The sequence below is a fragment of the Lygodium microphyllum genome, chromosome 7 (assembly GCF_053477565.2).
Source record: "Lygodium microphyllum isolate KBCC chromosome 7, Lygodium_microphyllum_v1.1.10, whole genome shotgun sequence".
NCBI classification, from domain to species: domain Eukaryota; kingdom Viridiplantae; phylum Streptophyta; class Polypodiopsida; order Schizaeales; family Lygodiaceae; genus Lygodium; species Lygodium microphyllum.
In genome coordinates, this window is record NC_141141.1 from 77,796,715 (window position 1) to 77,868,803 (window position 72,089).

A 72,089-nucleotide genomic window follows, 5' to 3' on the forward strand; every position below is an offset into this window, starting at 1 on the left:
GCATTCACCTCCATAGGTGTAGCTATCTCCTTGCACTCGGTCATGCCAAATGCCTTCAAGATCTCCCATGCATACTTCTTCTGAGAGATGAAGATCTTTCCTGGCTCTTGCCAGACTTCAATCCCCAAACAATAGTGCAGCAAGCCCAAGTCTATCATTTCAAACTCAGAACTCAAAGCCTTTCGAGTTTGGTTGATCATATCTTCATAGTCACCTGTAATAAGAAGGTCGTCCACATATAGGACAATCACTACAGACTTTTTACCATCCCTGTAAACATACAAGTTAGCATCTGAGGCACATTTTTTGAAGTTTAGGTTTAAAAAGAACCTATCTATCCGCTGGTACCATGCTCTGGGGGCTTGTTTCAGCCCATACAATGCCTTCTTCAGTTTACACACTTTGTTCTCAGAATGGGGGGCCTCAAACCCTGGTGGCTGAGCCACGTACACCTCCTCCTTGAGGTCACCATTTAAGAATGCTGACTTAACATCCATTTGGTACACTAGCCACTTCTTGTGGGCAGCCACTGCAAGTACTGTGCGAATAGTGGTCATTCTGGCAGTTGGGGCAAATGACTCTTGAAAATCAAACCCTTCAACTTGCACTACAAGGGATTGGGCTCATACCCGCGCTCCTAGCCGCACAAAATGACTTGGGAAAAAAAGTGTCGGGCCCGTGTAATAGCGCGTGTATCATCGCGGCCAGAGACATGCGTGTAAAAGCGCGTGTACAGTGATAGCCCGTCGCGCAAATACACGACCCCATACACGCGTTCTGGACAGTTTTGCTGCGAATTTACACGCGAATCTAACAGACTATCCGCGTAAATATACGCGATTTTGACAGATGACACGCGCTTATACACGCGATCACAGAGGGGAAAAAAAAATCCAGAGAGTGCTTTTGGGTGGCTGGATGCTGTTCTAGCATCCAGGCACCCAAAGGCACTCTCTGGATTTTTTTTTTGGTGCATTGCACCACAAAAAAAGAGCGATTTAGATTTCAAGACACGAGACTCACTCTCTATGAATACACGATTCAATATTACTATCTAAAACTTAATACACGACTCAAGACTCACGATTCAATACATTGTCAATACATGATACATTTGTGTACAAGGGAGTCCATATGTCAAAATAGCCCATGGCTTTAATTAGGAACAAATATATACAAAGTCAAATAGGGAGCTAGGTGCAAAAAATCCCATGGCTTCAGTTACAAATTTTTTTTGTACAACCACATCCTACAGTATTCTGAAAGCTAATCAGAGGATGATGAGGACCCTGTGCTCTCTCCATGATCAGAGGAGCTCGCATCGGTATATTCCGATGAGTGGTGCTCGCCTCCACCAGGAGCAGTGGCACGAACATCAGCAGTGGCGGCTGGATCATCAGGGGCAGGAGCATCAGCAGCTTGTGCCTGTTCAAGAAATATACCGTATGTAAGTATACATATATATGCAATTAAATAAACCGAAATCATTCATTTAGAGTTTTCAAGTACCTGTCGACCGTATGGTCTCATGGCCGCGTCAAACTGCGCATCCGTAATACGTCCCTCGTTTCTGAAGATGGCCCACGTGTCACGTCTGCTATTGCGGCGAGCATACCTAGTCTCGTGGGCTGTGGGCCTCCTCCCCATAACCCGTCGCTGTAACATAATCAAGATAGTTTGTAAGATCAAAACAATCATAGAATCAATGAATTTGGCAAACAATCAAATAAAGAGGCAAGTTACTTACGAACTCTGCCTCCCACGACTCGACGCCGCCAGATCCGAAATGCGACGATCCAATGTTCTCCATCTGGATCCGTCGTGCCTCCACATGCTGCCTGCTCTTCACGCCTCCCTCTGCGCGCTTCTTTGCCTCCTTCCACTCGCGTTTGTGGGCAGTGGCAGGTTTCTCACAAGGATAGCCACCCGCAGCTACATTCACCCCATCATCGTACGCGAGTTTCTTAAGGTGAGATCTTTTATTACTTAAGATCTCCCTTATTCGCGTCCTTCCCCATACATCCGAGAATGTCGCTCGTGGGGGATTGGGGTACCGACTATGTACACTATCTAGGACCTCCCTAACTAACCGGCTCTCCTGATCTTTAAATTTTACAAAACAGTTTCTATACATGTTTGAAACTACCCCCCGCATATACTCCATCACCTCTTTCCCTCTCGCATCCATGACTACCTCGCCCCTATCCGTAACATCGTAGAAAATCTCTCCCTCCACCTCTCTCGCCTCCTCCGACTCCTCACTGTCTCCTCGTACATGCCTCCCTCCATGCCCTCTCTCACCGCGTGCCGTGACTACCCCCCCCACCAAAGCACCCGCCGCATAATCCTCCACTCCCGCTCTCCCTACTGCGGCGTCGGCTCTCATCTGTACTGCGGGAGTAGCCATGACTAGGGGTGGCTGCACGTGACTGTGACTGTGAGGGAGCACGTGATGGTGGCCGTGAGCCCTCACGTGACGGTACAGAGGAGGGTGTGCGTGAGTGTGTCCGTGCAGGGGTGTGTCTCCTCGATGAGCGTGTATGCGCAGGGGTACGTCTCGCCGGACTCGCAGGCGTAGACGGCAGTGGAGAGGCTTGTGTACTTGGGGGCGCGGTGTGACCTGGGAGTCTAGGAGGAGGATGGGCATACATATACTCTGTCAGCTCCATTGGATTAGGATGGCGCCCAAAATGGTTTATCATCTCCATCATCCAAGTGGCGTATGCCAACGGATCGGAGGAAGAGCCTGGATCCATGAAGAATCTGCGAAGCGTCGAAATTCCGCCTCAATGAACCAAGCAAAACATGCATATAAAAAATAAACATATCTCCTACAATATATCTCCTCAATATATCTCCTATAATATATAACCTACAACATATATCTACCATTCTAGAAAATAAACATATCTCTTACAATTCTATCCTCTGTCGCTTTCAAGTACACATAGCACGGGTGGAAAGAAAGAAAGCGACAGATTTGCCAAAACAAACAAACGACAACCAACCTCTTTGAAAAGTCTTTGAAAAGTGAGTTCGTTGATTCTTGCTTCTCTCTCCCTTTCTATGTTGTCTGCACCCTTTGCTTCTTTTGGGTAGTCCAAGAGGGAGAAGGCTGGTTGGAAGAGGCAGGTTCGGTTTTAAAAGAAGGGCTTTTGAAAGAAAGAAAGCGGGCGCAGAAAGAAGAAGTGTTTTGAAAGAGGGCGCGCTTTTAAAAGAAAGAAAGCGACGCGCGCGGCAGGTAAACGCGAAAAGCACGCGTGTAAAAGCGCGTGTAAAAGCGCATGTAAAAGCGCAGCAGAACACATTGTAGACGCGCCTGTACACGCGACACAGAGACTGTTTATACTTTTTTAAAAACCGATTATTCTTGTGTATCCATTGTTTTGTGCATAGGATGTGTATGATTTCACTAAAAACTGATCCTACTTCTGTATTGGTTATTTTGGACATAGCATGTCATCATCCTCTTCAAGCAGTTCTGGTGAGGATGAGACAATGCGTCATCGTGATCGCGACGTGTGGCTGGCACAAAGGATCAAGTGTACGTGTAATCGATGTCAAGGGTGCATTGTACGAGCGCGTCGAATTACATTGAATCACATCTCGATGTATGGAGAATGGATTCAAACAGGTTTAGATGTGAGAAGATGTGAATTGAAAGTATTAAAATAACTCATGGTGTGCAAATTAATGGAGCGCGTTGTAATATATATACTGTGATTGAAGCAGGATGCAATACCACACCCTAACATGGTGCCATACGCACGGCGAGAGCATGCAAAGCGTCGACGAGATGATGCTGGAGCTTCAGGATCTCTTGTCGGAGATGAGTGGGAAAGGGATGACAATAGCCCTGCACCCCACGAAGTTGTGGAAGAGGAAGTGTTTGATGACATGGTACTTTATCTTTTTAGGGATGATCGCAAAGGTGTGGACGACAATGATATGGAACAAGAGCATCTCTACAACGCTTCATCGACACCGGTTTTTGAAGGGTGCACATTCTCTATTTTACGTGCTTCACTTGAACTGCTCAATATACAAACAGTTTATGGATGGAGCAATGCAAGTCTTGACGCATTATTGAAGTAAGCATTGTAACTTGCAAATTTGAGTTAGTGGTTTTTGGTTTACAGTATAGGGTTTAGGGTTATGGGCTAATTGATGATATTGGATGCAGGCTATTATCAAACATGCTTCCAAAGGGGAATAGACTACCCACCTCAAGAGACAAAGCAAGGCGCTATGTGACATCTCTTGGAGGATTGGATTATGATCGCATACATGCATGCATCAATGATTGCATTCTCTTTCGTGGGACGCATAAGGAGGCTCGACAGTGTCCCACTTGTGGTGAAGCAAGGTAGAGAACAGATGTGAAGAGTTTTGATGTACCTCGTAAAGTCTTGCGACACTTTCCTATAATTCCTCGCATCAAACACATGTTCAAGTGCAAATCCATAGCAGAGCTCATGTCATGGCATTCCTCGCATCGATCGGATGATGGCATGTGGAGAATTCCTGCAGACACTCCTGCTTGGAAGCATATTGAAGATGAGTGGCCCAGCTTTAAAACAGAGCCCAGAAACTTGAGACTTGGCCTAGGTATGGATGGAGTGAATCCGTTTGGTTTCAAGAGCACCGCATACAGCGTGTGGCCGGTTGTGTTGGTGAATTACAACCTTCCACCATCAATGGCGATCAAGAAGGGACATCTTATGTTATCCCTTGTGATTCCAGGGAAACATAAAGTCAAGCATATGGATGTTTATCTTGAACCGTTGATTGATGAGTTGGAGGAACTATGGAGAGGTGTTGCGGTAGTGGACATTAGTAGGCCTCCCTCCTCTCGACACTTCGACTTAAAAGCAGTGTTGATGTGGACAATGCATGACTTTCCAGGATACAGCGATTGTTCTGGTAAGAATTCTAACTACCTCCCGACTCTAATACTACTAGCTATATCAATTATAACTATTGACTTTATTATTCTAACTTTTTTTTTATTTTAACAGGTTTGAGGACATCGGGTAAACATGCATGTCCTATATGTGGCCCTTCATTGGTACATGAGTATGCTGATGGTTTGTGTAAGACCATATTCGATAATCATCATCGATTTCTCCCATCAGATCACCCTAAATATGCTCCTAGTAAGAGGAACATTCATCCATAGACACTTTGTGCAAAAGATTGGAAGCGTATTTGGGAGTCTTCAAATGTTCTTCCTCCAGATGGCATGAACAGGTACATCTCCATTGTTTCCAATCTTGTTTTGTGTAGTCTCTAAAGTTGGAATAAAGATGACAGTCTGCAATCCCTTGTGTAGGTACTCCATTTTTTTCCGGCTACCATATTCGACCCATCTCAAGATCAACCATCTTCTTGATCCCATGCACATCTTCAAGAATGTGGGATCTAGTATCTGGGAACATGTTATTGGTAAAAGAGACAATGTTAGCGTACGGGAGGACTTGCAGGTCGCAGGATGTATGCGTCAAGCTTGGCCACGAGAGGAGGGTGGGCACGTTCGTCTTCCGCCTGCTCCCTGGATTATATCAAAGAAGGAGGAGAAGCAGGTAAAGCAAGCCATCACCACTTTGCGTACTCCCACTGGATGCATGAGATCGTTGAAGGGAGCGTTTACAACCACTAAGAAAAGAGGGGTTGAGCAACTACATGGGTTGAAGTCCCACGATTGGCACAAGATGCTCCAAGTAAGTGTTTTCCAATTATTGTAGGTTGAAATTAAATTTTGTAATGCCCTAATTCAAATATACATGTGCTCTTATGTGCGCAGTTCATACTACCTACTAGCATCGACCATTGTGCAGACAGGAGTTTGAAAAGATGTATTTATAAGATGGGCGAGCTTGTGAGGTATGTAAATCCCATGTAAGATCACCCTTCATTATACCTTGCAAAATGAATGTGCATGAGGTATAACGTACTGTGCATTTATTTTTCAGATATGTTAGTTCCAAAGCAATTGATCCAGCCACATTGGATGATGCACATGTTATGGCAGTGGAGGTGGTTTGTATGGTAGAGGAGACTTTTCCGCGAACCATTCTCACAAGTCAACTACATCTCATTGTGCATTTAGTGGATGAAATTGCTTTATGTGGCACTGTGCATGCTCGTTGGATGTTCTTCCTAGAGCGCTTCATGAAGACCTTAAAAGACTTTGTGAGGCAAAGTGCAAGGCCCGAAGGAAGCATGGCTGAGGGTTGGTTGATACAAGAGTCTCTTGTATATATATCAGAATTTCTTGATCAGGTGGATAGCTCTTTGCCGCGACTATGGAGCAATGAAGAGGACTTGAGGATGACGTCTATTGTGCCTCAAGGAAAAGGACAGAGCAAAGTAATTGAGAGAACATTGATTGATGATCTTAATTTCACTTGCATCCTTAATAGTGATGTGATGAGCAGATGGGTTACAAGATACGAGGATGCAAAGACAAAAAGGCAAGCAGACAGAGCTCTCTTTCGGAGGCAACATGGCTCTCGTAAGGCGTACCCTAAGCATCTAGCAACACTTCCGAATGATATTCATGTTGATTGGTTGCATGAGGAAATGGAGAGAGCAGAGAGAGATGAGGGGCTGCATATCACGGCGGAAGAATGGGAGTATGCACGAGGATGCATGTTAAAGGTACATAGAACAAATGTAAATTTGCATTCTTTGTAAGTGATTGGCTTTTCATATTTATTCACATTAATTGCTTACATAGATATTGCTTATATTTTGGTCCAGTGCACTATGTTCAATGCTATATGGTGTGAAGGCAAGCATTTTCGAACACAAAGAATAGATGAAAAGAGGAATACACAAGATTGCGGTGTCATTAGTAGCTTTGAGGGAGCCAATGGAAAAATTGATGATTATTGTGGCACAATCCAAGACATATACAGACTTGACTTTCGCCGCTTCTTTGTGTATGTTTTGGATGTCAAATGGCAAATGAACGTGGTGGAAAAAGGGCCTAACGCAACGATAAAACGCCATGCAAGTGGCTATGTAACTATTGACTCTACAAAGTTTTGGCAAACAAAGAAAGATTGGCTCGTATTGCCACAACAATGTGAGCAGGTATGCATTTTTTTACAAATGTGTTTCATGTACATATATATCTAAGCTCGCGCACCCCTTGACTTTTGATATGCTAATTAATTAATGAATTATGTGTATTTGAGCAGGTTATCTATCTGCCAATGGTGCATGACAGTAAATGGTGGTATGTCATCCCTATTGCACCACGTTCCAAAGTAATGTATAATACATTCACTGATATGGAGCATATGGAGGATGTGGCAAGCCGCAAAGAAGATGATGTCGAACATGCCAATGTAGATGATCATGATAATGAGGATGAGCGTGCCATTTCTCACGATCATGAGGATGACCCTTCCATTGAGGATGATGGTGATGATGATGAGAATGATCAAGGCATCGGTACCATTATCAATGGGCAAAATAGCGATAGTAGAATAAATTTAATCGTAGCCTTACAAATTGATCAAATGGATATTGATGTTGATCGTTTGGCAAGGATGGATCTTATTGAAGATGAGATCGAACCCTAACCAATCCATCACTGTATTGTTCCAAATTCATGACATTTCTATTGTATACTTTGTCTTTCAATAACCATATGAAGATATATTTTTCAATATATTACGTTGTTGTAAGTGCATGTAGTGGGATTTTGTAATGGTTTGTAAACACTGCAATGCACAATGACATTTTTAAAACTTAATGGTTTTCTGTTTTGAAAAGAAATGGATTTCTGTAGTTAGGCTCTGTGTCGCGTGTAACAGAGCGTGTATTATGACAGTTTTTACGCGCAAATACACGCGCCCTCACATGCAATTATACACGCGCTGTTACATGCATGTATACACGCGCCCGATATTGCTGTAAGTATAAACGACCATACACGCGCCCGTAACTTTTCGCGTGTAATGGACGCGTGTATGGCGGCATTGTGTTGTAGTGTTGTGAAAATCCTTGGGCAACCAGTCTAGCTTTGTACTTTTCTAAGGTACCATTAGCCTTGTACTTTACCTTCCAGATCCACTTGATGCCAATAACCTTCCGCCTTGCTGGTCGATCCACTAGCTCCCAAGTGTCATTCTTCATTATGCTTTCATACTCTGCCTGCATAGCATCCTTCCATGATGGATCTGCAAGTGCTTCTTCTAAGTCAATTGGCTCCTTTACTTCTCTCATAATCTCAACCATCAAGGCCATATTGACTATGTGAGCAGAAGCCCTCCTTTGCTCCTCTATTCTCTGAGACCTCCTTGGTCCGTCTGCCTTCTCCTCAACAGATGCAGGCATAGGATTATTGTGGTCATAGAGCTTCTTCACCCAGCGCGGCAATGGCTTTTCCGGTGGGGTGATGTCAGGTTGGTGAACTTTTTCCTCATCATCTGAAGATGATGCTTCCTCCTCCTTAAGGATAGGGATAGCTCTCGGGACAGGTTCATAGTGGACTACTTCTTCGCTTGATGATAAAGTGGAAGAACTTGCCTTCTCCTCCTCCACTGTATGCGGCTCCTCCTTGAACACCACATCACGACTCGCGATGATCTTCTTTGCCTCTTGGTCATATAACTTGTAAGCCTTCTGCTCATCACTATAACCCAAGAAGATACATTTTCTGCTTTTTGGTTGTAACTTGTTTCTCTTCTCATCTGGAACATGTGCATAACATTCACATCCAAAAATTTTGAAATGTGAAACAGATGGTTTCTTACCAGTGTAAGCCTCATGAGGCGTTTTTTCCTTGAGAGCCTTTGTGTAGCTCCGATTTAGAATGTAGACTGCAGTATTAACAGCTTCAGCCCAAAAATGGTTAGGCAATCCCTTGCCCTTTAGCATGCATCTTGCCATCTCCACAATGGTACGATTCCTGCGTTCCACAACACCATTCTGCTGAGGTGTGTGAGGCGTCGTCAATTGACGCTTGATCCCTTTGCTCTTGCAAAAGCCTTCAAACTCCTTTGAGTTGAACTCACCACCACCATCTATTCTAAATTTCTTCACACTTTTCCCTGATTCATTCTCAACAAGTATTAGCTATTCTTTAAACTTACCAAAAGCTTGAGCCTTATCACAAAGGAAGTACACCCACATCTTCCTACTGTAGTCGTCGACAATCAACATAAAATAAGAAGATCCCCCCAAGGCCTGTGTAGGCATCTTACCACACAAGTCAGCATGCACCAACTCTAGAGGAGCCTGTGCTCTATTCTTGCTTTCTTGTGGAAATACCTTTCTCTGTTGCTTGCCCATCATACAAGCTTCACATGGTTCCTTCAATTCAGTTATTGTAGGTAGGTGAGCAACCATACCTTGCTTTTGCATCTCCTTCAATACTGCAAATCCAATGTGTCCAAACCTTTCATGCCAAAGCTTACTTGTGCCCACTCCAGCAGTGGCTGTAAGAGCACTTAGCTCATACAGGTTGTTCTTTCTTTCTCCTTTGCCAACAATTGTGCCAGCACTATCAATAATTTTTGCACCTGTCTTCTTGAACCTCACTTCATGACCAAGATCAGTTATGGCAGCAACTAAGAAGAGATTTCTCCTGATTTCGAGAACATACAACACATTTGAAAGCTTTTTGACTTCACCATTTGCAGCAACAAAAGAAATAGTACCTGTACCCGCAGCAGGGCATTTAGCATCATTTCCAACCGTCACAGTGATGGATTCTTGTAGAGGCTGCATAGAACTGTATAGACCTTTCTTGTTGGTCATGTGACGGGAGGCCCCACTATCCAACACCCCTGAGTCAGTGGTAGATTCTTCTTGTGCCGAGGAGCACACTTCCTCAATGGTCGCCATGAATAATTCCAACTCTGCTTCAGCCGTATTGGCAGTCTCTTTCCCTTTACTTTTAAGGGTACCATTCTTTTCATCTGCCTTCTTGACACAACAATCTGCAATTGCATGTCCTTTCTTCTTACAGTAGAAGTACTCTCCTTGAAACTTCTTCTTGCCGCCCTTCTTCTTTTTGTCACCATCATTTTTGGTGGAGGAAACACCTTTGCCTTTTGCATTGGCAGAGAATGTAGCATCTCCATTGTTGCTTCCTTCTCGGGCTTTCAGCCTCAACTTCTCCTCCATTAATAATGCACAAACTCCTCAAAAGTCAAAGCTTGAGGTCTCACCTGAGTATTAAGGGCAGTTACTAGTCCATCAAACTTTTGTGGACAAATCCGAAGACACCTCCGAGCTAGCTCTTCGCTAGTCTTTTGTATCCCAGCGCCAGCCATCTGGTCGCGCAGATTCTTAATCCGAGTGATGAATGCTTCAACCGTCTCTCCTTCAGCAAACTTCTCCGCTGCTAGTTGATTCTCCAAGTTTTGAATCCTTGTTTGGTTTCGTGTTTCATACTGACTCCTTAGTACATTCCAAGCCTCTGATGCTTTGGTTGTATGCTGAATCAGAGTCAAAACACTGTCAGAACAGCTTGTAACTAAGGCACACAATGCATCTGCATTCCTTCGTTTCCAAGCTCGTAGAAGATCTGCATTCGGAGGAATCATCACACTAGGATTTGATGGGTCGGGGGTAGGCTCTGGTTCTGCGTCAGTCCCCAGCACAGTCTCCAAAAGCTCATAAGAATCAAGGATAATTGTAATTTTGAACTTCCACAAGGTGTAGTTTGTACCATCTAACTTGCCTTCGCTGAAGGTTGGTGGATGAATCCTCAGTGTTTGAATAGCCGGTACAGCAGCACCACCTCCTGCACCGGTTCCTGATGCGCCACAACTGCTTCCCGGAGTCGACATCGTTTCTCTTTGCTGTTGAAGCCTTTGCCTCTTGTACGCTCTCCGATCTCTAAAGCCCCCTAGGCTCTGATACCATGTAAAATATTACACGGCGCAACGAACAGAATCTGAGAAAGAGATAGAGAGTACACAATAGATAAGAGGAGAATCAATAAATTCTTTAACTCCAAACAACTGATACAAAGATGGCTCTGTCCACCCGTGCGCTTCCACTGTGTGAAGCTTAGATGGCGATCTAGACAGAAGATAGGTGAAGAGTTTAAGGCTAGCTGGAACAACAACTCTGAGTGGGTGAAAGATGAGTGAGAGATGGCTGCGAAGAGGTTTAGCTTTTATAGCCCGCGAAGGTCGTTAGGTCCGCATGCTGACCGACCTAGCATATGAGCCTCCACTAGTCGGCCAGGGAATATTCCCTTTACCATCGGGCCGGGGGCGCTGCCCTCGGACCCCTGCCAGGGGGGCCACTGGCCCCCTGGGACCCCCCAGACCCCACAATAGGGCCCCCTTTTAACTCCCTTACCACGCAACTCAATGCAATGTGCCTCGAGTTGCTACCAGCTTAACCACTCCGTCTAACCCAAAGATTAGACTCACAACAGTCACCTTTTTGCCATCCGGTCACATAGACCTCATCTGATATACAAGTCAGGACTCAACCAATGTCCGGGCTCACATTTGGCTTCTCCTCATAATGGGGGCCTTACAACTTTGAGCACCATGGATCATTGGTACTACCTAATGAGGGTGGGGCATTGATCATATCTAACAATGCATGCATGCATGGGGCTCCTCTACATCTCCTCAGAAGAGGCATCATCATCGCTACCACCACCACTGCCATTGCCGCCACCGCTACTGCTAGTCCCCCCTTCTCTATCCTCAACTGCATCAAGGCTTGCCTACACAAAGGATTAAGGTATATAAATACCATTACAAACAATAAATTAGAGTTACCTATACTTTTCATGTAAAAAATAAAGCATACCCCTTCTAGTGGTGGAATCCTTATGGCACGATTATATTGCTCCTCCGTGATGAGTCCCTCCTCGTAGAAATACTGCCAAGTGGACGCCCAGTTATGACCTTGATGGTAGCCTACCTACCTCTCTAGGAGTAGGCATCCTACCAATGATATGATACTACAAAACAATTTGAACATACAACATATTAGAACACACTACATAATAAAGTGAAACAAATTATAAAATTTAATTTTAAAAAAGAAATCAAATAATACTTACAAACTCAGCCTTCCATGACTCCCTGCCACCCGATGCATAATGCGAAGATCCCATGGTTGCCATCTGGATACGTCGCGCCTATGCATGCGGGCGACTTGTCATTTTCTCCGCTACTCTCTTCTTGGCCTCTTTGCACTCCTTGCGGTGGCAATTGGATAGTTGGCCATATCCAGGGTGCCCTGCTCTTGTCTCGGCAGTGACTCCTTGGCGCGCGTCATAAGGTGAGACCTATTGTTATGAAGCGCATCTCTCACCTTTGACTATTCCCAATCATCTGAGAATCGTAAATTCTTGGGATCAGGGTACCTTCTATGTACTGCCCGCAACACCTCTTTCCACAATCCATTTTTTTTGTGCTTGAAGGGAATCATGCAATATTTGTATGTGGCATGCACGACACTCCTCAAGTAGGCTATCACTTCCCTCCCCTCATAGTCATGCAAGATACCACCAGAGTAGTACATTTGTGGAGGCTCACCTCTCTCATTTCCTGGTGAAGGTGATCGAGAGCCACCTCCTAGGCAACCCCCACAAAGCCCTCGATCTCCTCGTCCTCCCACACGACTCTCCCTCCTCCCTCGATGGGCATTATCCTCTACCTCACTCGATGCACGTGCTTCTGTAGATGCACGTGCTTCAGTCGATCCATGTACCTCAGCTGATCCCTGTGCATCAACTGATCTATGTGTATGCATAGTGCGTGGAGTACCTGTTAGTAGAGGTGTACCAAGGTTTGGTGTTTGTGCGGCAGTGCTAGGCAAAGATGTGATAGGTGTCCCAGACATCACACTGAAAACCTCCTCTACAGTGGGAGGGCGACTAAGATAATTGGTCATCTCCCTCATGAATTGCTCCTTGTTTCGAAAACTTTCAAAAAAGCTACTAACATCTCTAGAAAACTCTGCTAAGGTGTTGTTCATGCATTCCAACTCAAGATCAGTACTGGAGGATCCAGGATTCCACATCTACACAAGAAAAATCATATTACCCTGTGCAGATAAAACATATTACATGCTACGTCTATATCTGCATCTCTGTGCACGTTTGTCAGCACATCTATTTCTGCATCTATACCTGCGTCTACACTGTCATCTGGACGTGCTGACATACGCGTATGGTCGGACCTTTTCTTTTCAAACTTGGTTAAAAAACGTACAAGAAAACCTCCATAGATGACAAACTATAGGATGTAAAGAGAGAGAGAGAGAGAGACAAACAGACAAAGAAAACAAACAAGATTGAGAGAGAGAAGAAGAACTCACCTTCTTTGCTTGTTCCGACGAGTGGCGGCTAGGTTGCAAGCTCCTTGTCCTTCTTCTCCCTTCCCTTGGTAAGTTGCTTGAATCTTCTTCTCTTCCTTGCTGTTTGGCTCTTGTTCGTTCTTCTCCCTTCCCTTGGTACGTTGCTTGAATCTTCTTCTCTTCCTTGCTGTTTGGCTCTTGTTCTTTACTCTTTGGCTCTTCTTTCCTCCTGTCCTCTTTTTACTCTTATTTCCTTCCCTCATGGTCTTCATGAAGTGATAGATAGACATGAGTAGTGATGTCGAGCTCGAACTGCAGAAAACATGCAAAAAAACGCAGGAAAGCACAGGTTTGAAAAGAAAGCCATAACTTTTTTAAAATTTTTTAAATATTTGCATAGTGCATCTGATTAGATGCTAGCTTTTGGTTGTTTTTGGATCAACATGACATGACTTTCCTGGTCTTTCAATATCAAAATGTTTGCCTCCATGTTGTAAGTATCAATGCATGCATTTAGGGAATATGACATATATAGATTGTATGTGCATAGTGGTCCAACAAATCAAGCCTCTTTCTTATTTGCAGGCATTATATATTGTAGTTAAACTCTAATAGTTTATATTGTGCAAAAAGGTGTTATTGATTTAAGCTAAGATCTTGATCTACATTGCTATTCATACAATTTCATTTATGTTGGGTTGGCCAATATGCTTGATTAATGCAAGATATGCTTGATATGATGTTTTTGATTGAGAATACTGGTGAAATATATAGAAAATCTTGAGATAAGAGATGGTACACTAGCAAATCAATTGACCTATGTGGTGACATATATAACAAAGCTTGAGGATAAGAGATAACACATTGGCAAGTCAATTGGCACATATGTGGTGACTTACTAGACCATCCCACTTGCAATTGCATGCATGTATTAATAGGTGGATAAAGCACGAATGGTTTTTAGCCAGAGAGAGATAATGCATTGAAGGTGTATATGAAAGAGATAGAGAAATGCATATTATCCATCAATCAATCAAAGATATGTACATGAAGTGACTTCATATAGTAATTACAGTATCGTCATTTTTAGGATGCTCCATTGACTTCTGCAAGTTCCCATAACGTTGAAGTAGATAGCCAACCATACTGTCCATGGAAGAAAAACTTGATCTTATCAAATTAACCAAGTTAATTTACTTATACATTTCATAGATAAGAGATTTGTAGTTGGATTGTTGGTATTGCAAAGTATCCTTACAGTGATCTATTTTAGTCACCAACAAGTGGACACACTGGCTAAAGATGATGAAAAGAGGACATGTGCACATTGGCTACATGTGGTCCACCTTATCTAAAATTATATGTAAGCAATAAGTGCACCTTGACATGATTGGAACAGCTTGCACATGCACAAGCCAACTGATTTACATCAATCTACTCATGCTATGAATTGGCATGCATGTCTTGCTTTTGCTTTGATTGTATTGATTGTGATGTATATTCCTTGAGAATAATGAGAATCAAGGGACTACCCTAAAAAGTGAGGGTACTCCCTTGAATCACAGATTAAGCTTTGATCTCTAAGTTTATGCATGGCTAGGTTAAGTGTACAACAAATGAGACATGTGAGTGTATTGATCAGTTCTCTCTCTCTCTCTCTCTCTCTATATATATATATATATATATATATATATATATATATATATATATATATATATATATATATATATATATATATATTGCAAATGTACAAGTCAACCTTTGATCTATAAGTTTTAGCCATGGCTAGGTTAAGTGCACAATAGATGCAACATGTGCATATATCGATCACTTCTCTCATAATTATGTCGTAATCATGCCCTATCCAATCACATTTGTATAGGACATGATTGGATGTATATAGGGCATGAAATCACACATATATAATTAGCTTTGAATGATTGGATGTATATTTGTAATACTCAGAAAGAAGTAAAGTTGGTAATGTATTCAAACAAATACTAGTTGTTAAGAGGTTTGGTCATATTCAAGGACTTAATGAGAAATGAAAAATATGTGCATTTATTTTCGCATCTATAGGTGCGTTTATAAATGCGGATATATAGACGCATTCTGTATACTAGTGTAAATAGACGCGCTGATACATGCACTTATAAATGCGGCCGCTTTTTCATGTGTACAGTGCGCGTCTATAGGCCCTTTCTCTTGTAGTGTTATCTGAACAAATTTAGTACTAAAAGGCTTACTAGCATGGGAGGATTATGGATTCCATGGTGAGTAGAATACTATTGAGAGAATGAAGGATATAAATATTCTAACATAGAAAGATTAAACTCTACAGAATGTACCTTCATTAAAGAGTTTATCAATAAAAATGAAAAAACACATTTTCGAGTACTTCTATCTATTTGATTCATGAAGTACCATGTCCTTATCCACACAAGAGGAATTCGTATATGTTATGGGTGATCATGATACTATCATATGTGAACGTTGCAACACAATCCATATATAAGTGCTCTAATAATTTGAGTGCTTGAATAAAACCTTATTGATTAGCTTAAAGTTCTGAGGGTGATTGAACTAAGCAACCCAAACTTCTATACAAATTTATGATAGATTTTGGTGAGCAAGGGTTTCACTAATTCATGTGTAGCGAACACCAAGCAAAAATGTATGTGATGATAAATCTCGAGAAAAAGCACTTATATCTAGTAAAGTTTAGTTAAACATAATTAGTAAATGCACAAGTAATACAATGTGAAAAAACATAATCCTTGGTTACATAAGGAAGTGTTAATATGAACTTTTGCATTGCCTAAAGACGCTTATTGTAACTCATGTGTGTCATAAAATGAAAATTTGCAACTATTCCAGCACATGATAAGATGTGTGGGAGAGAATTGTTATTCATGAAAAAGTCAAGCAACATTCACTCATGATTTTAAAAGAGTATTTGTCTCATGTATGATAACTTTCCACCACCACTAACAATCTAGTACAAGAACTTTTTTCTACATATGATTTTTACTTACACACTTATATGCATAGTTAATCAACTGTGAAGTGAACTAGTTAACTATTTAAACCATTGGAAAATGAATAGATGTTATTGTCAATGCACCATCTCATGCAAGCTTCTAAGGTCTAATAACAATTTGTTCTATTCTCGTGTAGAATTATTGTACCACTAATTTTCCAATATAAGAGTTGTTTCTTCCGTGGTTAGTTTGCAAACACCTAAATGTAGAGTTACAAAAGAATGAATGACAATCTAGGGGTTCAAGATATACAATCCCTCCCTATCACATGTTTTCAAGGCCTGTATCTAAAACCCCTATCTCCCTTATCGTTCTTGTTCAGAAGAAGATCGGGCTAATTTGCAGCTAGCTAGTTGATCTAGAGGGCTCACATGTCTTGCTTGTGCAATAGTAAACTTACGCTACAGGAAACTTATTATCATAGAAGCATAAGTAGTCTTGCTTTTGTAGGAACATCCACATCTTGCTTGTGCAAGCATTGTGCATCCCAGAAGGGAGTTTTTTGTTGTTATTTGCTTTTGTTTCACTAGAAGACTCGATTACCTTTTGTTGCTTGATCATTGATGGTTGTTTTTGCTTCAGAAGTAGATATGGCCGTCTTCTTGGTCTGGTCTATATTATCTTTCGGAATGTTCGCCAGTATTTGCTCGTTCGCCTTTGGAGGAGTTCCCCCCGCACTCCCCTGTTAATTGAATTTTTGTGAGGGGGGTGGTGATTATGGCGCTGTTTGTAAGTGAAGATGTAGTGGCCTTCACTCTCACTCGACAGCTCCACCCGCTTCCTAACAGGGTAGCCCTTCCTTGCGCACCGAAAATAAGCCCTGCTTATGCACGGATTAGTGACATACCTCTTCATTAATCAAGGACATTGGAGAGGGTGGCACACTCCTAAAGCTATAATTCCTCTTTTAGAATCACATATTATTCTTCCAGAAACATTCTGATTTAACGAAAGGCATAAACTCTAATCTCTACTGGAGAAGCGAGCGCCTTTACCTTGGGTGATCGTCTCTCTTGGACTTGATCTTCTTCTCTCCATACTTGTGCCATGCATAGCCATCAACCAGGTCAAGCTTCTCGGTTTTGACTGATATTACAACGGTGTATGCCCTATCATCTTCATAATGATCCTGATCGCAAGACGTAGCTCCTTCTAAATCACCACTGATGCGTCCATCTGTTGCTTCATTTCCCACACTAGAAGTAATAGGCGAGCTGCATCCTGGGCATGAGATGGAATCTTGCAGGTTGAAGCAACATCTAAGAGGATCATGGCCAGAACTGGGTGCCTTTGGAATTGTGAAGTTGTGATCAGTATCGGGCACGGTAATGCTGCCGATGTTGCATGAGCTGGTGACCTAATGTCATCGAATCCGCTGGAGAACTCACGCTGATGTCTGACAAGGGATTCGCTGTCATATAAGCATCGAGACCCATCAAATGGGAGAAATGCGAGAATATTTTCCTCCAGATCTTGATCATCAGGCATCCATAGTTGATGCAGATCATTATCATGGGTGAGTTCTAAGCTGCTTGAGAATGCCGGAGAAACAATCTCGTGGGGTTTTATGTTGTCTGCAGCTATTTGTTTGGTTATATGTTGGCACGAAACGTCATGAAGAAAGGCGGGTTCTAGGAGCAAGGGAGCGGAATAATCCAGCTCAAGGACATCAGGCTGGATAGTAAGCGGTGAGACAATATTGTTTATCGAGGATAGGAGGAAGGGATCATTCATCAATATAGCTGGGACGAATAATGATAATGATGACGGCGATGGGAAGCTGGATGTGAAGGGAACTTGGAAGGGAGGGAGAACGTGTGTCAGCACACTGGCCGGTGCTGTCTCTGTTTCCATGATCACGTTCATCAAAGCAAGGAGTATCAGCTGATAACGGATAGCTTTGTTGATGTTGAGCCATAATTATAAAACACGTACTAAGCGCAGCCGGCTGTCTACTATTCTATAATCATGACACAGCAGGTACTGTGGCTCTCAAAGCTGATTGATCTAACTATCAATCAAGCGACATAAAAATAGGCTAAAACAGTAGAGAGCTAAGATGGCATTGACAGCCAGTCCCGGTGTGTAGCAAACACACTGACTGTCACCTCCTGCGGCCACCCGAATTAACAGTCACCCGAAGCTGTATATGTCTATATCCGCAGCCTGATTTAAAGCTCCTGAATGGCATAAACTACAGTATTAGCAGTCACAGACAAGTGGCCTCAGGATATTGCTCACTTACCACCCTAGTGACCACAGCTCCTCAAGCTCGGAGATCGATATTTCGATCGCTACAGTGCATTATTCACGAAGGATCCCCATTTTAAAGGCGAGGAGAGAGTTATGGGCAGAGCAGAGACTTGTGTCATGCTGGTATACGAAGATTATATTAATATAGGAAGATGGAGGAGGTCGCGAGGGGGAGGGTGGGGAGGCGGTGAGGGATCACCGTCAGCGCCTTGACTGGGGAGCGGTGTTTAAATTTGAAGCCCATTTTGGGCGTCTTGAGGATTTTGGGCATCAATTGACACCTAAAATTTGAGGACAAGGGGTCAAAGTGAAACTTAAAAATTGAAGTAAAGGTTTTAAATGAAGTCTACTTGTATGGGGTAAGGTGTCACCATAGGGCCTAGACATATATATATATATATATATATATATATATATATATATATATATATATATATATATATATATATATATATGATATATGTAACACGTTACACACTTCTTTCCTTTTCATTATTATATCACTCTACTTTAGGACTCATGAAAGAGCGCACCATCCCAATCAATGAAAATTGCTAGGCATTGTTACATGAGTTCGAACTTTGACTTATGCCACTAAAACCTTTGAATTTCGAAGGGGTGGAAGGTGGAACACCAAGCGCCAAAACGAAAAAACAGGCCTCTTCAGCCCTGAACAGTCATCAACGATTGGTATCCTCTTGCAACAGCGGGAGCATCGGTTGGTTGCTCCAGACTCCTCCTTATTAGGAGTGCCGACCCCGTTTGCAGCTACCAGAATCAGGAGAGGGTAGACTGTGGACTCCAGCGTGGAGAAGAAACACATTACACACATCGCCTGCACAACCCAAGGTTTTAGCCTACAGGTATGTTGATTGTATAATTTATGTTGATCATTTGCTTGTCTGGCTGCCATTGGTACACTTCCACCTCGTGTCTGTCCAAGTCGTCGTTGGTGATCAGGCTCTAATATCGACATTTCTACCCCATCACCATCAAAACGTGCCCATTGCCCGTCGATCAATCGGGACTCGGGAGAGTCAGGACTGAAGTCTGGACTCTGAGGCATATGCTTACAAATGAGGCACCTCCCAGGGACTCGAGAGAGTCGGTACTGACTCCTGAGTGCTTTTTTTAACCAACATTCGATCATCGGATCCCACTTCTTTTGGATCGAAAATAAGGAATCCAAGCAGGAGCCTTGGGGTCTGAGCAGGCATGCCGGAGGGCTGCCGCTGGTCCGATGAGAGGCGCGGGGCCTGACTTGATCGGCATGTTGGGCGGCCTGTTAATTGCAAGCACTGGTTGAGCAGCAGTAGTTATACTCCCGTGTCTCATCAACGGCCTCATGGGAGACACCGGCGCAGCTGGAGCAGCTGGCGAGTCACCCAATTCAATGAGGACATGTGCGAGCTCAGAGGCAGAGATGAAGCCATCTCGGTTTATGTCGTACATGTCGAAGGCTAGTGCCAGGAGCTCATCTAGCTGATCGTAATCGTCTTAGGAGAGAGAGTAAAAACCGAGGAGAATAGGAATTGAGGGGGGGCGCGGTCTCAGAGAGAAGGCACAGGCGGGAGTTCTGAATTAGAGGAAGAGGAGCTTCTGCAGCTCGGGCAGATAGAAGCTGCAGACTCAAGGCTGTCTGAATACGAGAAGGGGGGCCTGCATGATTATGGAGCCTAAGTTATCAAAGAGGAGGGTGATTAAGTTGCCATGACTGATCAATCATAGGAGCCCTTATGGCTTGCCTTGACTCTCACAAACATCCACACAATCATTTAATCCTCTCCCATAGAGACTTGGCCGTTGGGAGCATCCGAATTCTAGTCTCCTTCAAGTTAGCTCATATACTCCATGCACATTATGTAGCCTCCTTTGTTGAGTGAGAGCCTGCAATGCACAACTTGTCGGATCTGTAATCCACAGGCCCTGGTTAAACCATTCTATTGATAGGGGTTAAGGTTAGTCATCAGGACAGTTCTCCAGTGCTACTTCAAGAGACTCTTCATCTCATTGTACTACTAAACACACTGCCCACAATCATGGGAGGCACTCTCATTTTTTGGCAACTGTACTTTCCAGGTTGCATGCTTTTTTCCTCTTGTGAGATGGTGGGTAGGGATACTGGCTATGGTCCAACACCTTGGCAGTCAACAAACAGAATGCATTGCTCCTTGTACCTTGTAATGATGTAAAGGATCTAGCTGTCCTCATTTGGGTGGACAAGAGGCAATACATTCTGTTTCTGCTATGTTTTTTTATAAAATTATGTGGTCCCTCTTTTGTATTGTATTTTGGAAAAAAAGTTTTATTTGGTACTTGATACCCCATTAATAGTGCTGTAGCTTGTTAATAGTGGTTGAATTTTAGAACTATTTTTACTATCGGGTGGGAACTTACTAATAAGATCATAGGAATCTGAGTGACAAATGAGAATCCAAGGGAGCTACTATCGATGAAGCAAATTGCAGTGTGTTCTTAAGCATGGTAGCAATGCCTAAGCAAGCTGAAATCTTCAGTTTGTTGACAGTATGTGGGCTTTGGCTTGTTGACTTTATGTTTGACCAATTGATGGAATGATATTATGTGAAGGTCCTAGTATTGGGAATTTGGATGCTGCCTCAGTAAGAAATAGACCATCAACATTCAGGATCGTCATATGGGGTGTAGATCATTACTAAGTAGACTGTAGGGGCAAATATTTATTACATGTGCCCTCTTTTATCATGGTGTGAGCCTTGCTAATTCAAGACGATGAGCTTACAAATGAGGAAGAAGAGAAAGGGCTTTCAGGTTTAAGGGAGAGGGTGCCAATAGCAAGCCTCTTACTAACTCAAGATAACCAATTGACATGAGTGAAAAGGAAAAAATGGCTTTCTCATTTAAGGGAGAGGATGTAAGTGTAAGGTTTTGATATTTTTTGTTCAAGCTAACATCTATTGCTTTCTTGTAGGTTACCAAAGGAGTTTCATTTAGAAGAAGTTGTCTTGACAAAATAGACCTAGTGCTTGAGGAAAATCTTCATAGAAAGGTAATAAGTATTGTGTTTTTCATTTGCATAATGTTTTAGAGTTTGTCAAAAGATATTCAATCAATTTTATAGCACGTTAATATATTAATATTTACAAGTAGAAACTTATATGTCACTTTAGGTTCCCAAGCTTTTGATCAAGTGAGTATATCTACCCTTTGTTAGGATTCTACGCAACTTACAAGAGGCACCCAAAAGGCATCAAGGTACGAGTTTTTCTAAGTATGCATTTAGGTGAACTATTAGAGAAAAATTAAAGTTTGTGAAAACCATGATTGAGATACATCTTTTTTTTTGTTAATAGATGAGTCAACGAACTTTATTTGATGTTCTTGGAAAGGGAAAACAAAAGGAAAAAGTTAATCCAAATGTCAACCTAGAAGTGAATCCAAACATAGATTGTAATGACTATCTAGAAGACAATCCAGATGTCAATCTAGATCTTCATCGTCAACTCTTTGGCAATACTCCAGAGCATGATGAAGATGAAGACAATGAGATTGAAAATGAAGATGAGGATAATGAAATGGAGGATGATATAGAAATGTTTGATATGCTAGGTAGCACTTTAGAAAATGCAGCTAACACAGGAGACTCCACAACAACATCAAAAGAGTATTCTAGAAAATTTCTAATAGAATGGACTAGAAAATATCCTTTTTTAAAACGTGTGGTGGAGGGAAAGAATGAGTATATGAAATGTGAGTGGTGTGAAAAGTTTAGGGTCAAAGGACCATGGGGAAAAGGAAAGGGATGTAAAACCATGCAACTTAGTGCAATTCGAAAACATGTTATCTCTAAGAAGCATCAATGGGCACAAGCTAGACATGACACTAATGTGAAGGGAATCAAAGTATCCACACAGGTCAAAGAAATTAATGATAGAAATAAGGAGAGAGTAACTACAGTAATGAAACTCATGTACTTTGTGGCAAAAGAAGACTTGGCAATCCAAAAGTTTGTTAAGATTTGTGAGTTGGCTTATGCAGTGGCACTGGAATCAATGCTTCTTATCATGATTATTCATCTTATACTAACATTATGGCTGGTAAGGAGTTTGCTTTCTCTATATCAGAACATCTATATACATTGCAACTTCAAGAGATATTGTCAAGTCCTTACTATGCCTTAATGGTAGACGAAACAACTGACAGGGGTTTAGAAAAGCGCTTAATCATTTATATTTCATTCTTATCCTCCGAGGGAAGAGGTATATGCAAAGTAGAATTTGTACGACTAATCTTGGTTGCTGATGGCACTGCTCAAACAAAGTTTGATGCTATCATGATAGTTTTGAAGGACATTGGTTTGAGTATACAATGTCTTGTTGGCATTGCCACTGATGGAGATAGCTCAATGTTAGGTTGTCATGAAGGCTTGGTTGCAAAACTACAAAGGGAAGTGCCTCATCTTATCAGCACACGTTGTATTGCTCATAGAGAAGCCCTTGCCATTGTTGATGCATCTAAGTGTTTTCCTTGCCTTTCTTATGTCGATAAAATTGCAAATAAGGTCTACTCTTGGATAAATGCCTCAAGTTTACGTCATACAGCTTTCCAAAGTCTTTTACAAGAAATGAATATACAAGTTTTGGAAGTACTTCAAATCCATGATGTTAGATGGTTGGCAAGAGGTAACGTAATGGAAAGGTTATGCAAGCTAATGCCTGCAATTTTGACACTTTGGAAAGATAGTCCACGAGCATGGTATCAAAAGTTAAGGATCTACAAAGTGTTGTTTTGTATTTGTATGCTTGCTAATGTCCTAAAGGACTTAAACCTCCTAAATAAAAAGTTTCAAGAAGATTCTTTGGATATCACAACAATCACTCCTACCATCGAAGTGACAATAAGATCTCTTACAAGGAAGTTCTTAGAACAGCCATTCGGAGCAGGTACATCATATCTTCTCAAGTTTATGAAAGACACAAGAGATGGTTTATTACGCCATGTAAATGAAAATGGGGAAGACTATATACATCAACTTCTCTTCACAAAAATGCCTGGACAAGATAAAGCAGGTGTTGCTCTTGATAATGGAAGGGGTGATGTTGATAGTTGTGTTCAACTTGCAAAAGAATTTGTTGGAAAGATCATAGATTGTGTGAATGAGCGGTTTCCAGATATGTATGTTTTTGGCGCAACAAGACTATTCTCTCCACAATATCTTCCACATGATCCAAAAGAAAGAGAAAATAAGGTCAATCTATGGTTGGACAGGTTATTGCGAAAGTTTAATACTTCTATTTTAGATACTCAAGGATGCAAAAATGAAATCTATGCATTCACCGACACGCTATATTTTGGATGTGAGGGAATGAGTATGAAGGATGCATGGCGTGTTTTCTCCAGCAATATTGATTGCATAACCTTTCCATTATGGCGTGTTTTCTCCAGCAATATTGTGAGGGAATTTTCCATAATCCAGCAACATATCCAAACTTGATGAAATTAAGGAAAATTCTTTTAGTTCTTCCTACTTCATTAGTAGCATGTGAACAAGGCTTCTCAAAGCAGAATATAATCAAAAGTGATCGTCGCCAACTATTGAAGGTGTCGACTCTTGAGGCATTAATGCGAATTTCTCTTATTGGCCCTGACATCAAAAGCATTGATTGGGCCTTGGTCTATGAGAAATGGGAGCTTGTAAAGGCACGGAGACTACTTGATTTGTAGTTCTTGCTTATTACTCACCTTGTTTTCTATCATGATGAACTATATCAATTAACTATGATGTACAAGGGTCTAGACCTTGGAAAAAATTTTGGTCTTAAGAATATGAAACCAAAGTTTTTATTGTGATTTTCTACACTAGTTTATACTTATTTTTTGTTTCATGTATTATGGGACCTTACCATCTTATATTAAGAATTGCTATCTCTTAAGTTCCATCTAAGAATGCTCTCTTGTAAGCTTCAGAAGTTGATGCCTAAATTTAGAGCAAAGGCGTCAAAATGCTCACAAAAAAGGATAAAGGTGTCATTGATTTTGTCTTGAAGCCCAACCTTGGGCATCAAATTTAAAGCCTGTATGGCCCTCCATGAGGCACATGAGAAGTCCCACATTCCTTCTCTTAAGTTTCAATAGAGAGAAAGGAAATCTATTTATGTAAGTTGTCTAGGAGTTGAAAATACCAAACTGCACGTTTGCGTCAAAAGACCAAACTGAGTTTTGTCTTGTGGAGACAACTGCAAGACCCATCTATGTTGTTATTAAAATAAAATCTATATCTATACAATAGTTGTAGGTTTGGAAGGCTTTGAACTTCCCAAAAGCCTCATGAACCTACAGCACATAACAATCACATTTCTCTCTAGACAGAATGCCGCTTTTTAACTCAACAACTCTCTCTCTGTGTCTCTCTCTCTCTTTGAAACTAGGTGTGTGCGTTATTTCCCTCTTTGTTTTAGGGCATTCTTTCCTATTGTCTCAGTCATATCTCTCTTTGTGTCAATGTGCAAGCTGGTAATAGGCATGGGTGCAAGGAGGATACACTGAGCAAAGGTTACTTTCATGTCCCTCACAAAGAGAATAGAAGAGCAGAGAGAGTTGGTTGGTAGGTAGATCTGGTGGCAAGATGGAAACAAGTGGGGGCAGCAAGATGTGTTACAACTATATATATCATCTCTCACTTGACTTGGGTCTCACCTATATATACTAACTCTACATCAATATGAATCATTCTTTGGGAGTGTGTCTTGTGTATGTCTCTCGTACTCTCTCTCTCTCTTAACATGGTATCAGAGCTACGGATGCGTAGCAACAACAAGGAAGATAAGTTGTTTCATTGTTTATACTTGATTGAATTCTTTGCACAAGTGATGATTTGATACATGAACTTGTTCAAATTAGAAGTATTAGTTAATTTTGTCTTTAAAAACAAAACCAAGTCCAGCTGCGTAGCTCTCGTCGTGCTCTCGAATCCTGTCAAAACCCCTTGTCAATCGGAGTTCTGGATCAAAAGTTATGATAGTTCACGATTCAAGACAGCAATTCTGCTCGAATATGCAATTCTTTATTTAAAACTGTATTTCTAATTACAGTTTGTTAATCCCCAATTACAGTTTATTAATCGCTCGTCTTCGTTAATGATGTTGATTACGACAAGCAAACATCTTGCTTTTTTTAGTGATGTTTTATTATCATTCACATTCTTTGCTCGACCGAAATAGCACTTTTCTTATATGCGTCATCTCGTCTTGCACGTTACGCCTCTCTATTTTGGGCTTTCTTTTTAGTCACTCAATAATTTTCGTCGTTCTTACGTGCATATCCCTATTTTGATTGTCATGCGTCTCAACTATGCTCGTCTTGATCATGGTTTGCAGATTCTGCGATCTCATCTTATTTGTTTTTTCTTGACATACAGGCATGGCCAATTGCGTAATTGTTAACGGATATCCGTCTGGCCAACGTTCGGTTCATTTCTTCCAAGGACAAGGCTTTCCTGGGTGGAAAGCAAAGATGATGCTAATTCTTGAAGTTGACGAATTATTTGATATTGTTTTGGGCGACCTGTCTTGCCTAGTTCAACCTATTGATGTGATAAATAACAATTCTGTGATTACTGATGGTCTATTATTTGAACAATGGAAAATTGATCATACTGATTGGATTCGTCGTGACAAAGCGGCTCGTCGTTATATATTGTCTGCACTTCCTAACTCACTTATGTTGGATGTCTTTCATCTGGAAACCTCTCATGCTATTTGGGAGTATCTTATCTCAACGTTTGAGAAGAAATCGGTCACCGAAATTTTATATCTCCAAACTTGTTTGAAGAATCTTTAATATAAGGTTGGTACTTCTATTCACTCTCATATCGAGGCTTTTAAAGACATTATCAATCAGCTTGGTGTTGCCGGCGCTCCTGTTGCTAAAAATCAGATTGTTACGCAACTTCTTCATACCATCAAAGATCCTTTATATGACAATATCATCACTATTTTGTCTAACAAGGATGATATCCACTTTGACAAAGCATGTATATCTCTTATTGAATATTCTCAACGTCATGAGCATCATTTGGAAAAATCTGATGTTGTTTTGGTCACTCGCGAACAAAGGGATTTTGATGCTGCTTTTGTTGCTTGCAAGCGTCCTACTTCACGTTTTCAGCAGGGTGGACGCTCTAATCCAGGTAGTAAATCTTCTCATCTTGCTTATCCTAACAAACATTGTTCTTACTGTGATAAGAAAGGTCATGTGGCTTCTGATTGCTGGGCATGTCAATATGATGAGGAGCATGGAGTTACTACAAAGCAACCTTGCTCGTCCAAAAGTTTTCCTCCTTGTGATTATTGTGCACATACAGATCATCCATCTCGTCATTGTTATAAACGAAGATATGATGAAGAACATTCTCGAGCTTATATTGTTCAACAAACTTCAACTGATGATGATCATACTCATCAGGAGCTCAATTTCGTCCATTATGATATCTCTCCAGAAAAGGTACTTCATGTTCATGATGGTTCTCTATTCATCGTTGATTCATGTGCCACTGGAAACATGACATACCAATCATAGTGGCTTCACAATTATCATTCTCTTCCTGTCAAGAAGTTTGTTTACCTTGCGGATGATACGATTTATCAAGTCAAAGGAGTGGGTGATTTATATCTGGGGACTGTTTCATCCACTAGAATATTAAGAGGAGTTCTTCATGTTCCAGATTTGCAAAGAAATCTTCTTTTTGTTGCTCGTCTAGTTGATCTTGGTTTGTTTGTTGGCTTTGATCATAATCAATGTTGTATAGAGAAAGACGGGCATACTATAGCAGTGGCTCCTCGACATGGTAATCTATTTGAGCTATCATTGAACGATACAGTTGCAAATGTTATTACTGCCCCTGGAGATGCAGATTGCAAATTATGGCATCAACGATTTGCACACTCCGATTTTGCCAAAATTCTTGATCTTCATCGTCATGGTCTTGTGCAAGGTATGGATCTTAAATCTCATCCACGTATGGGAATATGTGAGTACTGTGTACTTGGAAAACACCATCGTTCGCCTTTCCACACTTCTACTTCATCACATTCCTGTGCTCTCTTGGATTTGGTTCATACCGATATTTGCGGTCCTTTTCCTGCCTCAAAGTCTCAATATGGATATTTTATAACTTTCATTGATGATTTCTCATGGTACACACATGTCTATCTTCTTCGACATAAGTCTGATACTTTACCTATATTTAAACAATACAAGATAAGTGTGGAGTTTCAAACTGGATTCTCTATAAAGACGCTTCACAGTGACAATGGCGGTGAATATGTATCCAATCTATTTGATGACTTCTATAAGGATCAAGGTATTCATCATGAGTTTACAGTTCCCTATTTTCCTTAGCAAAATGGTGTTGTTGAGCGCAAAAGTCGCACGATTCTTAATGCTATACGTTGCATGCTTATACACTCTGGTTTGTCTCGAAAGTTTTGGACTGAAGCACTTCTAACAACTGTTTTTATTCAAAATCATCTTTCAACTACTGCACCTACTGGTAAAATTCCTATAATAATTTGGACAATGAAGACACCTTCAATCTCTCACTTTCACACATTTAGCTGCATTGCTTATATTCATGTGCCCAAGGACACTGACATAAGTTGGATCCTCCAAGTTTGAAGGTTATTTTTCTTGGTTATTCAGATCATTCCAAAGGTTACAAATTTTATGATCCTTCTTCTCAAAAGGTTATCATTAGTCGTGATGCTATATTTGATGAGAAGACTATGGGTGGCACATGGTCGTCAGATGTTTCAGATGATACACAGTCTTTGCTTAGTGCATTTCCTTACTTGCTTTGTGATTCTACTAATTCTGATGATCATAAACCTCCTTCACCTCCAAAGAAGATTGATGAAAATTTGGAGATCTATGTTGATCTTCCTATTGAGATAGAGTATGGATTCTATTCTATTGAATATGATGTCTTTGATGACTATCCAAGAGGATCCAATATCGTATATGGAAGCTATCAATTCGTCTCAAAGGGATCAATGGCAAGAAGCTATGCAAGCTGAGTATGATTCTTTAATCTCCAAAGGTACATGGATTCTTACTGAACTCCCCCCAAATCGTGTTCTTATCAAATGTAAATGGGTTTATAAAACCAAGACCAAAGCTGATGGCTCGTTTGATAAGTTCAAAGCATGACTTGTTGCAAAAGGTTACTCACAAATTGCAGGAGTAGATTATCAAGAAACATTTTCTCCCGTTGTATGCTCCACAACTATTCTTATGATTTTGGCTTTTGTAGCACTATTTGATCTAGAAATTCACCAAATGGATGTTAAAACGGCTTTTATCAATGGAGATCTTGAAGAAGAAATCTATATGGAGCAACCTGAAGGTTTTATAATTGCAGGAAAGGAGCATCTTGTATGCTAGTTTCATCGTGCATTATATGGATTGAAGCAAGCCTCTTGTGCTTGGTATATTAAGATTAATCAGTTCCTCACATCTAAAGGTTTTGTTGCATGTTTTGCTGATCCAAATCTTTACATCAAAAGGGAGGACAAATATTTTATTATTCTTGCTCTATATGTTGATGATATTATTCTTGTGTCAAATAATATTGCTTTCTTGGATGCTATGAAGAATATTTTATCGACTGCATTTGAAATGGTGGATCTTGGTGAGATACATTCTTGTTTGGGTATTCAAGTTCAACGACACCAACAACAAGGCATTCTTCTTCTTCGCCAGACAAAGTTTATTAATGATATTGTTAAGAAGTTTGGGTTGACAAATGCACACTCTGCCAACACTCCCATTCTTTCAAGCTCTACCAAGGGTACATCTACAACACACAATGAAGAATCAGCCATTCATCAGCCTTTTGCTAATCTTGTTGGTTGTCTTCAATTTATTGGTTTAAACAGAAGACCAGATATTTTATTTACAGCTAACTTTTTGGGACAGTATCTCTCTTCCCCTTCCAATATTCATTAGAGTGCTGCAAAACGTATTCTTAAGTACCTCAAGGGTACTAAGGAATTTGGCCTTATTTATCGTTGTCGAGAGGATTCTTCTTTATCTTCTTCAACTTCTCTTGACCTTATTGGATATACAGACGCTGATTGGGCAAGTTCACACTTACCCATGCAATCTACAAGTGGGAATTGTTTCTTTGTAAATGGATGTTTGGTTTCTTGGTCCAGCAAGAAACAACGATGTGTTGCGGTTTCTACAACTAAAGCCGAATATGTTGCTGCATCATTAGCAGCTCGCGAGCTAGTTTGGCTTCGACAACTACTTGCAGATTTGGGACATCCTTCATCATCTAGTACACCTCTTTGATGCGATAACCAAAGTGCTATTAGTCTTACCAAAGACTATATACAACATAGTAAATCAAAGCATATTGCTATTCATTATCATTATGTTCGACATGAAGCCAAGAAAGGTTCCATTATGGTGGAGCATTGTCCCAATGATCAAATGGTTGCAGACATCTTCACAAAAGCTCTTAGTGAAGCTCGCTTTAGCTCATTAAGACATGCACTTGGTATTGTTCCAAGTTCTTGTCTCACTGATTGAGGCATGTGTCATTGTATTCAAGAAAACTTTATAGTAAATTATTTTTGTATCGTAGGTATGTGTAGGGGCTTGGGTTTTTCCCTTGTTCTCCCCAATGGTTCTTCACTCGCAGCCAGAGACCTTTGTTTGAGTGGGGATGTTACAACTATATATATCATCTCTCACTTGACTTGGGTCTCACCTATATATACTAACTCTACATCAATATGAATCATTCTTTGGGAGCATGTCTTGTGTATGTCTCTCGTACTCTCTCTCTCTCTTAACAAGATGGAGGTATGAGAAGAGCCTACATGGGAGCATAGATGGCAATTGCATTTATAGGTGTGCCCCGGACAGATGAGAGAGAGAGAGAGATGATGATAAAGAAGACGATGCATATATATATATATAGCCCCGACCACAATATATCTTCCGTTCCCTTAGTGGATTTACTATCTGTATATGCTCTATATCTTGCATTTGAGATCTATTTATAAATGCCCATATTTATGAAAGTTTCCTGGATAAAACATAATGCTTTCAAATTTAATCTATAAATATCCCCTTTAAATGACAGGCTTTAGATGTAAAAATTGTGTAAAACTCATATTTGAAATATCTCTTACATTGAATTCATGTGATTTACATATATAGTTTTGAGTCACTCCCCCCTTCCCTGCCCTGCCCTCCCCTCCTCTTTTCCCCCCTCCACCTCCCCCCCTCCTAGTAAAAAATCAAAAATAAATAAAAGTAAACTTTAAAAATAGAAAACTAACAAAGTTACTTCTGTAAAGATAAGAAATGGACGATAGAAATCCTAGTGTATCTAATAGCATAGGAAAAGACGAGCTTCCTAGTACCTTAACACTCTATGTTACAGACCAATTGAGCAAAAGCTTCTTTTACTAAAAATATAATTTACAATTGGGCTTCTCCTATTTCTTGTGAATCCATTGGATTTTACTTTCATCTTCTATAGTAACTCATTCTCTCTTTTGTAAAATCTTTTTACTAAGACGCTGGTGGTTCTAGGCCATGCATAATAAATACCCTAATAATGATTTTTGTATGCAAAATCCTAGGTTGGAGATATGCATAAAGAGAATACCTTACACCTAAAACTTAAAATAGAATTGAAAAAACTTACCATTCTTATGAACAAGAAGAATACATGCGAAAATTAGAAAACTTAGAAAGAAACAAAAACAAAATATCTCTTGAAATAGCCTCGTTTTTTGACAGGATGGATATGCTCTCTCTTCTTTGATCTTTGCAAACTATAAATATAAGAAGAAGAGCTATGAGGTCCCTACGACTATTACAAGCATTGTGGCCTTTGTCAGGAGGATGGGGAAGACCACCAAATGCAGTGCCTTATCACTACAACCTATCCTTTCCTTTAAGCCATTTGAGAAATGTGGCATTGACTTGGTTGGACCTATTGACCCTTCTACTACAAGGAAGTAGAATAGATACATCTTAGTCTACAATGATGATGTGACAAAGTGGTCTGAAGCCAAAGCTTAGAAGCAAGATGATAGAAATAGTGTGGCTTTGTTTGTGTATGAGAATAGATACATCTTGGTTGATGATGTGACAAAGTGATGTGAAGTCAAAGCTTAGAAGCGAGATGATAAAAATAGTGTGGCATTGTTCATGTATGAGAATATTATAACCTACTTTAGTAGTCCCCTATAGCTGGTCAGTGAGTATGCCACCCACTTCCTGAATGAGATCATGGAAGGGCTACAAAAACACTATATTAGGGAATTTGGGAGTTTCCATGCACTTTGGAAACCCCCGATACCTTTATTATTAGACCACATGGTCAAATCTTGTTGTCTTACTTAAAGGTGCAGTCTACTCTAAATGCTATATAAGGTATCTTCCCAAATCCCACTTTTAAATATAAATCAAGATTTAGCCACATGGTTAAATATTTATCACTTATTTAAAATTGACACTTGGAATTTTTTCGAATTCTCTAATATGGTGGTCAAAGGCCTACAAGATCAAGCATTTCAAGTCAACACTCGACTATCCTAGAGGTAGTGACCGAGTAAAACTCATCAATTGCATTCTTTGCTTAATCTTGACAATAATAAGTACTTCACATCATTATGATTGGCATGATCGACTTACAAACACCCTTCTAGTTAGTGTAGGGCACAAAATCTATCTTCTGAATTGAGCTTGAATTAGCCTTTCTACAAGTAGCCCTCAAAGAGCAGCTAAGGGATGATGAGTCATATAGCCCTACCTTTTGTATTTGGAATGCTTGGATGAGATACAACTTTGTCATGATGTTGTGTGTGAATTCAGTAAAAAATTATGGATTATATAGAAATACGATGATTTCATTTGTGTGTCATGACCAATGTTTGGTAGGAAAAATGGGAGATGAATATGTCTTGAAAACTATATGTGAGTATGGAAGAGAGTTGGAGATACATCAAAGACTTGGGAAGTGTAAGATGGACTTAAATATATAACATGGAAGTTGTTACACTTATCAAGTTAGTGACCCAAGGGTTGTAAATGGTTTGGATTAAGAGTGCCAAGAGTAAGTGAGTGTCCAAGATAATGTCCAATGATCATAGGGCTCTAAGTGGCCAAAAATAGTACTTATGGAAAGGGTAAGAGAGGGAAAAGTGGGACTTTGGTAGGGAAAGAATGTGGACATCAAGAGGAAATGATATCCTTTATGAGATTGATATTAGCTTTAGAACATCTAAAAAATCTTAATCCTAAGTTCAATACAATGGCAAAAGAGAGTGCAATTTCATGGATGTGATGCTTCAATCTTTTTCAATGCATATAATTATAAAATTAAAATTGATATGTTTATTTTGTAGAGACTAGGAAGTCTGAATTTTTCATATTTTCACTAAAAAGAAATCGAGTATTTCTTCATGGTGCTATTAGAAAACTATATAAGGATTGTAGATCGACTTTTTGGTACCATAATGATCAAGATATGTGACATAGATAGGCTAACCAAAGTAGAGTTAAGAGAAGTTAATGTCTGTATATTGCAATCCGAGAATGCATTTGTTTTAGATCATATAATCATGGGATCATTGAGGTAATAATAAAAACTTTGTGTTTTCCTGGTCTTTTGTGATTGTTAAATGGGTCAAGATTCTAGATTTTGATGTGCATTAGGAGAAATATGGACTCTCTTTTTTGCCCCTTAAGGAGTGAATAAACAAATATAGGCCTAACCAATGAGAGAGTTGGGATTCTAGATTCATGTAATATGAATCTTCTAGCCATATATTGGTCCAAATCTTTCCTCAATAATAAAATAAGGGGAAATATGGGGGATACAATATTGACACTTCTCGAAAGTTTGACTCAAATTTTCTTTTTCTTTTTTTTATGTTTGAATTTTCATTTCACCCCTTTCTAGTTTTCTCCTCTTTCTTAGGCAGAACTCAAATTTATCATATCTCTTTCCCCACTTTTTCTTTCCTGACGAATTTTTACAGCCTCGTTGTTGCTTGCCCTATCTGTAACCCTGTGAAATTTCATTTACTCTACACAAACACAGAGTGCATTTCACATGTTTTATGAGAGCAAAGCTTGTTCTACCAAATCCCTAAGATTTTCTTCACAAAACTTTACATGTATATTATTCTCTGCCATGGATGTTCTATGGTTAAGTTTTATCTCGTTTGGACAAATCCTCTGCAAGTCATGTGCATTTTCTCACATTAATTTCTTTTGTTTTGGTACTCTAGGAGTCTCTTACAGTCAAGAACAGTGATCTTTTGAACACTCAACTTCTTCTTCAACATCTTACGATTTCTTTGTAAACAAAGTTACAGGTATGTTGTCTTTTCTTTTTGCTACTCCATAGTTAAATTTTATCTCATTTGGACAAAATGTATGGAAGCTATATGCATACTGAGCTTTCCTTTGTCATTTTACTCCAAGAGTCTTCAAGGGTGGAGAACAATGATTTTTTAAAAACTCAACTTCTTCAACATCTTTGGGCTTCCTTGCAAAGAGAGTAACATGTATATTGCCACTTTTTTTTGTTGCTCCATGGTTAAGTTTCAAGCGATTTGGACAAAGCCTTTGTAAGTTATACATATGCTTTGATTGGATATTTATTTTATTTTTGTACTCTAAGAATTTGTCAGTGAAGGAACAATGGTCTTGTTATATGTCAACTTCTTCTTCAACATCTCTGGCCTTCTTTTTGAAAAGAATTATAGATACAATGTTTTTTTTAATTGCTCCATTTAAATTTCATTTCATTTGGAGAGGAAATTTGCAAATTATACACATGCTGATAGGTAACTTTTCTATTTGGTTATTATAGATATCTTCATGAAGGAAAAGCATCGGCAACATACTTGCAGTGGAGGTTTTCAATAGGAAAGATAGTGGCAATACTTGAATTTGTGATAAATACTATAAGTTGGATTGGATTTTGATTCACCCAAGTACTTGAGGGAGTTTCGCGGTCAGGTGTAAGGATATTGCAAACCCTAGCAAACATTGAAAAGGTAGAATTTTCGAGTTTAGAAAAGTGTTTAATGAAACAAGTACAATAACAGAAGTTTTGATCCAACATGTTTATACACATAAACAAATCTCTGTATACGACAAGGACTACATTGCAAATTATGAACAAAAAAATAAGTATTTAAATTTTATCATTATTTATTATTTTGCATCAGAGTTATTTTTAAAAATCTTTGCAATGTTCTAATTCAATCTTTTTTTACTGATAGCTCTATATCCATCAAATTTTCATGAATGGTAGAATGTCAAATGTTTGAGTGGTAAGATACATGTTTGGCATGAAGACATAGGTTCTTTGATCTATGATACTAACTCTGCAAGTCAAATTGTGACTCAAAATATATTTTCTTATAATTCATTGTATGTAGTAGAGAAAGCCAAAGATTGCAGCATGTTCCATTACCGACACTATCTAGTGGTGAATGGTTGATTGGTAGCTTGGACTAGTTAGGAGCATGTAAGTCCAAGATAAAATTTCACATCAATAGTGCTATGAAACCCACCACAAGCTCCAACGATGTGCATCTTAGTTGGTTTATTCCCTTCTTATTGTTTTCACATTTGATTGGTTCATGTGATGTTTTGACGAAAACAAAGATTACTTATCAGTGCAAGTGTCCAGTGGAGGAATGGATGAGTCAGCTATTGGGTGAGTCTTGACAAGTCAAAAGAACACATTTTGATATGACGATTGAGTACAGGGTCAACTAATTTGATCTTATATTTAGGTAAATCTTTTTTACTACTTTGAATGCTATGATTTAATTGGCATACGTCTTGCTTACATTAATTGTTGTGTTATCCGCATTTACTCATTATTATATTCATTTTCTGTAATATTTCCGCACACTGCGTACCGTAAATATTAACTTCCCGCACGCCGTGTAAACCCTGTGCAAGGTTATCCCCTACATCGTATTATTGGGAGCATAATCCATACCGTGCACGCTCAAAAATGAGGCCTCCACATTGTAAATAAGAGGCCGAGGTTGAAGAATGTAAAAGCCGCGAGGGAACACCCCTTTTGAAGGGGCAATTTGGAGATTTTAGGCAAAAAATTATTATTATTATCCCTTCCCCCAGCCGATGCATGGCTGGAGGAGAGGGAGTGTGGGGAGGTATGGCCTAAGGAAGAGTGAGTAGGGAATGCATGAGGAGGGAAGGGCATGAGTCCTCCACGTGGTGGAGGCCTTCTTCCCCCCATGCCTATATAAACACCCCCTAGCTAGAGGGGGGGAGGCTAGAGGGGAGGGCCGTGCAGACAGAGGGCCGGCTGTAGGAGGAGGTCGCCGTGCTGCAGCAGGAGGTCGCCGTGCTGTAGGAGGAGGTCGCCGCGCTGCAGTCCCCCAGTCCGCCAGTCCGCCGCCCGCTTGGATCACGACCCCTTCCCCCCCCCCATCGACGTGCTGCTGACGACTAGAAGCTTCTTAGAAGCTTCTTAAGAAGCTTCTAAGAGGGGGGCTTCCTTAAGCCCCCTTCCCACTACATCTCCCCAAAGGTCTATTCACACCCCCAGGACCTTGTAGAGGAGAAGGTGAAGCTCATAAAGACCTCCCATAAGGCCCGTCGTAAGAGGCTTTCGCAAAAAGACTTCAAAGCCACAAGCCATCCTTGAACCCATTCCGCGCCACCCCGGGTTTTCCTAAAGGACTGATAAAGCCCTCTTCCGCAAGCACCATTTATCCAAAGTCCCGCAAAGGAATCTCCTGCGTACAAGGGAAAAAGGCTAAGGTCTGGAAGCTGCATTCCGAGGCAAGTCAATTCATTGACCGCAAAGGCAACCCAGAAGCTGAAACCACGCCTACGATGGCCCCTTAAAGGACTCAAGGTGCGACTGCGGAAGGTTCATCTCCGAGCATACAAGTGGATATCTCCCCGAGCCCACAAGTCCAGGTTCTTTCAAGTTTATTTTGGCTTAAAGAAATGATTAGGTGCGCTTAGTTCCATAGGGAAGAATGCATTTTACGCTTATTTTTAATGCATGTGGCAGTGGTAAAAAGACATTTGATAAAGTATCTCTTGAAACGTTAGGCAAGGTTGAAGTATGTCATGAATTCGAACGGGTTGCCTGCCTTAGGAGACTAGCTGCATGATGCTATTTTGGTACATTATCAAAATAATGAGTCTAAACATATATTACTTAGGCAAAGAAATGGAATTTATAAGTGTATTTTTTCTTCTTAGAAATGGTAGGAATAAGTATGTGCCGCATGTTAGGCAACATCCTCCTCGTAATGATTTCATGAGGAAAAGTTAACACCCATAAGATATTATCCGAAAGGAAATAGAAGAGAGTACGGAAATGATCTTATGGGCTTGCAAGTGGCATGTAAAATGGAATAAATTATCACTAGCTGTAGTTTTGTATGAACTTCATTGTAGCTAGGAGAACGTTGCGTATTGCATAGTCATCATGCAATAATGCCATTCATTAGGAGCCGCATTTAGGAGTCAAAGCATAAGATTCTAAGGTTGTAGGCATGACTATTTGATGTAAGTCCTAGTAGGACCTAGGAAAGTTAGTGTCCAGGTTATCAGGCATTGTTACCTTACCAAGGAAGGATAGGGTTATTGTGAACCATGTGATGCGTAGAAGCAGTGAATCGCATGTTTACACGTATTGGTGTAATTGTAACTATTAATCTCCACTAGATCTAGTTTATTACCTTTAGGAAAGGTTCATCCGTGACGCAAGACAAGTATATTGAGTTGACTAAAGTCACCTAAACCACAAGGATTCTTATGGACATGGTTGGGTCGATATGATAGGTATCTCAAGTGCTAACTAGGGTTTAGTGCAATAAGAATTTGACCTAGTTTTACACTGGTTGCCAAGTCAAGACCCGCAAACCCAAAGATCTTACACACATTCACGAGATGTCGAATCAATTGGATGCTCATGCATAAAATGATCTAAGGTTTTATCCTAAGGATCATTCGTTCAAATGATGAAACTCCGACTGGGTTGGAAATTCCTAGGACCGTGGACCAATATAATTAGGAATAGGTTGGGTAAGAAGACACCCTAAACCCTGCTACTCGCCTGAAGTTAATTCCGTAACCTGAATACGCCATTCAATGGGTGAAATGATCCCGTGGAATAGATACAACACATGTACAAAAAGTTGCAACATCGCATAGACTTGAGATTTGTCCACGAGAGAGTTTTGTCATTTCTTGGAAATGATGTTGGCAAGTTATTGGGCTAAGTTAACCTACAAAAGGATGAGTAAACATCCTGTTACATCACCTTTCCTGGGGAAATAGTTGCTAAGGAAAAGAAAAGTTAGGTATTTGCCTGGAAGCAATTGACCAATCAATAGATTGAAGTGACATGGTCGCTGGAATCTACCATAACAAAACCTAAAGTATTGGTAGGGTATGACCCTAACCCAAGAATGATAGGAATCTTGCCAAGTTGCAATTGATTCCGAATCGAATGCGGGTTGCATTCAGAGAAAAGGAGTCACTCCTTAACAGTTTGCCAGCTAAACGACCATTGGAATTGATTGTGCTTGTAACAGTTTAGAAAGCACTGTTTGCATTGTTTGCTCAATGAACTAAAGGATGAAAAGATATCTAAATACTTCAGGTTGAAAGCCTGAAGGGAGAGGCAGCTTCAGTTACCCCCGACTGCCTGCCTGACCCTAACCAAGGGGGTTGTTAACCGCGCCGGGAACGTGGACCGAACCCGCCGTGAGAGGTCTCTCCGTTGAGTTCTACTTGGAGCAGGAGGACGCTTGGGTGCCAGAGGGGGCTCTGGCCGTAAATCCCTCGCCTTCCGGGCCCTGCACAAGAGGCTAACGTGACTCGGGATTGGATCTCGAGGCCCGCATACTAGTCTACGGGCGGAAACTTGGATTAGTGATCCCTGGTGGATTACTGGATAGCCTTCGGGCGGATTATGATCAAGCCTACGGGCGGAACTCCTTGTATTTCAAAGATAAAAGGATAAAATGATAATAAAGGAGTTGTTTGACATTGTTTTCTTTATGTCCTGTGATAAGATTACGTGAAGGAACCAGTGCTTAACAGGGTTAATCAAGGAAGCTGTTTGTTATATGTCAAATTAATGTGGTAGGTAATTACATAACTAAAACAAACCGAGGAAAGTGCGGAGGATGGACCATGGGTCTGTCCTATGGATGGGTGGTCCCGGTTAGCCGGGAACTTTTCTCAAAGTCTTCAACGAACAGAGGATGATCGTCATCACCGAAACAAGTAACGAGAACGATGACTTAGAATTAACTGTTACCCGATTCACGCTGTTTTAGGGGAACGGAATGGGACTATGCCTTATGGCAGAGAGGTCGAGCCTTGCATCCCTCTCGTTTCCCATTCTCCTTGAACCAAGTGCAGCGTGAATCCACTTCGGACCTGGCGTTTCTGCGTAAAGTAGTTCGCTCGGGTCTGACGCTAGTTGCTGCTAGCTAATGACCAAACTAGAAAACCTTAATTCAGGTCGATCCTAAGTGGGAACGGCCAGGATACTTCCGCTACGGGGCACACACGGGAAGACCTAGATTGCAAAACCCGTAACATTCCATGGGAGTGCCGGGCGGAGTTTTCTAGACATCCTTTCCGATGGACTGCTAAAACGTGTCCTGGATGATCTTAGTGGACACGTTACAGTTGGTATCAGAGCCGACCAACAATGGAATTGTTTTCATGAGATTTCATTAAAAATGAAGTAAAGAAATTGTTCCTGTCCAAACATTTCCTCATCTTCAATACTGTCGTGCAGAATTACGAGGCGTGGAACAAGTTTTTGGTGTTCCGGATCATGTTTATGACTGCAATGCATTCTCCGCATTATAGGCAGAGAATTGAAATGATGAACATCCTGGAGCAGATTTATAATCCATCACCTCTATATATAGAGCGAAGATGGACTGGGTCTTCAGGAATCTACTACATAGCTGCCCACCGGTTGGCTTATCTACAGACCAACCTGAAGAGGATCAAGTGGTTGGAAGATTTGAAAATCGTGAAGCTGTTCATTTTTGTGGAAGCTCACGTAAATTCGACTTTGCATATTCGAGGTCGGAGAGTTGAATTGAACTCATATGTATATGAGGAAGTAACCCGTGTAATTCCAGCTGATAGGATTAAGGTATTGGGCCGCCATGGGAAGTATGGATTCCAGCGGAAAGGATATCCTGAACTTCCGATGAGTTATCGATTCCTAAAGATTCATGACCCAAAACCCTACTATTACACAGTTCCTGTAGACAAATCCAATACAATGTTCTCCCCAAACTAAAATGTAATGATTGGATTATCATCACTCGAGATGTTGTATGAGGCTACGCCATATAAATATAGATAAGGACTTCTTTTTATCACTATCCGATTGTGCATCAAGGTTGTTGCAAAAAGTTAAGTTGCTTCATGAGTTACGAGTTAGCTGAACTAAAGATAAGCTAATGTCAATTATCATATAATAATGTTAAGAAAACTCTTACTCAGGCACAACCCCAGGTACAGGTTCCAAATTCGCCCCCTACATCAAGTATGACTGTGATCCAGGAGAAGAAGTTCCTCCTCAAACAGATAAAGCCACCCGAGTTTGACGGGAGAGGCAGATTCGTCCAGTCGGACGCTGAGATTTGGATTGAATCTATGGAGGACTACTTCGAAGCAGCTGGTACTGCACCTACCAATCAGGCCATGCTCGCCAAACTAAAACTCACCGGTGAAGCCAGACTATGGTGGAAACAATGGTGCAGGGATCAAGGGATTTCAGAGGGGTCCATTACCTGGGAGAAGTTAAAGCAAGCCGTGCAAGGGAGATATTTGCCGCCTGCATATCGTACACAGAAAATGAATGAGTTCTATGAGCTAAAACAGTTAGGACTCACTCTTGACGCATACTACTCTAAATTTGTCTCACTCTTAAAGTATGCGCCACAAATGGACACGACACAGCAGGTGTCCAAATTTTGCGCAGGCTTAAATCCACCTGTAAATACCCGTCTCGAATCTATGCGTCCATCAGATCTTCAGGATGCACTCATTCGAGCGGCACCTATAATTCAGGAAGTGCAAGCTAAACCAAGGAGTATTAAGAATTGGTCTTATAGCGACCCGAACAGAGGAGCATTCAGACCCCAGGTTAAGAGAGTTCAAGGCCACAATCAGGGACAAAGGAAGAAAGCAAGGACAAATAACGTCAACAACTTTGTTCCTACTCACGGTAATGGCCGAAACATCCGATGTTTCCACTGCAATGAACTCGGTCACTTCAAAAGGCAATGTCCCAAGCTTAGCGAAGGACTCCGTCAAGGTGCAGGGCGCGGTCAAGGAGCCGCCACCCGTGGTAGAGGAAGAGCTGCCTGCATTATCAATAGGCAAAGATGTGAAGCAGAAGAAGGGGAAGACCCGACTATGGAAGCGGATTTCGAAAGAGCGACGGTCCATGCCGCTCTACATAAGAAGGGCCCGAATCGCCAATTCTCGGTGATTCAGACACCGTCGGACTATCAAGGTAAAGGTTTTAAAACCTTGATTGATTGTGGCAGTACACATTCCTTCATCTCACCAGCGTGTGCTAAGAGATTAGGAATAGCCACAGTAGAAGCACCTACCCTGCTTGTGGAATTGGCAAACGGTCGTGAAGTAACTTGTGCTAGGCAAACTTCTAAGGAGGAGTTCTATCTGGGAGGAAAGAAAACCTCAGTCAAATTCAGAGTCATGAATTTAGGTATCCATGAGTGCCTACTCGGGATGGATTGGCTTAAGCCTAATGACGCTCACATCCACTGTGGAAAGGGTCAAGTTTCTTTCCAAAACTCTGAAAGAGAGTTTGTTACGACTCAAGGTGAAGCGGGAGTGCCAAGGATCCAGTTAGCCAAAGTATCGCGGATCATAAAAGGGGTTAGGAAAGGATTACCTGTTTACTTGACCAAACTCAACAAGTTAGATCAAAAGCAAGAGTTTCATGAGGGTCCCTCTTGGCTAAAGGAATATGCTGACGTATTCCCTGAGGAATTAACTGAACTTCCACCCCCAAGAGAAGTTGATCATGAAATAAGGCTAATACCTGGAGCTGCGCCAATTGCAAAGAGACCTTATAGAATGTCTATTCCGGAAGCTATTGAGTTGAAGGAACAACTCAAGCAACTGTTAGATCAGGGTTACATCCGGCCTAGCAACTCACCATGGGGAGCTCCAGTTCTATTCCAGAAAAAGAAAGATGGGACACTTCGACTATGTATTGATTACCGTGGGTTGAATCAATCAACAGTCAAGAACAAGTATCCTATTCCTAGAATAGATGAGCTTCTCGATCGCCTTCAAGGTGCAAAGATCTTCTCCAAAATTGATCTCAGGTCAGGTTACTATCAAATCAGGATCAATGATGAGGATATTCCAAAAACAGCCTTCAATACAAGATATGGGCACTTTGAATTCTTGGTTATGTCATTCGGGCTTACAAATGCACCTGCCACCTTCAATAGATTAATGCAGGATATTTTTAGACCATATCTTGATGATTTCATGCTTGTCTTCTTCGACGACATTTTAGTCTATTCTAAACAGGAAGAAGATCATGAACCTCAACTACGGATTGTTTTGGAGACAATGAGGTCTCATAAGCTGTATGCAAAAATGAAGAAGTGTGCATTCTTCAAACGTCAGATTGAATATCTAGGATTCATAGTATCATCAGAAGGAATATCAGTAGACCCAGCCAAAGTCAGAGATGTGCTTGAATGGACAATACCCGTATCCGTCAAAGAGATACGTAGTTTTCTTGGCTTGACAGGATGGTATAGGATCTTTATCAAAAACTATGCTTTGATTGCAGCACCTCTTACCGACTTACTAAAGAAGCAGACTTCCATTACATGGTCAACTCCCGAGCAAAATAGCTTCGACCAATTGAAGAAATGTTTGGTATCGGCACCTATTCTGAAACTTCCTGACCTCAATAAGGAGTTCGAGGTAGTAACTGATGCCAGCATTCTTGCCTTGGGGTGTGTTCTTATGCAGGAAGGTCATCCAGTAGCATACTCTTCGAGGAAATTGAAGAGTCATGAAAAGAATTATGCCACGCATGATCTGGAGTTATTAGCTATCATCCATGCTCTAAAGCTTTGGAGACACTACCTGTTGGGTAACAAGTTTACTCTAGTAACAGATCATAAGAGTCTCAAATGGATTTTTACCCAGAACGAGCTCAACATGAGGCAACGTCGATGGATTGAAGTATTGGAGGAATATGATTTTGAAATCAAGTATCGACCAGGGAAAGAGAATGTAGTTGCCGATGCACTCAGTCGCAAGGCATTCCTAAATTCCCTAATCTTGCAGAATCCATCAACGGCCAGATCTCTGGCTACAAAGGTATCTATGCCAAGCAACCCTATACTCGAACTAGCTAGAGAGGAGGCATGCCATGATTTGGCCTACCAAACCATGATAAAAGAAATAGCTACCAAAGAGCAGAATCTGAAGTCACAAGCTAAGTATCGGGAATTTTCCACTGATAATGGACTTGTTTACTACAGAACAAGACTATGTATTCCAACAAGCCAGTCACTTAAGCAGAAGATATTATGGGAAGCTCATGATTCCCCTTTCGCGGGACATCCTGGCTATGCAAAAACTCTTAATGCAATTAGGAAGAGCTATCATTGGGAGAGGCTCAAGGGTGACGTTCTCAAATATGTCACCGAATGTTTGTCTTGCCAACGTATCAAGGCTGAACATGTCATGATGCCAGGAAAATTGCAACCACTTGACATTCCCCAAATGAAATGGGAATTCATCAGTATGGATTTTGTGGTGGGCTTACCCCAAGTCCAAGGAGGATACGACTCCATTATGGTTGTAGTTGACATGCTTACTAAGGTTGCACACCTGATTCCAGTAAAGACAAACTATAAAGCCTCCGACATTGCTAGAGTGTTTATCAAAGGAATATTCAAGCTACATGGGTTACCTAGAAGGATCATTAGCGATCGAGACTCTCTTTTCACTTCACACTTCTGGAAAGCTATCTTTGAAGCTATTGGGACCCAACTCTGTTTTAGCACTGCCTACCATCCCCAAACAGATGGACAAACAGAGCGAGTAAATCAAATCATTGAGGATATGCTTAGGGCTTACTGCTGTCGGGAACCGAAGAGATGGATTCAGTACTTGCCGTTAGTAGAACTTGCCTACAATGCTTCTTACCAGCAGGGCATTCAAATGACGCCTTTCCAGGCATTGTATGGTCATGATTGTCGAAGTCCCCTAAACTTTTCTGATCCTACCCTAAGGGTGGAAGCTTCAAGACAAATGTTGGAGGACATGGATGACCAAATAAGGTCAATAAGACAAGACATACAAGCAGCCAAAGATAGACAAAAGGCATATGCGGATTTGAAACGCCAAGAGAGGGTCTTCGGAGAAGGAGACATGGTCTTCATTCGTGTACGGCCGAAAAAGAGTTCTTTATCTCTAGGTGAATGCAAGAAGCTAAGTCCAAGGTATTGTGGACCGTATAAAATCCTCAAATGCCTGGGACCCAATGCTTATAAATTGCAACTTCCTGATAACCTAAAGGTTCACAATGTGTTCCATATTAGTCTCTTAAAAAAATATGTACCCAACCCAAATCATGTACTTGATGACCAACAAATTGTAATGCCTAGTCAAGGAGTCCTTGAACTAAGACCGGATAAGATCCTAGATGTTAGGGAGAGACAGCTAAGATCTAGAACCTTGAAGGAATACCTCGTCCAGTGGAAAGATTATCCCGAAGAGGATGCTACCTGGATGGATGAAAGCTCTCTCGATCTTCAATATCCTCAGTTTATCTCGAGATGAGGACATCTCGATTCTTCCAAGGGGGAGAGAATGTAATATTTCCGCACACTGCGTACCGTAAATATTAACTTCCCGCACGCCGTGTAAACCCTGTGCAAGGTTATCCCCTACATCGTATTATTGGGAGCATAATCCATACCGTGCACGCTCAAAAATGAGGCCTCCACATTGTAAATAAGAGGCCGAGGTTGAAGAACGTAAAAGCCGCGAGGGAACACCCTTTTTGAAGGGGCAATTTGGAGATTTTAGGCAAAAAAAATTTATTATTATCCCTTCCCCCAGCCGATGCATGGCTGGAGGAGAGGGAGTGTGGGGAGGTATGGCCTAAGGAAGAGTGAGTAGGGAATGCATGAGGAGGGAAGGGCATGAGTCCTCCACGTGGTGGAGGCCTTCTTCCCCCCATGCCTATATAAACACCCCCTAGCTAGAGGGGGGGAGGCTAGAGGGGAGGGCCGTGCAGACAGAGGGCCGGCTGTAGGAGGAGGTCGCCGTGCTGCAGCAGGAGGTCGCCGTGCTGTAGGAGGAGGTCGCCGCGCTGCAGTCCCCCAGTCCGCCAGTCCGCCGCCCGCCTGGATCACGACCCCTTCCCCCCCCATCAACGTGCTGCTGACGACTAGAAGCTTCTTAAGAAGCTTCTAAGAGGGGGGCTTCCTTAAGCCCCCTTCCCACTACATCTCCCCAAAGGTCTATTCATACCCCCGGGACCTTGTAGAGGAGAAGGTGAAGCTCATAAAGACCTCCCATAAGGCCCGTCGTAAGAGGCTTTCGCAAAAAGACTTCAAAGCCACAAGCCATCCTTGAACCCATTCCGCGCCACCCCGGGTTTTCCTAAAGGACTGATAAAGCCCTCTTCCGCAAGCACCATTTATCCAAAGTCCCGCAAAGGAATCTCCTGCGTACAAGGGAAAAAGGCTAAGGTCTGGAAGCTGCATTCCGAGGCAAGTCAATTCATTGACCGCAAAGGCAACCCAGAAGCTGAAACCACGCCTACGATGGCCCCTAAAAGGACTCAAGGTGCGACTGCGGAAGGTTCATCTCCGAGCATACAAGTGGATATCTCCCCGAGCCCACAAGTCCAGGTTCTTTCAAGTTTATTTTCGCTTAAAGAAATGATTAGGTGCGCTTAGTTCCAGAGGGAAGAATGCATTTTACGCTTATTTTTAATGCATGTGGCAGTGGTAAAAAGACATTTGATAAAGTATCTCTTGAAACGTTAGGCAAGGTTGAAGTATGTCATGAATTCGAACGGGTTGTCTGCCTTAGGAGACTAGCTGCATGATGCTATTTTGGTACATTATCAAAGTAATGAGTCTAAACATATATTACTTAGGCAAAGAAATGGAATTTATAAGTGCATTTTTTCTTCTTAGAAATGGTAGGAATAAGTATGTGCCGCATGTTAGGCAACATCCTCCTCGTAATGATTTCATGAGGAAAAGTTAACACCCATAAGATATTATCCGAAAGGAAATAGAAGAGAGTACAGAAATGATCTTATGGGCTTGCAAGTGGCATGTAAAATGGAATAAATTATCACTAGCTGTAGTTTTGTATGAACTTCATTGTAGCTAGGAGAACGTTGCGTATTGCATAGTCATCATGCAATAATGCCATTCATTAGGAGCCGCATTTAGGAGTCAAAGCATAAGATTCTAAGGTTGTAGGCATGACTATTTGATGTAAGTCCTAGTAGGACCTAGGAAAGTTAGTGTCCAGGTTATCAGGCATTGTTACCTTACCAAGGAAGGATAGGGTTATTGTGAACCATGTGATGCGTAGAAGCAGTGAATCGCATGTTTACACGTATTGGTGTAATTGTAACTATTAATCTCCACTAGATCTAGTTTATTACCTTTAGGAAAGGTTCATCCGTGACGCAAGACAAGTATATTGAGTTGACTAAAGTCACCTAAACCACAAGGATTCTTATGGACATGGTTGGGTCGATATGATAGGTATCTCAAGTGCTAACTAGGGTTTAGTGCAATAAGAATTCGACCTAGTTTTACACTGGTTGCCAAGTCAAGACCCGCAAACCCAAAGATCTTACACACATTCACGAGATGTCGAATCAATTGGATGCTCATGCATAAAATGATCTAAGGTTTTATCCTAAGGATCATTCGTTCAAATGATGAAACTCCGACTGGGTTGGAAATTCCTAGGACCGTGGACCAATATAATTAGGAATAGGTTGGGTAAGAAGACACCCTAAACCCTGCTACTCGCCTGAAGTTAATTCCGTAACCTGAATACGCCATTCAATGGGTGAAATGATCCCGTGGAATAGATACAACACATGTACAAAAAGTTGCAACATCGCATAGACTTGAGATTTGTCCACGAGAGAGTTTTGTCATTTCTTGGAAATGATGTTGGCAAGTTATTGGGCTAAGTTAACCTACAAAAGGATGAGTAAACATCCTGTTACATCACCTTTCCTGGGGAAATAGTTGCTAAGGAAAAGGAAAGTTAGGTATTTGCCTGGAAGCAATTGACCAATCAATAGATTGAAGTGACATGGTCGCTGGAATCTACCATAACAAAACCTAAAGTATTGGTAGGGTATGACCCTAACCCAAGAATGATAGGAATCTTGCCAAGTTGCAATTGATTCCGGATCGAATGCGGGTTGCATTCAGAGAAAAGGAGTCACTCCTTAACAGTTTGCCAGCTAAACGACCATTGGAATTGATTGTGCTTGTAACAGTTTAGAAAGCACTGTTTGCATTGTTTGCTCAATGAACTAAAGGATGAAAAGATATCTAAATACTTCAGGTTGAAAGCCTGAAGGGAGAGACAGCTTCAGTTACCCCCGACTGCCTGCCTGACCCTAACCAAGGGGGTTGTTAACCGCGCCGGGAACGTGGACCGAACCCGCCGTGAGAGGTCTCTCCGTTGAGTTCTACTTGGAGCAGGAGGACGCTTGGGTGCCAGAGGGGGCTCTGGCCGTAAATCCCTCGCCTTCCGGGCCCTGCACAAGAGGCTAACGTGACTCGGGATTGGATCTCGAGGCCCGCATACTAGTCTACGGGCGGAAACTTGGATTAGTGATCCCTGGTGGATTACTGGATAGCCTTCGGGCGGATTATGATCAAGCCTACGGGCGGAACTCCTTGTATTTCAAAGATAAAAGGATAAAATGATAATAAAGGAGTTGTTTGACATTGTTTTCTTTATGTCCTGTGATAAGATTACGTGAAGGAACCAGTGCTTAACAGGGTTAATCAAGGAAGCTGTTTGTTATATGTCAAATTAATGTGGTAGGTAATTACATAACTAAAACAAACCGAGGAAAGTGCGGAGGATGGACCATGGGTCTGTCCTATGGATGGGTGGTCCCGGTTAGCCGGGAACTTTTCTCAAAGTCTTCAACGAACAGAGGATGATCGTCATCACCGAAACAAGTAACGAGAACGATGACTTAGAATTAACTGTTACCCGATTCACGCTGTTTTAGGGGAACGGAATGGGACTATGCCTTATGGCAGAGAGGTCGAGCCTTGCATCCCTCTCGTTTCCCATTCTCCTTGAACCAAGTGCAGCGTGAATCCACTTCGGACCTGGCGTTTCTGCGTAAAGTAGTTCGCTCGGGTCTGACGCTAGTTGCTGCTAGCTAATGACCAAACTAGAAAACCTTAATTCAGGTCGATCCTAAGTGGGAACGGCCAGGATACTTCCGCTACGGGGCACACACGGGAAGACCTAGATTGCAAAACCCGTAACATTCCATGGGAGTGCCGGGCGGAGTTTTCTAGACATCCTTTCCGATGGACTGCTAAAACGTGTCCTGGATGATCTTAGTGGACACGTTACAGTTGGTATCAGAGCCGACCAACAATGGAATTGTTTTCATGAGATTTCATTAAAAATGAAGTAAAGAAATTGTTCCTGTCCAAACATTTCCTCATCTTCAATACTGTCGTGCAGAATTACGAGGCGTGGAACAAGTTTTTGGTGTTCCGGATCATGTTTATGACTGCAATGCATTCTCCGCATTATAGGCAGAGAATTGAAATGATGAACATCCTGGAGCAGATTTATAATCCATCACCTCTATATATAGAGCGAAGATGGACTGGGTCTTCAGGAATCTACTACATAGCTGCCCACCGGTTGGCTTATCTACAGACCAACCTGAAGAGGATCAAGTGGTTGGAAGATTTGAAAATCGTGAAGCTGTTCATTTTTGTGGAAGCTCACGTAAATTCGACTTTGCATATTCGAGGTCGGAGAGTTGAATTGAACTCATATGTATATGAGGAAGTAACCCGTGTAATTCCAGCTGATAGGATTAAGGTATTGGGCCGCCATGGGAAGTATGGATTCCAGCGGAAAGGATATCCTGAACTTCCGATGAGTTATCGATTCCTAAAGATTCATGACCCAAAACCCTACTATTACACAGTTCCTGTAGACAAATCCAATACAATGTTGTTCTCCCCAAACTAAAATGTAATGATTGGATTATCATCACTCGAGATGTTGTATGAGGCTACGCCATATAAATATAGATAAGGACTTCTTTTTATCACTATCCGATTGTGCATCAAGGTTGTTGCAAAAAGTTAAGTTGCTTCATGAGTTACGAGTTAGCTGAACTAAAGATAAGCTAATGTCAATTATCATATAATAATGTTAAGAAAACTCTTACTCAGGCACAACCCCAGGTACAGGTTCCAAATTCGCCCCCTACATCAAGTATGACTGTGATCCAGGAGAAGAAGTTCCTCCTCAAACAGATAAAGCCACCCGAGTTTGACGGGAGAGGCAGATTCGTCCAGTCGGACGCTGAGATTTGGATTGAATCTATGGAGGACTACTTCGAAGCAGCTGGTACTGCACCTACCAATCAGGCCATGCTCGCCAAACTAAAACTCACCGGTGAAGCCAGACTATGGTGGAAACAATGGTGCAGGGATCAAGGGATTTCAGAGGGGTCCATTACCTGGGAGAAGTTAAAGCAAGCCGTGCAAGGGAGATATTTGCCGCCTGCATATCGTACACAGAAAATGAATGAGTTCTATGAGCTAAAACAGTTAGGACTCACTCTTGACGCATATTACTCTAAATTTGTCTCACTCTTAAAGTATGCGCCACAAATGGACACGACACAGCAGGTGTCCAAATTTTGCGCAGGCTTAAATCCACCTGTAAATACCCGTCTCGAATCTATGCGTCCATCAGATCTTCAGGATGCACTCATTCGAGCGGCACCTATAATTCAGGAAGTGCAAGCTAAACCAAGGAGTATTAAGAATTGGTCTTATAGCGACCCGAACAGAGGAGCATTCAGACCCCAGGTTAAGAGAGTTCAAGGCCACAATCAGGGACAAAGGAAGAAAGCAAGGACAAATAACGTCAACAACTTTGTTCCTACTCACGGTAATGGCCGAAACATCCGATGTTTCCACTGCAATGAACTCGGTCACTTCAAAAGGCAATGTCCCAAGCTTAGCGAAGGACTCCGTCAAGGTGCAGGGCGCGGTCAAGGAGCCGCCACCCGTGGTAGAGGAAGAGCTGCCTGCATTATCAATAGGCAAAGATGTGAAGCAGAAGAAGGGGAAGACCCGACTATGGAAGCGGATTTCGAAAGAGCGACGGTCCATGCCGCTCTACATAAGAAGGGCCCGAATCGCCAATTCTCGGTGATTCAGACACCGTCGGACTATCAAGGTAAAGGTTTTAAAACCTTGATTGATTGTGGCAGTACACATTCCTTCATCTCACCAGCGTGTGCTAAGAGATTAGGAATAGCCACAGTAGAAGCACCTACCCTGCTTGTGGAATTGGCAAACGGTCGTGAAGTAACTTGTGCTAGGCAAACTTCTAAGGAGGAGTTCTATCTGGGAGGAAAGAAAACCTCAGTCAAATTCAGAGTCATGAATTTAGGTATCCATGAGTGCCTACTCGGGATGGATTGGCTTAAGCCTAATGACGCTCACATCCACTGTGGAAAGGGTCAAGTTTCTTTCCAAAACTCTGAAAGAGAGTTTGTTACGACTCAAGGTGAAGCGGGAGTGCCAAGGATCCAGTTAGCCAAAGTATCGCGGATCATAAAAGGGGTTAGGAAAGGATTACCTGTTTACTTGACCAAACTCAACAAGTTAGATCAAAAGCAAGAGTTTCATGAGGGTCCCTCTTGGCTAAAGGAATATGCTGACGTATTCCCTGAGGAATTAACTGAACTTCCACCCCCAAGAGAAGTTGATCATGAAATAAGGCTAATACCTGGAGCTGCGCCAATTGCAAAGAGACCTTATAGAATGTCTATTCCGGAAGCTATTGAGTTGAAGGAACAACTCAAGCAACTGTTAGATCAGGGTTACATCCGGCCTAGCAACTCACCATGGGGAGCTCCAGTTCTATTCCAGAAAAAGAAAGATGGGACACTTCGACTATGTATTGATTACCGTGGGTTGAATCAATCAACAGTCAAGAACAAGTATCCTATTCCTAGAATAGATGAGCTTCTCGATCGCCTTCAAGGTGCAAAGATCTTCTCCAAAATTGATCTCAGGTCAGGTTACTATCAAATCAGGATCAATGATGAGGATATTCCAAAAACAGCCTTCAATACAAGATATGGGCACTTTGAATTCTTGGTTATGTCATTCGGGCTTACAAATGCACCTGCCACCTTCAATAGATTAATGCAGGATATTTTTAGACCATATCTTGATGATTTCGTGCTTGTCTTCTTCGACGACATTTTAGTCTATTCTAAACAGGAAGAAGATCATGAACCTCAACTACGGATTGTTTTGGAGACAATGAGGTCTCATAAGCTGTATGCAAAAATGAAGAAGTGTGCATTCTTCAAACGTCAGATTGAATATCTAGGATTCATAGTATCATCAGAAGGAATATCAGTAGACCCAGCCAAAGTCAGAGATGTGCTTGAATGGACAATACCCGTATCCGTCAAAGAGATACGTAGTTTTCTTGGCTTGACAGGATGGTATAGGATCTTTATCAAAAACTATGCTTTGATTGCAGCACCTCTTACCGACTTACTAAAGAAGCAGACTTCCATTACATGGTCAACTCCCGAGCAAAATAGCTTCGACCAATTGAAGAAATGTTTGGTATCGGCACCTATTCTGAAACTTCCTGACCTCAATAAGGAGTTCGAGGTAGTAACTGATGCCAGCATTCTTGCCTTGGGGTGTGTTCTTATGCAGGAAGGTCATCCAGTAGCATACTCTTCGAGGAAATTGAAGAGTCATGAAAAGAATTATGCCACGCATGATCTGGAGTTATTAGCTATCATCCATGCTCTAAAGCTTTGGAGACACTACCTGTTGGGTAACAAGTTTACTCTAGTAACAGATCATAAGAGTCTCAAATGGATTTTTACCCAGAACGAGCTCAACATGAGGCAACGTCGATGGATTGAAGTATTGGAGGAATATGATTTTGAAATCAAGTATCGACCAGGGAAAGAGAATGTAGTTGCCGATGCACTCAGTCGCAAGGCATTCCTAAATTCCCTAATCTTGCAGAATCCATCAACGGCCAGATCTCTGGCTACAAAGGTATCTATGCCAAGCAACCCTATACTCGAACTAGCTAGAGAGGAGGCATGCCATGATTTGGCCTACCAAACCATGATAAAAGAAATAGCTACCAAAGAGCAGAATCTGAAGTCACAAGCTAAGTATCGGGAATTTTCCACTGATAATGGACTTGTTTACTACAGAACAAGACTATGTATTCCAACAAGCCAGTCACTTAAGCAGAAGATATTATGGGAAGCTCATGATTCCCCTTTCGCGGGACATCCTGGCTATGCAAAAACTCTTAATGCAATTAGGAAGAGCTATCATTGGGAGAGGCTCAAGGGTGACGTTCTCAAATATGTCACCGAATGTTTGTCTTGCCAACGTATCAAGGCTGAACATGTCATGATGCCAGGAAAATTGCAACCACTTGACATTCCCCAAATGAAATGGGAATTCATCAGTATGGATTTTGTGGTGGGCTTACCCCAAGTCCAAGGAGGATACGACTCCATTATGGTTGTAGTTGACATGCTTACTAAGGTTGCACACCTGATTCCAGTAAAGACAAACTATAAAGCCTCCGACATTGCTAGAGTGTTTATCAAAGGAATATTCAAGCTACATGGGTTACCTAGAAGGATCATTAGCGATCGAGACTCTCTTTTCACTTCACACTTCTGGAAAGCTATCTTTGAAGCTATTGGGACCCAACTCTGTTTTAGCACTGCCTACCATCCCCAAACAGATGGACAAACAGAGCGAGTAAATCAAATCATTGAGGATATGCTTAGGGCTTACTGCTGTCGGGAACCGAAGAGATGGATTCAGTACTTGCCGTTAGTAGAATTTGCCTACAATGCTTCTTACCAGCAGGGCATTCAAATGACGCCTTTCCAGGCATTGTATGGTCATGATTGTCGAAGTCCCCTAAACTTTTCTGATCCTACCCTAAGGGTGGAAGCTTCAAGACAAATGTTGGAGGACATGGATGACCAAATAAGGTCAATAAGACAAGACATACAAGCAGCCAAAGATAGACAAAAGGCATATGCGGATTTGAAACGCCAAGAGAGGGTCTTCGGAGAAGGAGACATGGTCTTCATTCGTGTACGGCCGAAAAAGAGTTCTTTATCTCTAGGTGAATGCAAGAAGCTAAGTCCAAGGTATTGTGGACCGTATAAAATCCTCAAATGCCTGGGACCCAATGCTTATAAATTGCAACTTCCTGATAACCTAAAGGTTCACAATGTGTTCCATATTAGTCTCTTAAAAAAATATGTACCCAACCCAAATCATGTACTTGATGACCAACAAATTGTAATGCCTAGTCAAGGAGTCCTTGAACTAAGACCGGATAAGATCCTAGATGTTAGGGAGAGACAGCTAAGATCTAGAACCTTGAAGGAATACCTCGTCCAGTGGAAAGATTATCCCGAAGAGGATGCTACCTGGATGGATGAAAGCTCTCTCGATCTTCAATATCCTCAGTTTATCTCGAGATGAGGACATCTCGATTCTTCCAAGGGGGAGAGAATGTAATATTTCCGCACACTGCGTACCGTAAATATTAACTTCCCGCACGCCGTGTAAACCCTGTGCAAGGTTATCCCCTACATCGTATTATTGGGAGCATAATCCATACCGTGCACGCTCAAAAATGAGGCCTCCACATTGTAAATAAGAGGCCGAGGTTGAAGAACGTAAAAGCCGCGAGGGAACACCCTTTTTGAAGGGGCAATTTGGAGATTTTAGGCAAAAAAAATTTATTATTATCCCTTCCCCCAGCCGATGCATGGCTGGAGGAGAGGGAGTGTGGGGAGGTATGGCCTAAGGAAGAGTGAGTAGGGAATGCATGAGGAGGGAAGGGCATGAGTCCTCCACGTGGTGGAGGCCTTCTTCCCCCCATGCCTATATAAACACCCCCTAGCTAGAGGGGGGGAGGCTAGAGGGGAGGGCCGTGCAGACAGAGGGCCGGCTGTAGGAGGAGGTCGCCGTGCTGCAGCAGGAGGTCGCCGTGCTGTAGGAGGAGGTCGCCGCGCTGCAGTCCCCCAGTCCGCCAGTCCGCCGCCCGCCTGGATCACGACCCCTTCCCCCCCCATCAACGTGCTGCTGACGACTAGAAGCTTCTTAAGAAGCTTCTAAGAGGGGGGCTTCCTTAAGCCCCCTTCCCACTACATCTCCCCAAAGGTCTATTCATACCCCGGGGACCTTGTAGAGGAGAAGGTGAAGCTCATAAAGACCTCCCATAAGGCCCGTCGTAAGAGGCTTTCGCAAAAAGACTTCAAAGCCACAAGCCATCCTTGAACCCATTCCGCGCCACCCCGGGTTTTCCTAAAGGACTGATAAAGCCCTCTTCCGCAAGCACCATTTATCCAAAGTCCCGCAAAGGAATCTCCTGCGTACAAGGGAAAAAGGCTAAGGTCTGGAAGCTGCATTCCGAGGCAAGTCAATTCATTGACCGCAAAGGCAACCCAGAAGCTGAAACCACGCCTACGATGGCCCCTAAAAGGACTCAAGGTGCGACTGCGGAAGGTTCATCTCCGAGCATACAAGTGGATATCTCCCCGAGCCCACAAGTCCAGGTTCTTTCAAGTTTATTTTCGCTTAAAGAAATGATTAGGTGCGCTTAGTTCCAGAGGGAAGAATGCATTTTACGCTTATTTTTAATGCATGTGGCAGTGGTAAAAAGACATTTGATAAAGTATCTCTTGAAACGTTAGGCAAGGTTGAAGTATGTCATGAATTCGAACGGGTTGTCTGCCTTAGGAGACTAGCTGCATGATGCTATTTTGGTACATTATCAAAGTAATGAGTCTAAACATATATTACTTAGGCAAAGAAATGGAATTTATAAGTGCATTTTTTCTTCTTAGAAATGGTAGGAATAAGTATGTGCCGCATGTTAGGCAACATCCTCCTCGTAATGATTTCATGAGGAAAAGTTAACACCCATAAGATATTATCCGAAAGGAAATAGAAGAGAGTACAGAAATGATCTTATGGGCTTGCAAGTGGCATGTAAAATGGAATAAATTATCACTAGCTGTAGTTTTGTATGAACTTCATTGTAGCTAGGAGAACGTTGCGTATTGCATAGTCATCATGCAATAATGCCATTCATTAGGAGCCGCATTTAGGAGTCAAAGCATAAGATTCTAAGGTTGTAGGCATGACTATTTGATGTAAGTCCTAGTAGGACCTAGGAAAGTTAGTGTCCAGGTTATCAGGCATTGTTACCTTACCAAGGAAGGATAGGGTTATTGTGAACCATGTGATGCGTAGAAGCAGTGAATCGCATGTTTACACGTATTGGTGTAATTGTAACTATTAATCTCCACTAGATCTAGTTTATTACCTTTAGGAAAGGTTCATCCGTGACACAAGACAAGTATATTGAGTTGACTAAAGTCACCTAAACCACAAGGATTCTTATGGACATGGTTGGGTCGATATGATAGGTATCTCAAGTGCTAACTAGGGTTTAGTGCAATAAGAATTCGACCTAGTTTTACACTGGTTGCCAAGTCAAGACCCGCAAACCCAAAGATCTTACACACATTCACGAGATGTCGAATCAATTGGATGCTCATGCATAAAATGATCTAAGGTTTTATCCTAAGGATCATTCGTTCAAATGATGAAACTCCGACTGGGTTGGAAATTCCTAGGACCGTGGACCAATATAATTAGGAATAGGTTGGGTAAGAAGACACCCTAAACCCTGCTACTCGCCTGAAGTTAATTCCGTAACCTGAATACGCCATTCAATGGGTGAAATGATCCCGTGGAATAGATACAACACATGTACAAAAAGTTGCAACATCGCATAGACTTGAGATTTGTCCACGAGAGAGTTTTGTCATTTCTTGGAAATGATGTTGGCAAGTTATTGGGCTAAGTTAACCTACAAAAGGATGAGTAAACATCCTGTTACATCACCTTTCCTGGGGAAATAGTTGCTAAGGAAAAGGAAAGTTAGGTATTTTCCTGGAAGCAATTGACCAATCAATAGATTGAAGTGACATGGTCGCTGGAATCTACCATAACAAAACCTAAAGTATTGGTAGGGTATGACCCTAACCCAAGAATGATAGGAATCTTGCCAAGTTGCAATTGATTCCGGATCGAATGCGGGTTGCATTCAGAGAAAAGGAGTCACTCCTTAACAGTTTGCCAGCTAAACGACCATTGGAATTGATTGTGCTTGTAACAGTTTAGAAAGCACTGTTTGCATTGTTTGCTCAATGAACTAAAGGATGAAAAGATATCTAAATACTTCAGGTTGAAAGCCTGAAGGGAGAGGCAGCTTCAGTTACCCCCGACTGCCTGCCTGACCCTAACCAAGGGGGTTGTTAACCGCGCCGGGAACGTGGACCGAACCCGCCGTGAGAGGTCTCTCCGTTGAGTTCTACTTGGAGCAGGAGGACGCTTGGGTGCCAGAGGGGGCTCTGGCCGTAAATCCCTCGCCTTCCGCGCCCTGCACAAGAGGCTAACGTGACTCGGGATTGGATCTCGAGGCCCGCATACTAGTCTACGGGCGGAAACTTGGATTAGTGATCCCTGGTGGATTACTGGATAGCCTTCGGGCGGATTATGATCAAGCCTACGGGCGGAACTCCTTGTATTTCAAAGATAAAAGGATAAAATGATAATAAAAGAGTTGTTTGACATTGTTTTCTTTATGTCCTGTGATAAGATTACGTGAAGGAACCAGTGCTTAACAGGGTTAATCAAGGAAGCTGTTTGTTATATGTCAAATTAATGTGGTAGGTAATTACATAACTAAAACAAACCGAGGAAAGTGCGGAGGATGGACCATGGGTCTGTCCTATGGATGGGTGGTCCCGGTTAGCCGGGAACTTTTCTCAAAGTCTTCAACGAACAGAGGATGATCGTCATCACCGAAACAAGTAACGAGAACGATGACTTAGAATTAACTGTTACCCGATTCACGCTGTTTTAGGGGAACGGAATGGGACTATGCCTTATGGCAGAGAGGTCGAGCCTTGCATCCCTCTCGTTTCCCATTCTCCTTGAACCAAGTGCAGCGTGAATCCACTTCGGACCTGGCGTTTCTGCGTAAAGTAGTTCGCTCGGGTCTGACGCTAGTTGCTGCTAGCTAATGACCAAACTAGAAAACCTTAATTCAGGTCGATCCTAAGTGGGAACGGCCAGGATACTTCCGCTACGGGGCACACACGGGAAGACCTAGATTGCAAAACCCGTAACATTCCATGGGAGTGCCGGGCGGAGTTTTCTAGACATCCTTTCCGATGGACTGCTAAAACGTGTCCTGGATGATCTTAGTGGACACGTTACAGTTGGTATCAGAGCCGACCAACAATGGAATTGTTTTCATGAGATTTCATTAAAAATGAAGTAAAGAAATTGTTCCTGTCCAAACATTTCCTCATCTTCAATACTGTCGTGCAGAATTACGAGGCGTGGAACAAGTTTTTGGTGTTCCGGATCATGTTTATGACTGCAATGCATTCTCCGCATTATAGGCAGAGAATTGAAATGATGAACATCCTGGAGCAGATTTATAATCCATCACCTCTATATATAGAGCGAAGATGGACTGGGTCTTCAGGAATCTACTACATAGCTGCCCACCGGTTGGCTTATCTACAGACCAACCTGAAGAGGATCAAGTGGTTGGAAGATTTGAAAATCGTGAAGCTGTTCATTTTTGTGGAAGCTCACGTAAATTCGACTTTGCATATTCGAGGTCGGAGAGTTGAATTGAACTCATATGTATATGAGGAAGTAACCCGTGTAATTCCAGCTGATAGGATTAAGGTATTGGGCCGCCATGGGAAGTATGGATTCCAGCGGAAAGGATATCCTGAACTTCCGATGAGTTATCGATTCCTAAAGATTCATGACCCAAAACCCTACTATTACACAGTTCCTGTAGACAAATCCAATACAATGTTGTTCTCCCCAAACTAAAATGTAATGATTGGATTATCATCACTCGAGATGTTGTATGAGGCTACGCCATATAAATATAGATAAGGACTTCTTTTTATCACTATCCGATTGTGCATCAAGGTTGTTGCAAAAAGTTAAGTTGCTTCATGAGTTACGAGTTAGCTGAACTAAAGATAAGCTAATGTCAATTATCATATAATAATGTTAAGAAAACTCTTACTCAGGCACAACCCCAGGTACAGGTTCCAAATTCGCCCCCTACATCAAGTATGACTGTGATCCAGGAGAAGAAGTTCCTCCTCAAACAGATAAAGCCACCCGAGTTTGACGGGAGAGGCAGATTCGTCCAGTCGGACGCTGAGATTTGGATTGAATCTATGGAGGACTACTTCGAAGCAGCTGGTACTGCACCTACCAATCAGGCCATGCTCGCCAAACTAAAACTCACCGGTGAAGCCAGACTATGGTGGAAACAATGGTGCAGGGATCAAGGGATTTCAGAGGGGTCCATTACCTGGGAGAAGTTAAAGCAAGCCGTGCAAGGGAGATATTTGCCGCCTGCATATCGTACACAGAAAATGAATGAGTTCTATGAGCTAAAACAGTTAGGACTCACTCTTGACGCATATTACTCTAAATTTGTCTCACTCTTAAAGTATGCGCCACAAATGGACACGACACAGCAGGTGTCCAAATTTTGCGCAGGCTTAAATCCACCTGTAAATACCCGTCTCGAATCTATGCGTCCATCAGATCTTCAGGATGCACTCATTCGAGCGGCACCTATAATTCAGGAAGTGCAAGCTAAACCAAGGAGTATTAAGAATTGGTCTTATAGCGACCCGAACAGAGGAGCATTCAGACCCCAGGTTAAGAGAGTTCAAGGCCACAATCAGGGACAAAGGAAGAAAGCAAGGACAAATAACGTCAACAACTTTGTTCCTACTCACGGTAATGGCCGAAACATCCGATGTTTCCACTGCAATGAACTCGGTCACTTCAAAAGGCAATGTCCCAAGCTTAGCGAAGGACTCCGTCAAGGTGCAGGGCGCGGTCAAGGAGCCGCCACCCGTGGTAGAGGAAGAGCTGCCTGCATTATCAATAGGCAAAGATGTGAAGCAGAAGAAGGGGAAGACCCGACTATGGAAGCGGATTTCGAAAGAGCGACGGTCCATGCCGCTCTACATAAGAAGGGCCCGAATCGCCAATTCTCGGTGATTCAGACACCGTCGGACTATCAAGGTAAAGGTTTTAAAACCTTGATTGATTGTGGCAGTACACATTCCTTCATCTCACCAGCGTGTGCTAAGAGATTAGGAATAGCCACAGTAGAAGCACCTACCCTGCTTGTGGAATTGGCAAACGGTCGTGAAGTAACTTGTGCTAGGCAAACTTCTAAGGAGGAGTTCTATCTGGGAGGAAAGAAAACCTCAGTCAAATTCAGAGTCATGAATTTAGGTATCCATGAGTGCCTACTCGGGATGGATTGGCTTAAGCCTAATGACGCTCACATCCACTGTGGAAAGGGTCAAGTTTCTTTCCAAAACTCTGAAAGAGAGTTTGTTACGACTCAAGGTGAAGCGGGAGTGCCAAGGATCCAGTTAGCCAAAGTATCGCGGATCATAAAAGGGGTTAGGAAAGGATTACCTGTTTACTTGACCAAACTCAACAAGTTAGATCAAAAGCAAGAGTTTCATGAGGGTCCCTCTTGGCTAAAGGAATATGCTGACGTATTCCCTGAGGAATTAACTGAACTTCCACCCCCAAGAGAAGTTGATCATGAAATAAGGCTAATACCTGGAGCTGCGCCAATTGCAAAGAGACCTTATAGAATGTCTATTCCGGAAGCTATTGAGTTGAAGGAACAACTCAAGCAACTGTTAGATCAGGGTTACATCCGGCCTAGCAACTCACCATGGGGAGCTCCAGTTCTATTCCAGAAAAAGAAAGATGGGACACTTCGACTATGTATTGATTACCGTGGGTTGAATCAATCAACAGTCAAGAACAAGTATCCTATTCCTAGAATAGATGAGCTTCTCGATCGCCTTCAAGGTGCAAAGATCTTCTCCAAAATTGATCTCAGGTCAGGTTACTATCAAATCAGGATCAATGATGAGGATATTCCAAAAACAGCCTTCAATACAAGATATGGGCACTTTGAATTCTTGGTTATGTCATTCGGGCTTACAAATGCACCTGCCACCTTCAATAGATTAATGCAGGATATTTTTAGACCATATCTTGATGATTTCGTGCTTGTCTTCTTCGACGACATTTTAGTCTATTCTAAACAGGAAGAAGATCATGAACCTCAACTACGGATTGTTTTGGAGACAATGAGGTCTCATAAGCTGTATGCAAAAATGAAGAAGTGTGCATTCTTCAAACGTCAGATTGAATATCTAGGATTCATAGTATCATCAGAAGGAATATCAGTAGACCCAGCCAAAGTCAGAGATGTGCTTGAATGGACAATACCCGTATCCGTCAAAGAGATACGTAGTTTTCTTGGCTTGACAGGATGGTATAGGATCTTTATCAAAAACTATGCTTTGATTGCAGCACCTCTTACCGACTTACTAAAGAAGCAGACTTCCATTACATGGTCAACTCCCGAGCAAAATAGCTTCGACCAATTGAAGAAATGTTTGGTATCGGCACCTATTCTGAAACTTCCTGACCTCAATAAGGAGTTCGAGGTAGTAACTGATGCCAGCATTCTTGCCTTGGGGTGTGTTCTTATGCAGGAAGGTCATCCAGTAGCATACTCTTCGAGGAAATTGAAGAGTCATGAAAAGAATTATGCCACGCATGATCTGGAGTTATTAGCTATCATCCATGCTCTAAAGCTTTGGAGACACTACCTGTTGGGTAACAAGTTTACTCTAGTAACAGATCATAAGAGTCTCAAATGGATTTTTACCCAGAACGAGCTCAACATGAGGCAACGTCGATGGATTGAAGTATTGGAGGAATATGATTTTGAAATCAAGTATCGACCAGGGAAAGAGAATGTAGTTGCCGATGCACTCAGTCGCAAGGCATTCCTAAATTCCCTAATCTTGCAGAATCCATCAACGGCCAGATCTCTGGCTACAAAGGTATCTATGCCAAGCAACCCTATACTCGAACTAGCTAGAGAGGAGGCATGCCATGATTTGGCCTACCAAACCATGATAAAAGAAATAGCTACCAAAGAGCAGAATCTGAAGTCACAAGCTAAGTATCGGGAATTTTCCACTGATAATGGACTTGTTTACTACAGAACAAGACTATGTATTCCAACAAGCCAGTCACTTAAGCAGAAGATATTATGGGAAGCTCATGATTCCCCTTTCGCGGGACATCCTGGCTATGCAAAAACTCTTAATGCAATTAGGAAGAGCTATCATTGGGAGAGGCTCAAGGGTGACGTTCTCAAATATGTCACCGAATGTTTGTCTTGCCAACGTATCAAGGCTGAACATGTCATGATGCCAGGAAAATTGCAACCACTTGACATTCCCCAAATGAAATGGGAATTCATCAGTATGGATTTTGTGGTGGGCTTACCCCAAGTCCAAGGAGGATACGACTCCATTATGGTTGTAGTTGACATGCTTACTAAGGTTGCACACCTGATTCCAGTAAAGACAAACTATAAAGCCTCCGACATTGCTAGAGTGTTTATCAAAGGAATATTCAAGCTACATGGGTTACCTAGAAGGATCATTAGCGATCGAGACTCTCTTTTCACTTCACACTTCTGGAAAGCTATCTTTGAAGCTATTGGGACCCAACTCTGTTTTAGCACTGCCTACCATCCCCAAACAGATGGACAAACAGAGCGAGTAAATCAAATCATTGAGGATATGCTTAGGGCTTACTGCTGTCGGGAACCGAAGAGATGGATTCAGTACTTGCCGTTAGTAGAACTTGCCTACAATGCTTCTTACCAGCAGGGCATTCAAATGACGCCTTTCCAGGCATTGTATGGTCATGATTGTCGAAGTCCCCTAAACTTTTCTGATCCTACCCTAAGGGTGGAAGCTTCAAGACAAATGTTGGAGGACATGGATGACCAAATAAGGTCAATAAGACAAGACATACAAGCAGCCAAAGATAGACAAAAGGCATATGCGGATTTGAAACGCCAAGAGAGGGTCTTCGGAGAAGGAGACATGGTCTTCATTCGTGTACGGCCGAAAAAGAGTTCTTTATCTCTAGGTGAATGCAAGAAGCTAAGTCCAAGGTATTGTGGACCGTATAAAATCCTCAAATGCCTGGGACCCAATGCTTATAAATTGCAACTTCCTGATAACCTAAAGGTTCACAATGTGTTCCATATTAGTCTCTTAAAAAAATATGTACCCAACCCAAATCATGTACTTGATGACCAACAAATTGTAATGCCTAGTCAAGGAGTCCTTGAACTAAGACCGGATAAGATCCTAGATGTTAGGGAGAGACAGCTAAGATCTAGAACCTTGAAGGAATACCTCGTCCAGTGGAAAGATTATCCCGAAGAGGATGCTACCTGGATGGATGAAAGCTCTCTCGATCTTCAATATCCTCAGTTTATCTCGAGATGAGGACATCTCGATTCTTCCAAGGGGGAGAGAATGTAATATTTCCGCACACTGCGTACCGTAAATATTAACTTCCCGCACGCCGTGTAAACCCTGTGCAAGGTTATCCCCTACATCGTATTATTGGGAGCATAATCCATACCGTGCACGCTCAAAAATGAGGCCTCCACATTGTAAATAAGAGGCCGAGGTTGAAGAACGTAAAAGCCGCGAGGGAACACCCTTTTTGAAGGGGCAATTTGGAGATTTTAGGCAAAAAAAATTTATTATTATCCCTTCCCCCAGCCGATGCATGGCTGGAGGAGAGGGAGTGTGGGGAGGTATGGCCTAAGGAAGAGTGAGTAGGGAATGCATGAGGAGGGAAGGGCATGAGTCCTCCACGTGGTGGAGGCCTTCTTCCCCCCATGCCTATATAAACACCCCCTAGCTAGAGGGGGGGAGGCTAGAGGGGAGGGCCGTGCAGACAGAGGGCCGGCTGTAGGAGGAGGTCGCCGTGCTGCAGCAGGAGGTCGCCGTGCTGTAGGAGGAGGTCGCCGCGCTGCAGTCCCCCAGTCCGCCAGTCCGCCGCCCGCCTGGATCACGACCCCTTCCCCCCCCATCAACGTGCTGCTGACGACTAGAAGCTTCTTAAGAAGCTTCTAAGAGGGGGGCTTCCTTAAGCCCCCTTCCCACTACATCTCCCCAAAGGTCTATTCATACCCCGGGGACCTTGTAGAGGAGAAGGTGAAGCTCATAAAGACCTCCCATAAGGCCCGTCGTAAGAGGCTTTCGCAAAAAGACTTCAAAGCCACAAGCCATCCTTGAACCCATTCCGCGCCACCCCGGGTTTTCCTAAAGGACTGATAAAGCCCTCTTCCGCAAGCACCATTTATCCAAAGTCCCGCAAAGGAATCTCCTGCGTACAAGGGAAAAAGGCTAAGGTCTGGAAGCTGCATTCCGAGGCAAGTCAATTCATTGACCGCAAAGGCAACCCAGAAGCTGAAACCACGCCTACGATGGCCCCTAAAAGGACTCAAGGTGCGACTGCGGAAGGTTCATCTCCGAGCATACAAGTGGATATCTCCCCGAGCCCACAAGTCCAGGTTCTTTCAAGTTTATTTTCGCTTAAAGAAATGATTAGGTGCGCTTAGTTCCAGAGGGAAGAATGCATTTTACGCTTATTTTTAATGCATGTGGCAGTGGTAAAAAGACATTTGATAAAGTATCTCTTGAAACGTTAGGCAAGGTTGAAGTATGTCATGAATTCGAACGGGTTGTCTGCCTTAGGAGACTAGCTGCATGATGCTATTTTGGTACATTATCAAAGTAATGAGTCTAAACATATATTACTTAGGCAAAGAAATGGAATTTATAAGTGCATTTTTTCTTCTTAGAAATGGTAGGAATAAGTATGTGCCGCATGTTAGGCAACATCCTCCTCGTAATGATTTCATGAGGAAAAGTTAACATCCATAAGATATTATCCGAAAGGAAATAGAAGAGAGTACAAAAATGATCTTATGGGCTTGCAAGTGGCATGTAAAATGGAATAAATTATCACTAGCTGTAGTTTTGTATGAACTTCATTGTAGCTAGGAGAACGTTGCGTATTGCATAGTCATCATGCAATAATGCCATTCATTAGGAGCCGCATTTAGGAGTCAAAGCATAAGATTCTAAGGTTGTAGGCATGACTATTTGATGTAAGTCCTAGTAGGACCTAGGAAAGTTAGTGTCCAGGTTATCAGGCATTGTTACCTTACCAAGGAAGGATAGGGTTATTGTGAACCATGTGATGCGTAGAAGCAGTGAATCGCATGTTTACACGTATTGGTGTAATTGTAACTATTAATCTCCACTAGATCTAGTTTATTACCTTTAGGAAAGGTTCATCCGTGACACAAGACAAGTATATTGAGTTGACTAAAGTCACCTAAACCACAAGGATTCTTATGGACATGGTTGGGTCGATATGATAGGTATCTCAAGTGCTAACTAGGGTTTAGTGCAATAAGAATTCGACCTAGTTTTACACTGGTTGCCAAGTCAAGACCCGCAAACCCAAAGATCTTACACACATTCACGAGATGTCGAATCAATTGGATGCTCATGCATAAAATGATCTAAGGTTTTATCCTAAGGATCATTCGTTCAAATGATGAAACTCCGACTGGGTTGGAAATTCCTAGGACCGTGGACCAATATAATTAGGAATAGGTTGGGTAAGAAGACACCCTAAACCCTGCTACTCGCCTGAAGTTAATTCCGTAACCTGAATACGCCATTCAAAGGGTGAAATGATCCTGTGGAATAGATACAACACATGTACAAAAAGTTGCAACATCGCATAGACTTGAGATTTGTCCACGAGAGAGTTTTGTCATTTCTTGGAAATGATGTTGGGAAGTTATTGGGCTAAGTTAACCTACAAAAGGATGAGTAAACATCCTGTTACATCACCTTTCCTGGGGAAATAGTTGCTAAGGAAAAGGAAAGTTAGGTATTTGCCTGGAAGCAATTGACCAATCAATAGATTGAAGTGACATGGTCGCTGGAATCTACCATAACAAAACCTAAAGTATTGGTAGGGTATGACCCTAACCCAAGAATGATAGGAATCTTGCCAAGTTGCAATTGATTCCGAATCGAATGCGGGTTGCATTCGGAGAAAAGGAGTCACTCCTTAACAGTTTGCCAGCTAAACGACCATTGGAATTGATTGTGCTTGTAACAGTTTAGAAAGCACTGTTTGCATTGTTTGCTCAATGAACTAAAGGAAGAAAAGATATCTAAATACTTCAGGTTGAAAGCCTGAAGGGAGAGGCAGCTTCAGTTACCCCCGACTGCCTGCCTGACCCTAACCAAGGGGGTTGTTAACCGCGCCGGGAACGTGGACCGAACCCGCCGTGAGAGGTCTCTCCGTTGAGTTCTACTTGGAGCAGGAGGACGCTTGGGTGCCAGAGGGGGCTCTGGCCGTAAATCCCTCGCCTTCCGGGTCCTGCACAAGAGGCTAACGTGACTCGGGATTGGATCTCGAGGCCCGCATACTAGTCTACGGGCGGAAACTTGGATTAGTGATCCCTGGTGGATTACTGGATAGCCTTCGGGCGGATTATGATCAAGCCTACGGGCGGAACTCCTTGTATTTCAAAGATAAAAGGATAAAATGATAATAAAGGAGTTGTTTGATATTGTTTTCTTTATGTCCTGTGATAAGATTACGTGAAGGAACCAGTGCTTAACAGGGTTAATCAAGGAAGCTGTTTGTTATATGTCAAATTAATGTGGTAGGTAATTACATAACTAAAACAAACCGAGGAAAGTGCGGAGGATGGACCATGGGTCTGTCCTATGGATGGGTGGTCCCGGTTAACCGGGAACTTTTCTCAAAGTCTTCAACGAACAGAGGATGATCGTCATCACCGAAACAAGTAACGAGAACGATGACTTAGAGTTAACTGTTATCCGATTCACGCTGTTTTAGGGGAACGGAATGGGACTATGCCTTATGGCAGAGAGGTCGAGCCTTGCATCCCTCTCGTTTCCCATTCTCCTTGAACCAAGTGCAGCGTGAATCCACTTCGGACCTGGCGTTTCTGCGTAAAGTAGTTCGCTCGGGTCTGACGCTAGTTGCTACTAGCTAATGACCAAACTAGAAAACCTTAATTCAGGTCGATCCTAAGTGGGAACGGCCAGGATACTTCCGCTACGGGGCAGACACGGGAAGACCTAGATTGCAAAACCCGTAACATTCCATGGGAGTGCCGGGCGGAGTTTTCTAGACATCCTTTCCGATGGACTGCTAAAACGTGTCCTGGATGATCTTAGTGGACACGTTATATTTTTATTACAGGTATTTAATCACTAGAAAAACTTTCTACATTTACTTTCAATATAGAAGATGGTGACTTTTGCGAGGGGAGTTGATTAGCTTGGATCAAGATACCCGAGATGAGACACATACAGTTCTCATAGATGTGGTTATCTTGTGGAATGGTCATAATTCTTTTGTGGTCAGCACAAAGAACCATTGGCCGATTTCTTTTCTGAGACAAGAAATCCAATGAACCCCTCTGCAACTTCTATTTCAAGTTAGATATTAGAAAAGTCAAGATTCATAGTGAGAAATCCATGACATGTAAACAATGTGCTTCTCCACATATCCTTGAGATAGTGGAATCCTTGTAATTTTTTTTATAAAGAATGAATATAAACTTTTTTTAAAACTTCTAAGTCCTTTCAATTTGGATAATCTTAGTTTATTGTGATCCAAGCGTGTAATAATAGATACTGTAATTAGTTAATCGTGCTGGTTAAAATCATAATTAAATTGCAAGCTAGAGTTCTATAATCTATGCAATATTGTCTTTACATAATGATATATTATAGCTCATATTTTCTACTTATTTCTTAAAATTAAATATTAAATTGGATCCAAGGAATTTTGAAGGTCTTTTAGATTTCTTTTCTTAAAAACTTTCTATATTTTCTATAGTCGGTCTTGAATATACTCAACAATATATCCAAGTATACTCGAGAATATAATAATATAGAATGAAGCATTTGTGTATGTGAGTATTTTTAACGATTACTTTAAAGTATTGAAATAAAGAAACTAAGGTAAGAGTTTTTATAATTTGAAACTTTAGGGTTAAAAAAGAACCTTTACTTAAAACCCTAGATACATAAAAGCTATAAGTCCAAGCTCATTTTTACTTTCATTCTCTACTTCCCTACACTTGTAATCTCCTTCCTTCTCTCTTTGTGTGCCATGGCTACCACTCCTGCCTTTATGGCATGGATTAGCTCCATACACTTCAAACACATAGGAGACCAGATATATCCTAGGTTTTGCAAGACCTTGAGTCTAGAGAGCTCACTTTCCACCATAGACCCTAGCTCTAGTATACTAGTATCGTTTTGTGATGTGGCAAACCCTCTCACCTACTCTATTCCAAACGAAGCTCTCAAATGGGTCCCCATAGATTTTTTATACAGCTTACATGATGGATCAAGCCATGCAAAGGTAATCAATTGATCCTTCGTACATGTGGGGCAACATCTCCACGCCAAGGCCATGTCCACCTCATCCCAGGACTACTCCACGATGGATCTCATCGAGTGAAATATAGCCTTTGCCATATATGTTTTGTGCACTGAGGTGCAAGAGGACAATGAGGAAGACATTGACACACTCTCTCCGCCATAGCTATAGCATTTCGAGAGGGAGCATGAGGAGATTACACTCGATCTGAGAGTAGAGGCAACATAAAGCTTAGCCATTGTGCACCCAACTCCTTGCCCTATTTAGATATCGACAAGTGATGAGCCACCCCTCCCTTCTCTCCAATATTTACTTATGCAAGATATACTAGAAAATTTGGATCCAAGAGAAGAAGTGTTGAACAGTGCACAAGGGAGACGAGGAATGGAGGAAGAGAGAAGAGAAGATAGACACGAGACACCGAAAGTGGAACCCCAGAAGTGTGTCAACTGAGCACACATGATAGGAATATATAGAGGGGACCTGGGGTGCTATATATAGACAGACTATATATAGCTAACACCCCCACTCAAATAAAGGTCCCTTACTATGGATGGAAAAACCCTTGGGGGCTCAAGGGAAAAACCCATAGCTCTATATAGGCCTACCGTTATATTGATATTCAAAATATAAAATTACAAAGTTGAACTTACAAGAGCCTATTCATAGGCATCAAAGGAGCTACATCACTCCTAAATTACAACAGCCTATTGAGAGGCATCAAAAGAGCTTTGTCACTCCTAAATATACAACATGTAAAATAAGGATAAGCGACATCACTGCAAAGGATAAAATCTCCAAGAAATTCCTTCAACTGAACTTGGGATGTAAGCAGTATATTTGTCACATCAAAACTTAAAGAAAAAATGTTACAGTGACATTAGAACAACACAAAGTCTATAGAGATGGTTCGCGACACTGCTCTATAGACAACATAACACATGTGGGGCCCCATGAACAGAATATAAATAAAACAATTTGTCATTAGTTGGAATATAGACGCTCATCAGCTGGAAAGAATATAAACGAAATAATGTGTCACCAGTTGGAATATAGACCCTCATTAGCTAGAATAACGAACGAGGACGATCATAAGTTGGAAAGAATGTGTCATCAGCTAGAAAGAATATAAACAAAATAATGTGTCATCAGCTGGAAAGAATATAAACGAAATAATGTGTCATCAGCTGGAATATAGATGAACGAGGACGATCATTAGCTGGAAAGAATATAAACGAAATAATGTGTCATCAACTAATGTGTCATCAGCTGGAATATAGACCCTCATTAGCTAGAATAACGGACGAGGACAATCATCATGAATCTGTGCAAAAGTCAAGACATTAAGAAACTCTCACAATGAGTACCCTGAATTACTGTTTGCCTCACAACCTGCTCCCTGATTTGCCCATCCTCAATTCTAAAAGAAAGCAGTTCGTCAGCATGCCCAACTAGATTTTGCATAGTCTGTTCCTCTGGATTATTTGTCTGGCCACAACAACTGCTCTGCGGGGAAGCCAAGAACACTCGGTCCAAAAGTTCATCCAAAACCTTGTTGACATCATCTGGGGTAACATATCCATAGCTGTGGCTTGAGATTGCACCAGTCGCATTAGAGCCATAACAAATAAAATTTGCTGCATACTTGGGGCCCATGGTTTTATAGCTAGGCCCCATGGTTTTACATCTACATAAGTAGTGAGACATGGAGCAGATAGCTCATCTTTGAACTTCTTAATGACAACAGGGCCCAAAATACCACATTGAATATCATGACTCTGATGTGCATCCACATCAAAATGAGTTAATCCCCTATATCGAACAAAGTCTGGAAATATCAGTACATCCCCATTGGAGGAATCAGTGCCATCGTGACCCTCGCAAATAGTTAATCCAGTTTCATAAACATGTCCTTCTAAGAGATGGCTTGATTATCAAATGCCATATATGTCCAATTTGGACCAGTCCAATGATCGCATATGCTGAGTGCGTCGAATGAACCAGGTAACAAATCAGCAAGGGCACCGTTTTACAATGAACGCCAAAGATAGTCATATGATCTATCCAAATATAACCGCTATGACTGTGCAAAGATGGCCACATGCAAGCCATTTTCAGACTCTAATCCATCAAAGCAATCTTCCGGTAGATTTTATCCCCACTAACAATCGCTCTTGGCAAATTATTTTGACAGGCATGCAAACTAATCCATGGTAGAAACAAGTGTCGTGTCAACAACATGCAAGATTCTCACAAGCTTGAGATAGTACGAACCTTCATAGGCGGAGGACTGCGCAAGGAGACACCTATGACACAATGCAGCAAGAACGCGAGGGTTGGCGATGCACGGAATCAGCCTTGCGCCCGAGTCCCGGCGATTCTTCTATGGTGCCTTCTTCTATCCAGTAGTTTCTGCTTCGATTGTGAGCCATGTCTGGAGGGCCAGGAGGACCTTGTGAAAGCGTTGGCCCCCGTAGGCGTAGGGTTTCTGCATCGGCGGCGGATCGTCCATGGGAGGAGGAGGAGTAGGGAGAAACATGCTGCGTGTTTATACGGACGATGCCCCTGGTCTCAAGATCACTCCGACCGAGCAGTGATGACGAGGAAGGGAGCAACATGCTGTGTTTTTACACGGACGATGCCCCTGGTCTCAAGATCACTCCGACCGAGTAGCGATGATGAGAAAGAATCCATGGCTCAGCGAGAAGAGGCAGAGAACGATGACGAGGAAGACTCCATGGCTGGCGCTTGTGGCGTCATGCTAGGTGGAGGCCACAGTGGGAATCACTGTGGTAGGTGGAATAGTCTTGCAGGAGGTAGTCTGCATTGTCCGAAGGGGAAACGTGTACTGCGCATGATGATTCCTTCTCTTGCTCTGTCCTTTGGTCCTGCCTTTGATCCTCGGAAGCAGATGAGAGACTGGGAATCAGTAGCTGAGAAGACGAAGCCATGGCCGGCGCGACATTGCGGCTCCTTTGGCCTTTGGTCCTGCCTTTGATCCTCGGAGGCAGACGAGAGACTGGGAATACGTAGTAGCTGAGAAGACGAACCCATGGTTGGTGCGACGTTGCGGCTCCTCTTGAGGCACTAAAGGCTCAAGGTGCGACCGCGTCATTCACGAACCCCGACCTCCAGAAGGTTCAGGGGGTCGAAAGTTGAGCTTAGGAAAGGTCCATCGCTGCCTTCTTCTAATTTAACAACCTCTAAAACGGGATGACGATCCAAAATAGACGGATGGAAGGTTCTGAAGATGGAGGAGAAAACTTGTGACTGCTCTAATACCATGTTGAGCAATGCACGAGGGAGATGAGGAATGGAGGAAGAGAGAAGAGAAGAGAGACACGAGACACCGAAAGTGGAACCCCAGAAGTGTGTCAACTGAGCGAACATGATAGGAATATATAGAGGGGACCTGGGGCACTATATATAGATAGACTATATATAGCTAACAAGAAGAACTATATTTTATCATGGTGCATGATGCACCTAATGGTTTTATAGACTTTGATATACAAGATGCGCCAACACATGTTGATGAGGTGGCTCGATATGATGGCACAAGTGTTGATGACATCTCTGCCATTATGACCATCAAAGAGCATATTGAGAATGCAGCGCTACAGTATAAGATCTCAAATGAGGATTTTGAGCAGTTGCAAGAAAGCATTTTTGGACCTCGACTGACCACACACTACCTTCCCAAGAGAGACGACAGTGACCCAGTTGTAGGAGCATACTTGGGTGCTCCATTAAAGCAGCAGATAGATGATACACAGAAGGTAATGTTATCAAATTCACACAAAATTTGACTAGTAGGCCCTCTAGGGCATCGAGAGTATTCATAAAAGATTTTATTAGGTTCGGGCCCCTAGAGCAGCCCTGGCCAGAGGCTCGCTCCAGATTCAAGCCCCTAGACGCGAGCCTCCAACTAAGGCTGCTTTGGGGGCCCGATCTCAACAAAATATTTTGTTTATGCTCCCAATGCCCTAGAGGCCTTATTGGTAAATTTTTGCATGAATCCAATGTATATATCTTTAGCACACTCTATGCATAGTGAGTTTGATACATTGAGTCTGACATAGAACTTGTGTGATACATGACATTATCTATATAGATGAATTTGTTGAGATTGAATCTTCCTATTTGGGTCTTCGATCCTTTGTTGACCTTTCCAGGTCCTTCCCCTCCTTGTTTTGATGCTGGGGCAATAGATCAAAGTGGCAGCAGGTTGCTCTAGGTGGCAGGAGAGAGAAAATGATGAGATTCTTGAGCTTTGATGAAAATGGCTATGGCTGACAGTTTAGGGTTTCAAACAGGGGCCTTGTTTTTTGCTCGGTGTGGGCTGTATACTTGATCATTTGCCAAACTTTTTACATGTATAGAAAGCTTATGCCATAGCCTTCCAAAGCCCCATGGTCCCAGGCTGAGATTCGTCGTGTGTTGATGGCACAGATGGTACGAACAGGAAGAGGTGCAGATCTCACAGCGAGAGGAAATTTTCGCAATGCTGAACAACTGGGAGACCAATGTTGCAATGTAATGTAATAAAGAGAAGCAC

The 72,089-nt window shown here is 42.1% G+C and overlaps 2 protein-coding genes and 1 pseudogene across 4 annotated transcripts; all 3 read left to right on the forward strand.

Moving 5' to 3' along the window:
• Positions 1-4,697: 4,697 nt before the first annotated feature.
• On the forward strand, positions 4,698-5,332 carry LOC148033611 (uncharacterized; annotated as a pseudogene).
• A 635-nt stretch (positions 5,333-5,967) lies between these two features.
• On the forward strand, positions 5,968-7,592 carry LOC148033612 (uncharacterized; the record flags this gene model as incomplete). The annotated part of the gene is made up of 3 exons (XM_087680944.1): positions 5,968-6,660; positions 6,763-7,098; positions 7,206-7,592. Coding segments are annotated over 3 exons (1,416 nt in total), but the record flags the coding sequence as incomplete, so codon positions are not given.
• An 11,647-nt stretch (positions 7,593-19,239) lies between these two features.
• Positions 19,240-34,717, forward strand: LOC148033613 (uncharacterized). Of its 3 annotated transcripts, XR_015691472.1 has the most exons (6): positions 19,240-19,450; positions 21,538-21,615; positions 21,737-21,821; positions 33,884-33,970; positions 34,080-34,225; positions 34,471-34,717. XR_015691472.1 is itself a non-coding variant. In XM_087682335.1 (5 exons), exons 4-5 carry the CDS (start codon positions 22,657-22,659, stop codon positions 24,288-24,290), a joined length of 1,569 nt encoding a protein of 522 aa, XP_087538461.1. In that variant the 5' UTR covers positions 19,240-19,450; positions 21,538-21,615; positions 21,737-21,821; positions 21,920-22,656; the 3' UTR covers positions 24,291-24,352. The 3 variants fall into 3 exon arrangements, 1 of the variants encoding a protein (XP_087538461.1); XR_015691471.1 differs by having other exon boundaries at positions 33,884-34,225; XM_087682335.1 differs by lacking the exons at positions 33,884-33,970; positions 34,080-34,225; positions 34,471-34,717 and adding exons at positions 21,920-23,977; positions 24,043-24,352.
• The last annotated feature ends 37,372 nt before the right edge of the window (positions 34,718-72,089 follow it).

What these genes read in the sequence shown, in the direction of transcription:
- LOC148033613 (XM_087682335.1), top strand. Translation starts at nt 22,657, where the DNA reads ATGGCTGGTAAGGAGTTTGCTTTCTCTATATCAGAACATCTATATACA. An exon ending in TTTCTCCAGCAATATTGATT is followed by an intron (nt 23,978 to 24,042) that starts GCATAACCTTTC and finishes TCCATAATCCAG; the next exon opens with CAACATATCCAAACTTGATG.